The sequence below is a fragment of the Sciurus vulgaris genome (genome assembly GCF_902686455.1).
Source record: "Sciurus vulgaris genome assembly, chromosome: 3".
NCBI lineage: Eukaryota > Metazoa > Chordata > Mammalia > Rodentia > Sciuridae > Sciurus > Sciurus vulgaris.
In genome coordinates, this window is record NC_136463.1 from 127574636 (window position 1) to 127639156 (window position 64521).

General features: G+C 41.1%; 1 pseudogene across 1 annotated transcript; it reads right to left on the reverse strand.

Annotated features, from left to right (window-relative positions):
* Nucleotides 1-16143: 16143 nt before the first annotated feature.
* On the reverse strand, nt 16144-52803 carry LOC306658271 (large ribosomal subunit protein uL6-like; annotated as a pseudogene). The gene is made up of 4 exons (XR_013766613.1): nt 52630-52803; nt 52405-52519; nt 41452-41583; nt 16144-16737 (listed from the first exon to the last, which is right to left on the reverse strand). The product of XR_013766613.1 is annotated as a large ribosomal subunit protein uL6-like (transcript).
* Between the last annotated feature and the right edge of the window lie 11718 nt (nt 52804-64521).

A 64521-nucleotide genomic window follows, 5' to 3' on the forward strand; every position in this document is an offset into this window, starting at 1 on the left:
TATCAAGGTTGATTTTTGGAGGTGGCTGATTGAAAATATCAATCTTACTGGTAGAGTTTCTAAAATGTGTATCAACATTTATAAGGGTATCTAAGACATCAGGCTCTTTAAACATAATGCTATTTCAATTAGTTAACCTCCTCAACTTCATCATCGCCATCTTAAACATCATCTTCATCATCTACAGCAGGAGCAGCAGTCTCCACTGGGTTCCCAACACTAGCTTAGCAACCACATAGAGGAATCTACCTTGATGATGGGGCTTGGAATTTTTGCAAAGTAGAACACAAAACTACGTAATTTCTGGTAGTAGACACGGTAGGATTCCTGAAGACCAGAGGATTAAATGTTTTGTTTTTACATTGGCAAAGGGGAAGCACTTCCAGATATTAGAAAAGGCTATGCTTCTACTCTCGAATGAAGTTCTACTTGTTAACCTTGAAATTGGAGGCCTCTTTCTGCAAAGTTCCCAGATGAGACGTTATTTCCAGCACTTCCTCTTACCTCAGAACTTCTTGGTTTATTTTCTCATGGAACATACTCAGTTGTAGGCTGGATCTTTTCTGACTACAATTCTACCATCAGTCTTCATCCAGAAATGGCAGATTCACAGCAGACAGATCCAAGCTAGTCCCACCCCACCCCACCTCTCTCTGATGCTTATTGAAATAGCTTTTGCTTCTACCAAAAAAAAAAAAAAAAAAAAGCCAAAATTTTGTGGTTCCTAAATCTAGTAACAGTATTTTTTAAATGTGAAAGAAAACAAATTTAAAGTGACTTCTTTTTAATTACTGAAAAAAATGGTAACAGAAAATAAAAAAATTTTAAAAACCCCAAGTGATGTTTCCTTTTCAAATGTTACTTTTATTTTTTTGAAATGTATTAGTCACCCAAAGCCTGGATTAAAAATATCTTAGCATAATCTTAGATATGGAAATGTTTACTCCAAACATCTTGCTTCTATTATTATTATTTCTTAAATTCCAACACTTTTAAATTGTAGACAACTGAGTATTCCAAATCAAAGTACCATTCCTTTCACTGTTTACCCTTCAATCTGTTGTCTCCAGAACACAACCTGTTCCTTTTTGTTGAACCAGTTTCATTAATTCAGTTTGAACCTGATCTCAGGAAGTAAGCCAGGCTTCCTAAATTTATCTTGTGCTTGCTAGCAATTGGGATTTGTCTCTGATAGAGGCTACAGAGGGCTCAGAATATTAATTTAAGTTCTTCAATTAAAAATGTAACAAGCCCAGCGTGGTGATGTAAGCCTGTAATCTCAGCAGCTGGGGAGGCTGAGGCAGGAAGATCCCGAGTTCAAAGCCAGCCTCGGCATTGGCAATTTAGCAAGACCCTAACAACTCAGCAAAAACCTGTCTCTAAATTTTAAAAAATATTTAAAAAGAGCTCAGTGGTTAAGCACCCTTGTGTTCAATCACTGGTACTCCTCCTTGCCCCCAAATAAGTAATAAAAAACCTTGGGTTTTGAGCATAAGAGACTACAGCATTTCCATAACAATAGGCTCTATTTTTACTGAGTGTACCATGGTAAAGTTAATCCTGAAAATAAAGTTGTTAGGGTTTTTTTGTTTTTGTTTTTTTATCTTGATACATGAACTAGAGATACATGCTTCTAGCATGTTCCCCAGCCTACTTAAAACAACAGATCCTCGCCGCACGCTGCAGTGCCAAGACTAACGGCTGTCAGATAGTAAAGACCTTCGCCAGATGTTGAAGCCAGAGGCGTCCAACAACACTGATCATTACAACCTTCAATCACCCCATTTAGAATTTACAACAAACTGAGCAGAAAGCCATTATTCCACCTTCAGTATAAAGTTTTCCTCAGGCTGCAAGCGGAGTTCAGCAACGGACGGATGCACCATCTGCTCCGGGTTCACAGGACTCTTCCGTGGTCCTTCCACCAATAGAAACGAGTCCCAGATAAAATCCAAAAATACAGGGGTGTCATTTGTTATCATTTGGGGAATGTGAAAATCCCTAAGAGCTTCTGATAACACCTAGAAAAAGGACTCACACTGTAATTAAATGAAATAATAACAAATCATAATAAAAGGCATAAAATGAGCAAACATTATGAATTAATCATACTTAGACAATTACAACCCATATGGCTTGTTAAGCTCAATCTGCTACCTGTAGTGACATTGACTGCATACTGTATAGCCAATGCTACAGTTTTTTCTCCCCCAGGATATAATTACTTAATTTTGTGAATGGGAAAATGAGATATAAAAGGCAATGTGTTCAGGATTTGGCATCCACTTAAGTGTCCCATATTGGATCAAAGGTGCACCTGCCACTCACAGCTCAGAAGACTTCTGGGTCCCTTCCTTGGAGACAGCAGTGCCTTCAGAAACAAATGTTCTTGTTCTCTTCCCACTCTCACTCTGTCCTCCCCACCTTCAGTGTCAGTGTGGCAGGAGTTGGGAGAGCAGTCTTCTGTGCACCTTAACCAGTGATGGGAGAAGTTATTTCTCCTATCTGATATGACACCACAGTCAAATGACAACACCAATTCACTGGAGAAAGAAAGCTTTACAGTTTATTTCTTAAAATCAGCGGTGTGGCTTAGAGGACACAGTGACTTTCCCACTGGTGAGGTCTCTACTGCTCTTGAGCAAATTCTGTAATTTACCTGAAACATCCACAAAATGGGAATAACAGCAATATCTACCTGTGCAGAACTGTTGAAGGAATCAAATAAAACCCACTGTGTGAAGGGCCTAGCAATGCTAGCCAGTGCTCACAAAATGCCTGCTGAACTCCCTTTCTGTAAACCTCCATTGGTAGTTTAACTGTCCAAGAGAAATTTTTAAAAACAAACAAACAAACAATCAAAAACAAAAAGCAAGAAACAACTATGGAGTTGCTGAGAATGCTCTTAACTTGGAAGGACACGGCTCACTGACCCAGCTGGATCTTCCCAAGCAGCCTTACAAACCAGCCACAGGGGCAACTGCAGGTGATTGCCTGCAAGGAGAGTCCGCTCTCTACCTTTGAAGTCACTCACACCTGTCCACCCCCCACCCCCGGGCAGTCACCTCTGGCATCTGTGCACACCTCTGGGTGAGAGATCTGCCATCAGATTGAAAGAGGTGGAACGAACCATGAGCATCTTTGACTCCAAAGGCATCAGACTCCAAGAATAAGCCTAAGTAGGCAGTGTTCACCCCAACCCAGCAAAAGAGCCCGTGAGGCCTGTTATACCATTTATCCTTTTCTATTTAGGTACTTTGAGTTATTCTATGATATTTCTGACAGAAAATTCCTGGGTTAGCTCTTTGGGCCACCTTCCCTAACAGCAACTATATTGTGTTCTGATTAGTCGTTCACACCTGTCTGGGAGCCCACAGACTTCCTTAGTTAAACCAAACCCAAACTCTGTGCAGACTGTGGTGGAGGGGGGCTCTCTCTTGGAAGGGGGCCAGAGCCTGTAGCTCCTTCCTGAGTCCTGAGGTTCAACAGCTCCTGTGAGAGCTTGCCCGGGTATTGTTTTACCTTAGCTCACCCTTTCAAGAATTCTCCAGGGTACAGCTGAGACAACTTAAATGAAAACATTTCAACAGAATTTTAAAACCTTGGGAGAACAAAAAGGGAAAGAAACAATTTGACACCTCAAAACCCAGGTTTGAATCTTAGTATTTGTATACCTTGAGCAGGGCCTAAACCCTCCAATTCTCATTTTGTGACAATTAAATGAAAAATAAATACATGTAAAATGCTTACCATAAAACTTGGCAGCTTGGTAATACCTTTAAAAATATTTCCTTTACTTTTAATGTTTTGTTTGTTTATTTTCTGTCTTATATGACGTAACTTATTTGTCTTATTCATCCTGATCCAAGTTGCCATCATGTCTTACCTTGACTTATTAAATGGCTCTTTCTTTTTATTCTTTATCCATCGCTGTGCTCGACAACACAGCCATCATGACTGCATTTGTTTCCCTTTGCTGCTGTAATAAATTATCACCATATTTATGGCTTAAAACAAGAAAATTTGTTGCCCCACAGTTCCAGAGACTGTGTACTGCAAAGTGGCTCCTGCTGGTCTAAAATTGAGGTGTTCACAGGGCTGTGTTCCTCCTGGAGGCTAAAGGAAAGCCCATTCCATTGCCTTTCCCACTCTTAGCTCATGCCCCCTTCCTCCATCAAAGCAATATTGACTGAGCTTTCTCACACTGCCACATATCTGGTCTCCCTCACCTGCCTCCTCTTCCACTTATTAGGACCCATGTGATCACCTTGGTGCCATCCAGATAATCCAAGGTAATCTCCCCATCTCAGGGTCAGAAGATTAGCAACCTTAATCCCATCTGCCACCTTAACTCCCTTCTGCCATGTAAGACAACACATGAACAGGATTTGGGGACTAGGACATGGACATCTCCACCCAGAATGCAAGCCACATCCTCACTGTGGCCCACCAGGCCACCTGCTCCTCCCATGTCCCCTGACCTGCTCCCCACTGCTGTCTCCCTCCCTGTCTGCTCCAGCCACACCGGCTTCTTGCTCTTCTCAGATTCACTCAACACAGCAGGCGAGCAGCCACCTGAGGAATTTTGCACTGGAAAAAGCACATCACCAATAAGAGGGGCTCCAAAGGGCGAATGAGCATATGAAAATGTGCTGAACTTCATTAGGCCATGGAGAAATGCCTTCATGGAGACCACAGGGCAATACAAGATGGCTAAGACGAGAAAGTAACTACCAAGTATTGGCAAGGATGTGGAGCCCTGAGAGCCCTGGCACACTGCTCATGGGAGTTAGCTTCCTACAACTACCTGGAAAATTGCTCAGCAGCATTTAATGTGTGCGTATCCTAAGACCCAGGAACATCACACTACATTTTCATTGTTTCTTAATCTTCATTTCTTCTCTCTGCTCTGCTCAGCTCTCCTCAGGTCAGAGACCTGTTTGCAAAGTTTCATGTCCATGTCTGACTCACCACTGTTCCCAAGGTCCACTCATAAGCCCCTTCTGCCAGATGCCACCACCGGCACTCACAACCCCTCTGTCATCAGTGAGACCCTGCAGGTTCCCAGGCAGCAAGCTAGCACCACATTCTTTGAAATTTTCAAGGCACTGAAGTCCCTCCTTGTTACTCTCCCCTTTGTGCAATACCTTGTCATCTGGCCCTCAAAAGTAAGCTATTCCTGTGATATCTGCCTGTGGCCTCCATCCTTTAAGCTTCAGGCATGACTTAGTCTCTGTGCCACCTTCCCAGTCCCTTCTCTCCTGGCCTTACTTCACACAGCCAAACCCCTGGTAACGTTAGGTAACAGCTAAGCATGTCTACATTGTTGATTAATCATCAGCGCGACCCTGAGATTGGTACTACTATTATCTCTATTTGGCAAATGAAGAAACTAAGGCATGGAAAGATTTAAAGGAGATTGTTCTGCGGCTAAGCAGGCAGGAAATGCCAGAGTCCGAATGTAAGCTCAACTCAGGTTTGAGTACATTGGTGGCTGGGCAGCCCATCCCCTCCAATCAGTAACAATACTGGAAGAAGAAGAAAAGGAAGAAGAGAAAGAGAAGGAGGAAAAGAAGAGGAGGAGGTGGAGGAGGAGAGAAGGAAGAGGAAGAGGAGAAGACAACCTCCTGCTAAGTACTAGGTTCTGTTCTAAGCACTTCACAGCTAATGTCTTATTTGGATCCCACAGTAACTAAGAACTGCTAACAATCTTCTCTATAGGGGCAAAGAATCTGATGTAGGGGAAAGCGAGGTATTGCCCAAGGTCACCTAGTTCTTAAGAGGTAAAGTCAGACTGCAAACTGGCACTTGACTCCAGAGCCCGGAATCATCACCTCTGTGTCATGAGGCCTCTGCCTCTGGAGGACCCTAGCAGTGGTCGAGTGCCCAGGGAGGTGATGGCAGAGCACCAGGAATGCCTGAAGATGGCTGATTCCCACTGGTGGCTGCAGCTTAGGCTCCAGTGGGAAATTCTGCTATGCCAGGACACATTCTCTACTAAAACAACAAACTATTTTCTCTGTGTTGCCATGGAAATCACAGCCTTTGTGTGCTCTTAAAAGTCTCTAAGGTCAAAAGGATGTCTTTCTTGTCTGCCTTTTCAAAAGTTAAGAATGAATACCATATCTGAAAGTATAGTGCAACTATCAAATTTGCAAAAAGTGAGAAAGAGGACACGACTTGCCTCCTTGTTGGCATCGCTCCTTGATTCTACAGAACATAACTCTTGCCATGCCTGCTCCAGGGGCTAGAGATATCTTTCCAGACTGAACATGTGTGCCTTATTTCCAATTCCTGAGAAGGAGAGAGATTTGCATCCCTATGTTCGGGGAAAAGCTACAACCTGCTTTTCCCTGAGTTTCTGAGAAGATGATATGAGAGGCACAGAACAGCCCTTGCAAGTAGACATGTTTGCAGTTTGCTACAATGCCACTGATAAGATACAGAGTTTTAAAATAAATTTGATAAAAGGTAGGGACAAGAGGTCACACCTGTCACCTGCTAAGGAAGGCAATTGTCAACAAAGTACATGGAGACAGATAAACTTCCTGGCAAACATCCTGGAACTCACAAGGTCCTTTGCCAACAGACAATTTCCCATGAAATCTCAATTCTTGGAATCACTGACAATGTCAAATCACTTCTATGTGGTAAAACACAGCAAGAGCATTTACAAGAGGAAGTGCCAAACTCTTGCCAGTAGAAGTATATGTAACTAGACAAGACTGTTCTGTTATGTAACATTGACGTTACAGTTAAGGGCTGAAGAAGTTGGCTCTCTCAAAATGAGTCAATCATCTGAAATAGTGGAAGTCACGTGGTCCATCATTTAAAGAATACTTTACTGTTCCCGAATGTACACCTGCCATCCCAGCGGCTCAGGAGGCTGAGGCAGGAGGATCACAAGTTCAAAGCCAGCCACAGCAACTTAGTGAGCCCTGCAACTTAGTGAGACCCTATCTCTAAATAAAAAATTAAAAGGGCTGGGTATTAGGTCCAAGGCTTAGTATCTTGCAGCCATTTTAAATTCTTACCATAAGTTGCTTTCCCCTTTCTAGAGGGGAACTTACAGAGAAAAAAAGAGTTAAAATGTAACCTCCCCTTCCCACCTCTCATTAACCACCCCACGGGAATATCCCCTTATTTGTCCTCTCAGCCCATCCTAAGTTCTTACGCCAGCAGCTCATACAAGCTCAAGCGACCTTATGCAAGCTATCCAAATTGCCCCATAAAATACCCCAAAGCTAAGTTTGTCCTGCCTCTCTCGCTTTTCCGAGGGATGGCCTTTGTCAGACTCTGGCAAATTAAACTTTCTACGTGTGGATCTCCTCACCTGGTTTCCGCATTGCTGATCCGCAATGCCTTTACCTTTCACTGGGCACGTAGCTCAGTGGTTAAGCACCCCTGGATTCCATCCCCAATACCCACCCCAAAAAATTCTTTACGTTGTGAGCCACTGAACCCCAAAAGAGTTTCCAGGGAATCTTCATTTTCATCTCACCTCTCTACCTTAACTGGTATATCTCCTCTTTAGATATGGGTTTTGAGTATACCTGTGAAAAACATAAATTCAAATTTTTTAAAATTTTTTAAAAATTGTATGATTGAAAAATGGACAGGAAACATTTTAAACAATTATGAGCTTAAAGATAAAGGAATGGAATTTTACCTTGAAAGCTTTTCATAACATGAGAAAATCAATTGACAAAAGATTTACATTCAGAATATATAAAGAGCTTTAAAAAATTAAACCCCCCAATAAATAAGTAACCTAATAAATAAATGGGAAAATAGGCCAAACGGACACTTCTTGAAAGAAGTACAAATGACAATAATTATAGGAAAAATATTCAACATCTTTGGCCCTTAGAGAAATGCAAGTTAAAACTACATCGAGATTCCATCTCACCCCAGTTAGAATGACAAACATCCAAATTCAAATAGCAATAAATTCTGGTGACGATGCAGAGGGAAAAGGAACTCTCCCACACAGGTGAATGTAAATTAGTACTGTCACTGTGGAAATCAACATGGACATTCCTCCAAAAAAATCTAAAAATAGAACTACTGTATGATCCAGTTATTCCAGTCCTGGACATATACTCAAAGGAATTAAGTGGGTATCCTATAGAGATCGCTGGATACTCATGTTTATCGCAGCACAATTCACGAGAACCAAGTTACAGAAAGAGCTGAGGTGCTTGGCAACAGAGCAAAAGATAGAGAAGTTGTAGTATAAATACACAAAGAGGTATTATCTGTTATAAAAAGAAGAAAATCAAATGTCATTTGCAGGAAAATTGATAAGAGTAGAAAGCATCAAGTTAAGTGAAATAAGCCAGGCTCCAAAAGACAAATACTGTGTATTTTCCCTCATATGGAATCTGGGAGTCGGTGGGAGAGGGTGGGGGATGACATGAAAGCAGAAGAAAGACTATTAGAGAAGAGGAAGGGGATCAGCAGAGGAGGGAATCGGGGAGAGAAAGGAAGGTAATGGGGGGGTGGAAATGATCAAAATATGCTAAATAAACACATGAATATACCACAGTAAAACCCATTCTTCTATATCATTATTATATACTAATAAAAAACTTCACAAAATTTTGGGGTGATTCTACACAGACACCTCCACATGACCTACCTATTTTCACATTCATAGACTTCCTGAGAAGTCCACTGCCGACACAAAGATTGGGGACCTGAGACTGAGGATTCTGATGTTCTTTTAATGGTAACTTAGGTACTATTGTTTGAGCGGTTTTAATGGCCACTGCTTAAAACTAATGAACTATTACTCTAAAAACTTCTAATTAAAGGGAAGACTTAAGTCTTTGTCCTGCTTTTATTATACGAATTCTATTTTGGAGTAATCAAATAGTACCAGCTGATAAGAAAAAATTTTTGTGTAGAATTCCAGCTAACGTATAGTAAAAGAAATGCAGAACTACAAAAACATCATTAGTAATAACTGATCAAGGCAGCAAGCATCAATGGATGCTAAAAGTGAAAAAACAGTGAAGAACCAGGTGCTTTCAGCAGAGTTCTGAGCCCTAAGAGGAGAAGCGCAGCATCGTGATGGAAGGTCCGGCTGTCACCAGCTGAGCCCATGGACTAACCTTGGCATCACTAAACCTGGATAACCCCAGTATTTTTTGCCTCCTGATGTGATACAATATGAAGTCCAAAATATTGAGCCCAGATATAGTGAAGCCTCGATTTAAAGACACTTAAAAGACACACAACCAAAGGCAACACAGGGGCCTTTTTGGAATTCCACTCTGATCAAAATAACTGAAACAACTGGGAGGACAATTGGGAAAAGTTGAATGTCGACAGGTGTCAACCCATACTAAAGAACGACTGTAGGGTGCCATCAAGGCATTGGGTTATGTAAGAAAATGTCTTACTGGCATAGGGGTGCATACTGAATTATTTGAGGGTGAAGTCACAATGTTTGGATTTTTTCTGATTTTTTTTTTTTTTTTTTTGGTCCCAGGGATTGAACTCAGGGGCATTCAAACACTGACCCACATCCCCAACCCTATTTTGTATTTTATTGAGAAACAGGGTCTCACTGAGTTGCTTAGCACCTCGCTTTTGCTGAGGCTGGCTTTGAACTCATGATCCTCCTGCCTCAGCCTCCCGAGCTGCTGGGATTACAGGTGTGCGCCACCATGCCCAGCATAATGTGTGGGATTCATTTTAAAAATTTTCAGCAAAAAAAAAATCAAATATGGCAAAATATGAAAAACTGTCATGTGATGAATATATGAAGATTCATCATTTATTCACTCTCCTTGGATACATGTTTGAACTTTTTTATAACAAAAAGTTTGAGAAATTGGACTAAATTCCATTTTATTTGTTTATTTACTTTTGTACTGGGGAATGAACTCAGGGTGCTCTATCGCTGAGCTGCATCCCCAGTCATTTTTCTATTTTTTATTTTGAGACAGGGTCTCACGAAATTGCTGAGGCTGACCTTGAACTTGCGGTCCTCCTGCCTTAGCCTCCTGAGTAGCTGGGACTACAGGCGTGCCCAGTGCATCCGGCCCACTTTTGTTTTTTGAGGTTGAAGGAATAAGTAATACAAGAGTAAAACCTTTAAAATAAAATGGGAAAGCTAAGTCTTAGACGCAATTTTACTATTGACCCTGAAATACCACTTTCAAAGATCTTTTCTGCCTTTAAAGTTTGTTAATGATATGAACACTACTAAAATGAAGTCATAAAATTTATAGATATTCCAGAAATATGTATTTTTTTGTCTCAGAGTTTTCATAAAGAATAATTGTCCTCTCTAGTTGACCAGTTGATCATCGGTAAAATGATAAATGCACACTTACTGGGCCATTAGAAAAATCTAAAATTATATTCAATTCCCAACCAAAAATGAGCTTTAAGGTTCTCTGAAAGTTTAATGCTTCCACATATCAGAGATTAAGAGTTATAGATATGCCCACTGTAGCTTTCAATGCTCTAGTTCTATCTAAAATTTTTAAACTAGAGATAAGGAAATGTGTCTGTTAGTTAATTGGTTAAATTTTTTTGTTTTTGAAAAGGTATGTGTGGAAGAAGCCTCAAAAACGTTATTTCATGAAATATATGTCCACAGTTCACAAAGACAATAACTTCGATTTCATCACATGCACAAGCATTACTTATGTATTCCAAGCTAAATCTAACTGGGATAGGTCCTTACAGAGAAATCCCTGGACCTTGGGAGGATTGAGCTTAGTGCTGGTCTTCGTGTTAAAAGAAAGGAACAAGCAAAATCCTCACACGCAGGAACCAGACCCACTGATACACTAACAACGTGGCTGAGAATTACCCACCTGTGCCTTAGTTTACCTCTGAAATAAATAGATAGATAGATAGATAGATAGATAGATAGATAGATAGATAGATAGATAGATATCTACCCTGAAATATAATCCAGAAATACAGCAAGAAGTCAGGGACGTTAGATCATGTCCTTTGTACTATTGGGAAGAGTTCTCTATATAATTGAAAAGAAAAATAGGCTGCAAAATCAATATGTGGCATTAGTTATTCCACAAAGTATCTTTTAAATCAATCCATGCAGTCTGTAGTACCTAGTAAAATAAATATAATTAGCCTACTTTGCTACAGACCTGTCACTGTGGCTATTGAACCTGGCTGTACAGATTCATCACCTTCACAAGAAAGTAATCAGGTACCAGAAGCAGAGCAGAGCATTGTGATCATCTGGAAAGATTTAATTTGGGGCTGTCAATGGGGGAAAACACTTAAAACTTGAAAATTTCTATTTGATCATGATTTCTGTAGCACAAGTCATGTAGACCCACTCAGACAAACCAAGGCCCAGTGATAGGAGTTAGGGGAGAGGGGGCAGTTATCATAAGAAACAAGCTAGATAAAAACCCAGGGCAGAAAATGGAGCCAGCTGCACATCAGAGCAAGACCAAGACTCTAAAGCTGTCCAGAACCAAAGTAGCCCCTTCCTTCCAGAATGGGAATTTCTGGGGACATGAATTGAATTATATGTGTCCCCCACATCTCAACATTGCCTGCAGAATAAGCACTCAAGTCACTGTTGGATAAGTAATTTGGGTTCTCTCCTCCCCTTGCCACTGCCCCTCTCTCCCTCCCTCTCTCTCTCTCTCTTTTCTCTCTTTCAGACTAGATGACCTCTGTCCCTGACTCTCTCTCCCCTGCTTTCTGAATTCACTCTTTCTCCTTCTATGGCCTTTCAATATTTCTATACACACAGAGCCAAAATGGCCACCACCACGGTTTCTGAATTTACATCTTTAATTAGATTGCAGAAATCAAGTAGCTCTCTCAGGACCAATTCCAAATTTCCAAGGAAAAAATATCTGAGTGATTTGGTTTAGGCCAGGAGTCCATCGCTGATCCAGCTGACTTTCAGGGAAATGGCCAAGGTCAACATGATACAAACATATCTGTGGGTCCGTCCTATTGGGTCAGTGAAGGCAATGCTTAGAAAAAGAGGTCCTGGCTTAGAGGTCTCCCAGGTGGCATTTGCCATAATTGGTTTCACTCCTATCCAGACAGTCCAAGATGAAATATTCCAAATTGGATATTAACGATCAATAGATGATGAGCCTTATGGAGGTAGTTCTACAACAACAATAGAACTGTGCTGGAGCCATTACCAGGTCCCCCCCACACACCTCCGCATGGCTCACTTCCACTTGTGCGGTCAGGAGACGGGGACTTGAGCTGATCATTTCATTGCTGTGACTCCAGGGCCTGGAAGAGTGCTTGGCATGGAGTAAATGATTGATAGGTGTTTGTTCAATGAACGTTGGATAATATGACGATCAGGTGTAACATTAACTTCCCACCCTGTGTTCTCTCTCTCTCTCTCTCTCTCTCTCTCTCTCTCGCTCTCGCTCTCGCTCTCTCATGCACACACCTACCTCATTGACAGCCACGGCCACCCTTCCCTTTGATCTCAGAGGAAGAGTTGATCCTGTACTTATCCAAGGCCAATCCATCACCTGTCTTTTTAACCCCACTCCCTCCTTCCCTTGACCTTGGGTGTTTTTTATCCTCTGGTATCTTTGGTGTTCTTGTTCCTGTTTCTCTTCCAGGCCCCTCTCTGGATTTACGGCCTTCAGCCTATAAAACACACTTTCCTCTCTCCCACTCAAGGTCCACCCTGGATTGGGACACTCCCCTGGCCATTCATTCTCAGACTCACCTCATTTCACTGTACCATTTACAAGCTTCTGCACTGCTTAACTGGACATAGATTAATTTTGTAGTTTAAAAAAATCCCCCATATGTGTACACACAAAAGTATTTTCCACATGAACCTGCTCAGCAAGAAGTCTCATGTGCCCCACCTGGCCAGCTCAGCAGTCCCGTGGACCCTGTGTACATTTAGAGCTGTATTTGACACAATGCAAATCATTAGCATGCGTGTCTACTTTCCCTCAAACTGTCATCTCTTAGTAAGCTGGGACCGTGGCCTTTAGAATCTTCGATTTTCTAGATCCTAGCAGTGTCTGCTGGTAGTAGACTGCGGCTCAGAGTTTATTGAATCAGTCTCAATAATAGCACTCGAGGTACTTTATGTTATCAGCCTATCTTGGTGCTACATTGAATAGGAAAATAGAAAACAGCACGACCAAGCAAGTAACTCAGTAAACAAATTGTTTTAGTGAGTAACTCCATGTGTGGGCCTTCTAATTTATAAAATAATTGATTAGTCGCTTATTTCTGCAGGGAATTTGCTGATACTGATTACAGCTGCCATTTGTAAGGCAGTTACAGCAAGCAAAAGCATCATCAAGGTCTTTCCCAATGGTCTCTCAATGTGGCCTCTACATGGAGTCGGATGAACTCTGAAATTCTGATCGCCTCCAGAACAGAGTTTGCCACAAGGCCATCCTCCTTCCCTAGAAGATCATCTTTTGAAGAGAGGTTTCTGACTTGAATCATTTCTCTTTTATCTCCTTCATTCCTCTGAGTTGTTCAGAAGAGCGTCCCTGTGTGACAGTGTTAACTGCCCTCCACAGGAAGCGCCTCCACAAAGGAACCGAGGAATTCATCCACACGACGCCATGGTCCCTGTAGACATTTTCTATTCAGGGATGTGGAATGAAGCAGAGGGAGAATGAGCAAAATGCCTGCTGACAGCCAGGGTTCATAATAGTGATATAGAATTCTCCCCCAAAATGAAAACAACACAGAATTTTGATGATTTTTTTTTTTTTTTTTTTTTACATCAAAGCTATTCTGTGACTTAAAGGAAACCAAAGTATTTCTTGGAAGAGGTCTATAAGTCTGCCCCTGGAGCAAGCTGGGGTGCAGCAGATCCTACTGCATATATTTTTAAAGCTCCAACAGGAATAAAGAAAAACAGGTAGAATCCCAATTCCTTCCTGGCCAATATGTATATTTAGGGAAGGAATAGTATGAAGTTTTATGTTCCCTTGGAAATCTGAGAATAACTGCTTCCAGTGGACGCCATGTCCTATGAGTTGGGGAGAAAGAATGGAAATGGTATTATTTGGAGAAGGTTCAAACCAATGAAATATTTGCATTTCTATCTGGGCACAGTGGCAACATGCCAGTAATTCCAGTGACTCCAGAAGCTAACACAGGAGAACCACAAGTTCAAAGCCAGCTTCAGCAACCTACCAAGGTCCTACTCAGTGATATCCTGTCTCCAAATAAAAAATAAAAACAGCTGGGATGTGGCTCAGTGGTTCAGCACACATAGGTTCAATTCCCAGTAACGAAAAAGAAAAATTTGCTTTCCTAATGACTCTTGACCTCGGGAGGGTCTGAGTAATATTGGGATTGTCCTTTCTTGTCCATCACACACAACCCTTCATCCATTTATTATCTGTTTAGACTGGTATGCCAGCTTCTTCCAAAGAACTTACAATAGCTTTGTACAATTGGAATCCATTTTTCTCTTCTAATCAATATGAGACTCTATAACTTCCTTACCTCATAGAAGATGCACAGACTTGGGCTTTAGAGGGGAGCCAGCTGAATTGGCAAAGGCCCATCCTTTCACTGTGTGCATGTACAACAGTCATTTGCATTTTTCTAATTTTGGATTCCTGCTTCAATAGGCACATAGGACATTCTTGAGGGTATCTTGGCAACCCACACCCATATTCATGCGTGAAGGTGCCTACTGCCAGGTTGACTGATCCACTCGTCTAAATAACACATGTCAGGTGACCATGGGATTTGCTGATTGTGTTCAATTCTGTGCAACTATGCAGGACTTTTCGACATCTCAAGTTACATGAAGCATATGTTGGAATAAATCGACTGACTTCTGCTGCTAGGTTTTGGCTCTGCTTCCAGAGAGCTTCTGAGTGGGAAAATGGAATATGTCACTCACTACGCAAGATCCTTTTCTCTCAGCTGGACTTGAAGTAGAGAAAACAAGGAAGTTGAACTTGACCTGCCCTCTGTGGTCTGGCATGCTGGAATCCGAAAGGGAAAGGAAGCAAAGGGGAAAGAGTCACACTAATAAATTCTCCATGAGATTGGAACATGATTTTAACTCTGGCCACAAAAGTAGTCTCCCACATGTACTTTGTTACCTTAAATTCCTCTGCTAAGGAAGAAAGTGGCTTTTACAAAAGAAGTCCAAACTTAAAATGCAAATGTCTATGGGTTGGTCCCAGTGGTCTGTCTCTTGAAGAATGAGTCAGACAGCATCCTGGGCTCCTGCTACCACAGATTTATGCATCCAGTAATTTACATATGGACTGAAGGGTTAGCAGGAGTTCAGCAAATACAGAAACTCTCATGGCCCTGCAGAAAGCACCAAATTCTTGAGACTGGGGCACCTACCCAACAAACTTCTCTTATTCACACTGACCACCTTGCATGGCATAACTTGAAAGACTATTTTGCTCAAAGGCACTCCCCACATAGGAGAGGGAGGGAGATACCTAGCATCCTGAAACAGAGCTGCTGTCCTCACTCTGCTGAGGACAGGGATAAACAAAAGGAGGGGACAGAGGACCCTGTTGTACCCAAAACAATTGGGATAACATTTGTAAGTCTCTGCATTTTCCTTGGTTTTTCAACTATAGGCTCAACCATATCCAATCTGTAAGCTAATCCTGACCAAAAAGGAAGTCACTCTCCAAAATTCAGAGATGCTTTGCCTCTGACCTAAAGCCTACTACACGCCTGGCTTCCAGCCACGGCTGTCTCTCTCCAGCCCTTCCTCGATGTTCCCTGCACCTCTCCCGGGAACGCTGTCAGGATCCTCACTGACCCTGAGGCAGACTTGTTAAATGTTATTACTCTTGTATATTTAATTATTTATTAACCTAGTTGGTCCTCTCCTTGCCCCACCCCCTACTCCATCAAACTGTGACCTATTGGTGCCAAGAACATTGTCTTTTCATTTTTAAACCCTAGCACTCAATCAAGTCCCTGGCATACAAAGATCCTCAAGAATAAATTAATGGCTGGAAAGGTGAAAAATGACACAAGCATATCTAATATAACTATCTTCCCGAGTCTCACTAAAATCACAACAAAGAGGTTTTTTTTTTTCAATAGAGATCTTTTATTGCATCGCTGAAATATCAAATTGACTCTCCAGGACTGTGTTTCTGTGGCTGGGTAACTCTTAGATCTTAGTCATCAGCCTTTTTCAGAAACATAAATACCATCCAAGAATTTTCTGATATCCTTGTTTTTCGCTGTTGTGGCTTGCTGAATTAAAGCAGCTGAATTTGAAACAAGTTCAATATCATTTCCTTCAAGGATTAATTCGTCTTTCTGAGCTTGAGACACTTAGCAAGGAACGCCTGTCCTCATCCAAACCCTGAGGATATATTTTTCACCCTAGAAATTTCAGATTTCAACAAGAGACCCATCCTCCTGAATAACAAGTGAGCGCTCACAGACCTCATCTTGTAACGGAAGCCCAGGGTGACACCCTTGATCATGTTCTGTATGTGACTACAGATGGCGCGAACAGTGACCAGTTCCTTTCTACTTCCCCAGTCTTTGTCAACTCCTCGCCTCTTCTTTTCCTTTCCAAGGAGGCTGAGTAATACATTGATATGATTGAAATCTCTCCGGAGGCTTCCCCTTGGGCCCTTCACAATAACTCTGAGTCCCTTCAGAGTAATGTTGACCTTTTCTGGTACATCAACAGTCTCATTGCTGAGAATGGTCTTCATTCTCACAGTAGATGCGGCAAAGAGCGGGATTTTTCTTTAAAACGTAAATCTACAAAGATAGGGAAAATAAGGAGGAGACAACAAAAGCAACATTTCAAGGGCTGGAAAACAGTTAGAAAAGTGGTATGTGATGTGGCAAATGGGAAAACTGACTCTAAGTCAATACTGATGAAATCCAGGAACTAATCTGATCTACACAGTAGAATATTCACAAGACTCTCGACCAACAGCATGGGATACCCTGGAGCGGGGATGGTGGGGCTGGATTGGTGAGGAGCTGCTAGAGGAGCATTATACCCTCATGTCCCTTCTTTTCTACAGACCAATGGGCAAGCAGTCCTGCCATCTCTGGAGGGATAGTCTACGAAGTCTCTAGACTTGGAAACTCCAGGCCCAATGAAGGGTGTGTGCATCAGATGGGAATGGCGACTGCAGACACCTCAGCATGCTGCCCCCCTCAGTTTCTAGGCTGCTGGCGCTCAGGTAGGTGTACACTCTCTGCAGCAAGAGGAAAGAATCTTCTATGAGAATCTGACAGGCAAGATAAAGTCCTCCGAAGAAAGGTTATGTGGTGTTGGTGCAGGAATCCCGATGCTCAGTCCCAGTTCTGGCCACAGCACCTTCGCACACCAGTCCGCAGAGCTGCCTATGTCCAGGGAAGTTTCCACATCGTCTCAAGTTGTATTATCGTTGTCTAATTTGCATAGATTTTAGACCTATCACCAGAAGTACAGTGGGATCAGGGCACATGCACACCAGTTATTTCTAGACCAACACAGTATAACCTCCAACCTTTTGTAGCTTGATGACACTCCCAGTGTGGGCACACACACTGTCCCTTCGTGAACGTGTCCCCAGTGCAGGGGTCCATGCTATCTCTCCATTCTCCTTAACCCTGGAAAGCTGAAACTGACTAGAAACCTGACCTCACCTGGATGAGACCCTTCATACCACACCCAGGCAGTGACAGCTTAGGTAGCTGCTGGGAAAACAGAACATAAGTTTCTGTGACTAATGAGCCATCACAGACACCACCAAGAGGTTAAGGTATGTGTGGTATTGTAGTATATGGTAGAGAAGGTCTGGGATAGATGGATTAGTAATTCCATACTAGATGATGTTTTCAAAAAGCGATCTCCGGTTGATTTCCACATTATTGTATAGAGTCAATGGAACACATAAAGAGGACTCCAAAATTCAATCAAAGCCCCCCCCCCAAAATAACCCCACATGAAAGTTCTCAATTGATAAGCCCTTCCCAGTCAAGTAATTCTACAGTTGCATTTTCTAAATTATGTACTAAGACACTCTGAGGTACCACAATGCTGTGAGATACTTTGAATTTTTAAGGGAAACAGCAATTTCTATTGGTTACCATTCAAACTCTTACTATTTAGTTCTTTGAATCTAAAAACCAGAAATATTAGGCATGTCTTTGGGTTTAGAAGTGCCATGAAAAAATGACTGAGACTCTAGGGGAGTCATAAATAAAAAAGTTTGGGAACCCCTTGCCCTAATGTGGAGTTGCCAGTTGATGTACCCATCCCCCCCGGCAGGGTATCAATCAGGCTTTCCATCCTATCTTAACTATAAGTACATTACTGAGCATATCCGACATAGGAGGAAAGTATCTAATGTGAAATACAGAGATAAGAAAACAAAACCCACGCACAAAAGGGAAAACGAAAAAAAGTATCAGGAAAAAATGGGCTCTTCAGGGGAAGAACGCTTCAGGAAATGAAGCAAAGAAGAAAGAAAAGGGCGTAGGGAAAAGGCAGAGGAAGAAAACGTGATCCTTACATATACCCACATATACCTACACACATGTGTATAAACGCACATGTATATTATTCAGTCATAAAAAAGAAATGTGCTTTACCAATCAATGTTTTAGAAAATGCCTGTAGATGGCAGATGCTCAACAGTTATTTGCCAAATCTGAACTGTTACCTTTGCTTAAAAGAGTGACTTAAAAGTATCTACTGACTTGCCAATACAGCCATTTGGTTTTTTATTCAAATTTAATTCATATTCTCTTCACAAGTGAAACAAGTTAAGTTAGGAAGTGCTTGGAAATAACTTTGTTATTAAGATGAGTTCTAGCCAGGCGCAGTGGGGCAGACTTGCGATCCCAGCTACACCTGAAACTGAAGCAAGAGGATTACAGTTTAAGTCCAGCCTAGGGAGTTTAGCAAGGCTCTGTCTCAAAATGAAAAAATAAAACGGCCTGGGGATATAGTTCAGTGGCAGAGCAATATCTGGTTCAATCACCAGCATCACGAGAAAAAAAAACACTTCTAAAGATCACAGAATGGTCCTCTTTCCCTTCTCTATCTAAGCAAAGGAGCCCTTTGCTAATGTCACTGACACACATCCAGTCCCACTCATTCAAAGTGTAGATAATCCCTGAAGGCTGCAAAATCCTAACCAATTGATATTTTATCAATTCCTGATACTCGAGCTAACTCTACTGGGCTTTATAGATATTTAACTAAAACTCATGTTCTACCAATTTCTGGGATGCTCATGAAAGTATTGGAAATGATCTTTTTACACTGTCTGATGGGCTCCTGTTTATCCACCAAAAAAAAAAAAACAAAAACCTGGTTCTCTCCCTGGAGGAATTCCTGAGGCATGTGTGCACATCCCAATGCAATTTGGGTTTTGGATCTTATTTAAGCCTCAGTACAGTCCCACAGGTTAAAAAGCAGCAGCAACAAGCAAATACAGCAACTCATGACTGTATGAACATAAATGATAGTATTCTTCAAATCAAAGAAGCCTCCTTCATGTCAAACTACTATCATTATTTTATTTTAAAATTTCATTTTTGTAGATTAAACACTGTGTCTATCAGGCAATTATGGGTACATTTTTGTGTTCTAAGAAAACAAAAACAAAAAAACTAATGTCTTTAAGAGGGTCATTTTGCTCTTTAGTTTTTTCACAGAATTGGACTCAATCATGGCAATTAGTGTAACGGAAATGTTTACAGCAATCTCTGATGGCAGTTCCACTAATGTAATGATTTAGCTCAAGCCCAGTAAAACATGAACATGTATCATTAGGATGAATCAGAATCAAAAGCAAAGCAACTTTTTGCTTACAGTAATTCAACATACATCATCTCATCAGCAATGCCAACTATAAAATTAAGGATATACAATTAGTCAATCAGACGGTTCCTGAATTAATTAATTAAGCAAGGAAAATTAGCAAGCAAGGACAGGACTACATCCAACAACATACTTCCCCTCTTAGAGCAATTCTTTTCATTAATTTTGATCTAGTTATCCAACAAATCACTGAGTCTTCCCAGGATGGGATCAGTGATCAGGACACCTTGCAGATCAGCCACCGCTTTGATATACCATAAACTCACAGTACTTGGCTTTGTTTCTGTCTCTAAGAATTATTTGCTTTTCTGATTGCCTGGAGAAGCTCCATCTCGAAAAATCCTCAAGGATTCATGAAAGAGCTGCCAATGATGCTAAGAAACAGCATTAAACACACGCTCCATGAGGAGGAGGAAGAAGAAATTTAGTGAACTTCAGGCTTAGCTGTCCAGACACCTAAATAGATTATTTGCAGACAGATCAAATTGATAACATAGATTTAATCTGGAAATAGAGAAAGACAGTTTATAGTGATAAAAGTAATACATAATAATGTATCTAAGAACAAAGTTTCAAAACATGCAAAGCAAAAGCAAAGAACTAAAAGGCAAGTGTACAATTCTTTTTTTTTTTTTTTTTTTTTTCTGGTTCTTTTTAGTTATCCATGACAATAGAATTTATTTTGACATAATTATAAAGTATGGAATATAATCTTGTTCTAATTCAGATCCTACCTAGTACTTCCCCTTCCCCTCCCCTTCCTCCCACCCTCTGTTACCCTCCCTCTATTCTACTGATCTTTATGCTATTTACTTATTTTTTTTTAATTAGTGTCTTATGGATGTACATGGTAGTGAGAATCACTATGGTATATTCATATATGTACATAGGAATGTTATGTCAGATTCATTCCACTATCTTTTCCTATCCCATCCCTCTTTCTTTTCCTCCATTCCCCTTTGTCTACTCCACTGATCTTTCTTCTATTCTTTTTGTTGTTGTCGTTGATGAACCTTTATTTTATTTGCTTGTGTGCAGTACTGAGAATCGAACCCAGTGCCTCACACATGCTAGACAAGTGCTCTACCACTGAACCACAACCCCAACCCTATTCTTTTTTTTATGCCCCCCACCAGCAACAACAACCTTATTTTGAATTAGCTTCTGCACATCAGAGAAAATGTTTGACCTTTGGCTTTTGGGGACTGGCTAATGTTACTTTGCACGATAGACTTCATATCAGTCCATTTACTAGTAAATGCTATCATTTCATTCTTCTTTAAGGTTGAGTAATAGTCCACTGCGTATATATACCACATTGTCTTCGTTCATTCGTCTATTGAAGGGCACTTAGATGGTTCCACAGCTTAACTCTGAATTGAGCTACCATAAACACTGACGTGTCTGCGTCACCATGGTATGCTGATTTTAAATCCTTTGGATATATACTGAGGAGTGGGGTAGTTGAGCCATATGGTGGTTCCATTCCTAGTATTTTGAGGAACTCCATACCACTTTCCAGAGTGGCTGCAACTATCTGCAGTCCCACCAACAATGTATAAGTGTGTAAGTGTATCTTTTTCCCACATCCTCCATCCAACATTTATTGTTACTTGTATTCCTGATAATTGCCATTCTGACAAGAGTGAGGTGAAATCTCAGTGTGCTTTTAATTTGCCTTTCTCTAATTGCTAGAGATCTTGAACATTTTTTCATATATTTGTTGACCGTTCATATTTCTTCTTTTGAGAAGTGTCTGTTCAGTTCCTTTGTCCAATTCTACAACCAAAGTAGGAGCATTTAACTGTTCCTGGCCTTAGTGACACCAGAAATTTTGATACTATGTTGTTAAAAACTAATTCTAAAACTATATCCTTATCAAAGTATGATCATTGATGTGTGACCCTAACTTTTAAAAATATATTTCTGTTATGTTATATATGTGCAAATGATAAAGGATAAGCACCAAATTGTTCATAGTGGTTATCTCTGCATGACAGATGTGGGCAATTTTTATTTTCTTCTTTATATTTTTCCACATTTCCAATTTTCCTTGCACTGATATGTATTATTTTTATAATCACTCAAAATAATATTTAATCCTCCTTTTTTTAAGTAGCAATTTTACTGACCTAAAAGTATACATCATTGGTCTAACAAAGAGAGAAAGAGAGAGAGAGAGAGAGATAAGGACTTACTGTTAAATGAACACAGGACTTAGTCAAAACAAACAGCTTGATTTTCAGACTTGGAAACTGGTATATCCAAGATGATTTTCAGTTCTTTAATCAGCAAGAATCCTTTAATTAGTACCCTTTCCAAAGGGGAAATACATTCATCTGCACTTCGTCATCCAGGGGCATGTGACATGGTGGGGAGCGTAAGGACAGGTGAGTTTTCCTGGAGCAGCTACATGCTGCAGTAAAGAGGTATTAGCAGTGAATCAGGGGACCTGGCACTCTTCCAGCACTTGGCCCCAGAGCAAGGCGACAGTGCTTTCTGCCAGAATTGACAGAAGAGAGAGGAGCAGAATTTTAGGACTGAGTGCACAGAGTGTCTTTGGAGTGGTCCAGGTAAAGGGGGATGAAGGAAATGCCCTCTCAGCCGAACTGAATGACAAGGGAGAGTAAAGAACATTGGGGCTGCCAGGAAATGAACCAATCCCCCTTCCTCAAAGGGAATTTTGGGAGGCTTTTTAAATGCAGAGCCACTGACTGTCAAGAGCCAATTTGGAGAAGCAAGGGAATTTTCCTGAAGTCACACTGTTGGAAAGAGTTGAGCTGAGATCTGAACTCCAGCCTGGTGACTGTGTTCTCCCACTGCACAAATGCCTCCCAGGAAAGGGAGATGTTGGGTCAGATGTCCTTCACTCTTCCTGCTCCAGTTTGCCAGGACACCATACAGAATACTGAAGGCTGGAGATAATAACCACAGCAGTATGCTCCCAGCACACAGCATGACTGAACAATGTCCCAACCAAGGGCTTAAAAAGAAAAAGAAAGAACAGAAAGGAGGAGGAAGAAACCAAGGCAGAGTTAGGCTGTGTAATTGAAGAACGCAGAGTCATGGTTTAAGACTGTTGTCAAGAAGCAGAGGGGTTTCCAATGTGCAGAACATCAGGGACAAGGCTCATTGTGTGCCTCTGTCCCCTGGCGTTATGCAAGGTGGCAGGCAGCCCTAAGATGGACTAATAAGCTGAAGTAACGTAGGAGTACATCATGGAACATTACTCAAATATTTGCTTATTCTAAAAGTGTGTAACATAGAGATAAGAGAAATAGAGAAGAATGAAGGGATGATGTAATTAATTTGTCAGGGTGCCGGCTGGAAGCAGGTATTCTGCATTTGCTGCCAAAGGAAAGACACTATGTATAAAGTCATTGCTGGCCATTTTCCTGGAAGCATCAAAGGATGTCCAGAGCTAACAAAAGCTCTTCACATTGAGGACAAAGGGCCAGGACATTCACTCTCAGGTGCTCTGCACAGATGCTCCTCACAGGAGGACTGTGGAATGGGAGAACCATAGGACACCTATCTTGTCTGAGTCTAAGAAATCTGCCTTCCCCTGCATGGCACAGCTGGCTCTTGGGTCTCATTTGCAGTCTGGCTTTCAACGCTTTTTTAAACCTACCTTTCATTTTATTCCTCAGTCCCATAGCTTTGTGAATTAGTCAACTGACAATCATATCATCATTTTAGCTAATATTTTGTCCTTGATTTTTAAAATAAATTATTTTTTCATATTTTTTGGGATATAATTGAAAAATAGAAACTGCACAAATTTAAGATGTACAACTGGATGTTTTGAAAAATATTCATCGTAAAATGATTACCACAATCAAATCAAACTGGTTAACATCTCTGTCACTTCACAGTTACCTCTGTGTGCCAATGCGTGTGTGCGTATATGCATGTGTGTAGTGAGAACATTGAGATCTGCCCCCTTCGCAAATTCCAAGCAGGCAACATGATTTTGCAGTCTATAGTCCAAACCTCCTCATCTTGCATTACTGAGACTTCACACTCCACCCAACATCTCCCTACTCCAGCTCCTCTCAACCCCAGGCTGTCTTCATTCTTCTCTGTGTTTCTGAGTTCAACCATCTTCAATGCCACAGGATACCAAAAACTCAGTCCTTGTCCCCAATGCTGATCCAATAATGAGGACAAGGTTTTCAGACAAAGGGAAAAAAAAATTACTTTGCTAGCAAAGGAGAATACACAGTGGACTACTGTCCCAGAGGCTGTGATTTTAACTTCTGGGAACCGTGGGCTTTTGAAGAGGGGATACAAAGGCTACATCCCAGCTGTGCCCTGTCGGGAGCCGTAATTCACCTGTAGCCTTGAGAGATAGCTGTTCCTTAGATCTGCAGGTGCCAACTCTGAAGTCGACTCCATTCCTGGGTCTGTGAGCTGAAGGATAGATACTTCAGCCTAGGATAGGAAGAAGGTTAATCTTGCTTCCCCCATGATTAGTGAGGGGGAGAAGGGCGAAGAAGAAGGGGAAAAATTATGTCAGTTTTAAAATAAGCCTCACTGACAGAGCAGCAAGGTTTATATTCAAAGCATGAAATGGACCCCTGTTACACACACAAGTGAGATCAGGCAGTACTTGCCTTTCTGTGTCTGACTTGTTTCCTCTAGGTTCATCTATATTGTCACAAACAGCAGGATTTCCTTCTTTTTTAAGGCCAAATAATATTCCATTGGGCACACAGATCACGTTTTCCATTCTTCTGTTGATGGACATTTAGGTTGTTTCTACATCTAAGCTATTGTGAATAACAGTGCAAAGGACGCAGGGGAGCAGACATCTCTTGGAGATACTAATTTCATCTGCTTTGGATATATTCCCAGAAGTAGGATTGCTAAATCATGCTATAATTGTATGGTTAATGTTTTGAGGAAACTTCATATGGTTTTCCCCAGGGGCTGTACAGGTTTATTCCTACCAGCAACATACCAGAGGTCCCTTTTCTCCACCTCCTTGCCAGCATTTGCTATCTTCTGTCTTTTTGATAACAGTCATTCTAATAGGTATATGAGGTAACATATCAGTAAGGCTTTGCTTTGCATTTCTCTAATGTTTCATAATGTCAAGCACTTTGTATTTATCTACTGATCATTTGTATGTTTTGTTTCTGTTTTTGTTTTGTTTTGTTTTGGGTAACAGGGGTTGAACCCTGAGGTGCTTAACCACTGAGTCACATCCCCAGCCTTTTTTATTTTTTATTTTGAGACAGGGTCTCACTAAGTTGCTTATGGTCTTGTTAAGTTGCTGAGGCTGCCTTTGAACTCCTGATCCTCCTGCCTCAGCCTCCAGAACCACTAGGATTACAGGTGTGTGCCACTGCACCTGCTGGGTTTTTTGGGTTTTTTTTGTTTTGTTTTGTTTTGTTTTGTTTTTTTGAGAGGTTTCTCTTCAGATCCTTTGATGTATGTGTGTGTGTGTGTGTGTGTGTGGTGCTGGGGATTGAACGTGCTAGGCAAGCACTCTACCACTGAGCTATACCTCCAGCCCATGACCATTTTTCATTGAGTTACTGGGGGGTTTTGTTTTGCTTCTTTCCTATCAAGTTGTTTCAGTTATTTATATATTTTGGATATTAATCCCTTATCAGACATGGTTTACAAATATTCTTTCCAGTTCAGTAGATTACCTTTTCACTCTTTTAAAACTATTTGTTATTATTAATGGACTATTTATTTATTTTTTATTCATATGTGATACTGAGGATCAAACCCAGGGCCTCACCCGTGCTAGGCAAGCACTCTACCACTGAGCCACAACCCCAGTCCCACCCTGATTGTTTTCTTTGCTGTGCAGAAGCTTTTAGTTTGATACTTTTCTATTCTGACATTTGTCTATTTTTGCTCTTGTTGCAAATTATGTTGAATTATTATGCCAAATAATACATGGTATCAAAAATGCAGTGTCCTCCGTGACTATCAGTCCCTTCCCACACTCTCCATCACCACTGCCTTAATTTCATTTCCCTCCCTGAAAGTAAACCCTATAAGCATCTGGTATGTGCTTTAATATACACTTAAAAGATATTCATGTACCCATAAATACATAAATATATTTACACAAATGGTGTCATGTCATACACTTTGGTCTTCAATATGCTTTTTTCATTTAAAAAGTCAATCTTGGAAGTCTTTCAATGGCAGTATATACAGATCTATTTCTCTTTTTCTGGTGCTGGGGATTAAACCCAGGGCCTTGCGCATGCTAAGCACGCTCTACCACTGAGCTGCACCCCCGGCTACTTCATTACTTCTAACTGCTGCATAATTAAAACTGCTGCATAGCCTGTGGTATCATTGTTTAATCACTCCCCTACTGCTTCCAATTTTTGTTCTATCACGGTAATAGTACTGCAGTAACGAACATTCTTTTATGTAAAACTTTGGCAAGTGTCCAAGTCTTTCTTTGGGACAAATGACTGTAAGTGGAACTGCTATAAATTATAACAGCTTCAGCAAAATTATCATTCCCCCAGGGCTCTGCCAATTCACACCTTCACCAATCATAAATGAGAGTGCGATTTCCTCAGCCTTCACCACCACTGGATATAATTGGTTTTCCAATAAATTCAGTGGGCAATAATAGTATTTCATTGTTTAAACTTTCATTTCTCTGCATACTAGTGAGATTGAACAATAATTTTAAGTGTACATTTCCTTTGTAATCTCCTATATTTTATTCTACTATTTTGATAGCTTTGTTTTTTCCATCATGATTTTAACTTCCATCTAAAATCTGTATTAAATCTCCATTTATCTTCAATTGTAGAATTCCCTATTCTTTTCCACTGGTCTATTACTATGCCAGAAATTATTTTAACTACAAAAGCCTAAATGTGTGTTCAAGATCTAATAGCTGTTTGGTACATTTTCTTTTGCAGATGAATTTCAGAATCAGGTTGATAAATTTGTCAAGAAAATTCCATTAGGATTTATTTACATTTCCTTTTCTGTCATTTAACAAAGTTTTATAGTTTGCTTCATATAAATTTACATAGTTCTTATTGGGTTTCTTTCTACGATTTGTTTGTCTTTTGGTTTTAGTTCTGAGCTGAGTTAATATATTTAACTTGTATCTGATATGACCTCACTGCACTGCTATTTAATTACTGCCTTCGACCACAATACAAATAACAACATGATTTCAGATATTCTCCAAAATTCACTCAATCGCCATTAAAATCATTATAAGTCATCCTGCTTCTTGTCTTTACGTTTTGCAATTAATGTGCCCTACAAGCAGAAAGTGGAATGACCTATGAGAACACGATGGTTTCTCCACCAGGGTAGATAACTGGTGGACTACTGCAGGAAATCTTCAGTCACAGACCTCTTCTGTACTGGGCTCTCCATGTTGTTTCAACCAAAGCAGCAACGTTTTTGGCTATTTCATATACAAGCATTCTACGTGCAATTTCATTTGAAAGCCAACTCTCTAATGAAAAAATAGATGGTTTTGAAAATCCCTTGGGTTGTGATAGGAAACTCTGAAGACAACAAGCATTTGTTCAAGGATGGGACAAATTCAAGGCTGTTCACTCGAGAAACTGATGTGGGCCTTACCTTTAGAGATGTGTGGCCTACCATGTCTCCTTGGCCTGCCAAACTGGGCTTTATCCACCACTGCCTGTTCTCTTTTTTGCCAAAGTATAAAGATCCATCTTCACTGAGTAATATAGAGCTTTGCATTCAGAATCCATCAGAGTCCACTTCTCTCTCCAGAGCCTGTCAAAAGTTTGGTACAGCTAATGATACTTAGAGAAGACCATGTAAGGACTGTACAGTCTATAACCACATTTTCGCGAAAGACTCTCAAGAACTACCCTTGCGTAGGACTAGACAGCCAGAGGATAAATGTTTGGCCTCGTTGTTTCAGATCTGAGAGAAATTATTTTCCTTAATTAACTAATATGTGCTTGTTTTGGTGGCAGGACTTTTCAAGAAAGATTCATGAATCAATAAAGCAAAGAATGAGCAAATTTAAAGAAAGTCAACTTTCAAAGCAAGAAACTATATTTCTGTCACTGTAGACAATTTTTATTTAAAAGTCAGTTAGAAAAATAACACATAATATTAGCTTCTCCTCAATTCAGATAAATACTGCATAGTCAAAATGAAGTAAAATTGCAAGAAACATCTCAGCATTGGCTAGAAAGTTTAAGTCAAGTATTGTAAAATATTGTATAAAACATAGAGGTCACTCTCAAATTAAGCATTATTTATATCTTTCACAGTCCAGGATGCTAAAACCTTAAAATGAATTTTTACTACCAAGGGCCTGTTTTGTGCCTAAAAGATTGATTTAGGCACTTTCATAATTAAAAACACAGGATTTTGTAACAGCAGACATAATAAAAATGTCAGAATAGATTTACTTTAAAACTTAGACCTTTACATTGAATGATTGTATTTTTAACAAAGTGACATATAGGCTACCTCACTGTCCATTTCTCTTACCATAGAAATGAGCCAGAAACAGAAGGAGAAAGAAAGAAGCCAGTCTCTTCAACAATTTAAACATTATCTTCTGGAATATCTATATACGACATGTTTAAATGGGACTTCTTTTTTTATTATTATTTGTTCTAATTAGTTATATATAACCGTAGAATGCATTTTGACATGTCATACATAAATGAAGTATAACTTCTCATTCGTCTGGTTGTACATGAAGTAGAATCACACTGGTCAAGTAATCATATATGTACATAGGTTAATAATGTTGAAATCATTCTACTATTCTTTCTACTCCCCCTACCCCCTCCCCTCCCTTCACTTCCCTCTGCCTCATGCAAAGTACCTCTATTCTTCCCTAGCCGCACCCTGTCCCTTATTGTGAATTAGCATCTGCATATCAGAGAAAACATTCAGCCTTTGGTTTTGGGGAATTGGCTTATTTCACTTAGCATGATATTCTCCAGCTTCATCCATTAACCTGCAAACACCATAATTTCATTCTTCTTTAAGGTTGAGTAATATTCCATTGTTTATATATACCACAGTCTCTTTATCCATTCATCTGTTGAAGGGCACCTAGGTGGGTTCCATAGTTTATTGTGAATTGAGCTGCTATAAACATTGATGTGGCTGCACCACTGTAGTATGCTGATTTTAAGTCCTTTGGGTGTAAACCTAGGAGTGAGATAGTTGGATCAAATGGTGGTTCCATTCCAAGTTTTCTGAAGAATCTCCATACCGCTTTCCAGAGAGCTTGTACCAATTTGCAGTCCCACCAGCAACGTATGAATGTAACTTTTTCACTATATCCAAGCCAACACATTACTGCTTGTATTCTTGATATTTTGCCATTCTGACTAGAGTGAGTTGAAATCTTAGTTTTGATTTGCATTTCTCTAATTGCTGGAGATGTTGAACATTTAAATGGGATTTCTATTTAAATATTTTAATATTGTAGATCTAGTAAAGCTATTGGTTGGAAGGTGTATTGCCCAGGACCTACTGTGGGTGAGAGGTTGCGCTCTCCACACCCCCCACCCCAGATGGATGTACTGACTCTCTTAAGGCAGACCAGCTGGGGGTGAGGGGAGGGGCAAGCATTGATCTCCCAGGAAGATCAAGACCAGCTGGTTGGTTTTTCTTTTTTCTGGTTTGTTATTATGCATAGTCTTCCAGATTACTTTCTAAGAATAATGTATAGGTTTTTATTTTAGCATTAACTTTTACCAGGTTAAGAAAGACTTTTTCTCTCTATTATTTATGTGTGTGTGTGTGTGTGTGTGTGTGTGTGCGCGCGCGCGCGCGCGCACGCACATAGTGCTGGGAATTGAACCCAGGGCTTGTGCATGCGAGACAAGCACTCTACCAACTGGGCTATATCCCCAGCCAATATTTATGTTTTATATGAGCCATTTTGTACTTTTCACTCGTCTGCAGAACTAACACTTAGCCACTTCTGATATATATTTGGTCCCAACATCTTTAGGCAGGCACAGCACCCATGAGAGGAAGCTGGAAGTCCTTGGTCTCTGGTCTCTCCTGTGCCTGAAGTGCATGTGAATAAACCCCCTCCTCGTGGTTAGATGAAGACACTGCATGGGGACACATCCACTCCTGGACTTAGGTGTGTTAAGGTATTTGGCCTTGGGCTGGGGTGGTAGCTCAGTGGCAGAGTGCTTGCCTAAGACAGGTGAGGCACTAGGGTCAATTCTTGCACCACATAAAAAACAAATAAATAAAAAAATAAAGGTTAAATTCTTTTAAAAAGAAAAAAAGATATTTGCCATTAAAAAATAGATCAGTGACTCCACTTTCTTTTAATTTTTGCTTCAATATCTGTCAAAGGATTTCTGGAACATGCTAAAAGCAAAACCCCTCTTAGCATGTGACTGAGGAAATGGACATTCATCTAATCATGAATCCCTGGCTCTGAAGGATGACAGAAACATGCTCAGTTCCCTGTCCCACTGGTTTCTCTGTTTAGATTTATTAAAAATGGCAGAGAAGTTTCCAGTAGAAGAAGTTGCAGATATTCACTAGAGCCCTGAGAGAAGCCTCACCCCAGCTTCTCTGCTACCAGAACATCACTGACAAGGCCCAGCAGGTGGGTGAGGGCTGTGAAAGACAAATTTAGCCAAGTGTGGCATAAGACGCTTGGTTTCAGATTTCACTGAAACTGGAAATTAGCTCAGCTCTGAGACAGCGACAGTGAAGTCAAGCGTGGTAGGATCTGTTTTCAAGATCTAATGATCAATCAGTAACAAAGTCCATGGCTTGACTTGTGTCATGGAAAGCCCCTGAGTCCAATTCAGTTCAACAACACAGTCCGTTCAGCTCCTCTCAGTAGGGTTTCATTCACCCCCTCACTTGCAGGTTAGGGAACTGAGACTCAGAGTGGCCCAACAAACCCAGTACTTAGAGTACAGAGTCTCCCAGTACTTAGGAGTTGGTTGAGACAAGAATGTGTGTTTTCCTTAACACGTGCGAAACACTCTCTGTACTCCAGGTAGAGTTCACGCTGCCTCGCTCTATGCCCCCAACTTCCTGCACAAATGCCAGTTCATCATGCTGAACCTACACCCGGTCAAGACCACACACCGGGCTTTAGCCGCCTTTTGATTTGGGACTTAACACAACACCTACCACACGCTACAACACAAAGTAACACTACTAATGACAACAGCTATTATGGAATCTTTAGTTCATGCCAAGCCCCATGATAACTCCCAAACACATTACCTCTTTTGGTCCCTACTAGATTTTTTGAGGTAAGTACTACTGTTGATCCCTCTTAAAATTAAAAATTGACAGTCAGAGGGGCAGCATGTCTGGGAACTGGCAGAGCCCAGACTTCCCAGGTCTGTCTGACCACTCCCTCAGCCTTGGTTCAGTGAGGGAATAAATGAACGAGCCCCATGTTGCACCATGGCCTGACATCCACTCAGCTTTGCCATTTCATAAGCACCAAGGCCGTGGAAACAAAGGCATGGTAAGACCCTGTCTCACAGTAAAAAATACAAAGGGCCGTGAATGTGGCTCCGTGGTTCCCTTTGTTGCCACAGCTTAAAGTGGAAGGTTAGGCTTGTGGACAGAGTGCGGCTGAGAAGGCCTGTGGGGGCCTCCAAGCAGGGTGAGACATCTGGAGCGCTTCCATGTTTTGAGGTTCTTAATACATTAAAACGCAAATACATACCAAAATGGTGTTACAAAAACAACAGAATATTTTAAATGTTCAGTCTTGGCAATGTAGCCCTGTGACCCCAGGTAGCCTCATTTGAGAATAATGTCAAAATGTAAATTTCAAGACACTTCATAACTGTGAGTCAGGGACCAAAAGGTCTTCTGGACCCACCCTGTGATAAGCCCCCATTAATCCTAAATCCACTAACCCTGATTTATTTGTGAAGTTGTTGCTGAAACTGTTTGTCATTGTTCCAGCAGCGCATTTACTGTACAGGGTACTCTATAATCACTAATTATGCTAAATGGTTATTTCAGCCACTGAATGCCATTGAGGTAAAAAAAGAAAATACCTTTCTATCATGTAAAGTTACCCCGTACCCCATCCCCATTTGCAACTGGAGATTGCAACTAGAGGTGGTTGTCATAGCAGAAGCAACAAGGATGTAATGACTATGCCCAACTTCCTTCTCCCCACTTCCAGAGGATGGTACAGGTGATCATTCCTGGAAAACAGCAGTGCCACAGCCACACACAATACATCATCCTGAGTTTCCAGGACATGTCATTAAGTCAGTATGACGCAGAAGGGAATTTAAGTACCTACAACTCTATGGGGAAAACTCTTTAAGAAGCAATTGCTACATTGTCTCTGGAATGTCCCCCAAAGGCCCATGTGATGAAGCCTTGGTCCCTGGCTTAGCACTATTGAGAGGTGGTGAAACTCTAGCAGTGGGAACTTGTGGGGGTCTTTGGGTTATTGGGGCATGTCTTCGAAGGGGACTGTGGCTCTTCCTCTTCCTCTCTCCTTTTGCTCCCAGGCCAGGAGGTGGGCTGTTTTGTTCCACCACACGCTCCTGACCATATACACTGCCTCATCCAGAAGCAAAAGGGCCAACTGATCACAGAATGAAACTTCTAAGACTGTAAGCCAAAATAAACCTTTTCTCTTTATAAGCTGATTGTCTCAGGAGTTGGTTACAGTAATGGAAAGCTGACTAAAACAGACTTCTAGGTGATCTAAGAATTCGTCAGCAATTATTAGGGCTTACTCTGAATTATTCAGTAAAGAATGTTGAATTATCTTTTTATAAACTATTATTTGAAACAATTACTATCTGTCCACATTTTACTTCAAGTCTCAACAGTACTGAAGTAAGAGCTAAAAATTCTGTCTGGTGGCAATTAGAACTAAATTGAACTTATATGTCTTTCACGATATTTTTTGTCTATAATTCTTCAGAAGTATAACATTTTAAAAAATATTTGTAAAGCTGGACGTAAAGCTCTTGTAATCCCAGAGGCTCGGGAAGCTGAGGCAGAAAGATTGCAAGTTTAAAGTTAGCCTCAGCAACTTAGTGAGACCTGCCTGAAAATATAAAAATAATAAGGGCAGGGCTGGGGCTGTAGCTCAGTAGCAGAATGCTTGCCTAGCACATGTGAGGCACTGAGCTGAATCCTTAGCACTGCATAAAAAAATTAAACAAATGAAATAAAGGCATGCTGTGAAAACATGGTTGAAAATAATAATAACAATAAGAGCAGGCGTGTGGCTCAGCGGTTAAGCACCCCTAGGTTCAATCCTGGTATCCCAAGAAGAAGGGAAAAAATCTTTGTGATTTTTCAACCTTTGATTCATATCTACCAAAGAGCTAAAAGACACTACATCCAAGTCGAATGTTCCCAACTCTAACTTATTGACTCTAAAGAAACTTCGCATCCTAGAGCAGGATTGCTAAGTAGTGACCCTGACAGAGTGCCTTTTCTTACACAGCAATGGCTCAGCCTACCCTTTTACCAGAAGAAGCACGCCACTCTCAAACCATTCATCTACCCCTTCAGCGACTATAATGACCCCCTACAAAGTGCCAGTCACATCAGAAATGTGTCATCAGTGCCCTGAATCAAACTGATAATGCACTTTCCCAGGGAAATACTGTCATTGACATTATCATTCTTAGACTCAGAAAAGCAGGGGCCCTGCCCAGAGCCCAGGACTCAAGGTTTCTTCTGGTCCCTGCCATGGCCAAACTGGCAGTGACAACTGGGGTGTCAACCTGAGCCTGGACCAGGAGCTGTGTAGACTCCAGTCCCCATTTCTAAACTTCTGGGAACTCTCCAGATCTCTACTGCTTCCCACACTGGGGTGTTGATACCCCAGGAGCTTCGACACTCACCCCAGTCGGGTCAGCCCCAGGTGCTACAGTCAGGCTCTGGTTCTAAGGGTGACCTGGAAATGCAGAGTCCCATCAGCCAATGTGGCTTTTATTTATTTATTTTTTTTAAGTGATTGGATCAGACTAGGCAATAGAATGCTACCAGCACATTTATTTGGGGTGACTCATATTGCTTATATAAATAGGTACCCATGACGAGGATTGAACGGGGGTTTCCTCATGCCTGGGGCAGCTTGGCCATTGACTCAGTCGCAAGACATGCAGGCAGGTTAGGTGCATATTTTTTAGTATAGGGAAATACTTTCTGATTTTCTAAGAATGACTTTCAGATAATTTTTTAGAACCCAACCCATCTTAAATCAGAGACTATCTGTATCGCTTTATCTATGTACAGGCTACAGAACGCCCTTATAAAGACAGTCAATTTTTCCATGCAATTATCACTACAAATCCTTTGGGGAAACCATACAAAGGAAAGCCTTGTGGGTGTGTCTCTGTTTTATTCAAACCCCACACCTAACTCAATGCATCACCCACAGTAGACCTTCAAGAAATATTTGCCCATCACCACTTTAAAGTAGAAAACCTTCAGTGTTTTTCTTCAAATAACAAATACTTAGAGGAGCTGCATAATTTAGTTGAGCTCTTTTATTAAGAAAACAGGGACTAAGGGCTAGAGATGTAGCTCAGTGGCAGAACACCTGCCTGCCAAGCACAAGGCCCTGGGTTTAATCTTCAGCACTGAAAGAAAAGGAAGCACTTGAGTAATGCGAGAATATTATCCTCTAGAAATTCCCTCTGGCTTCATAATCTCATCAGAACTGCCAGTGTTTTCCTCGCAGCTCAACAACAGCAACAACAACAAAAATTATTAAAAAGAAGTAAGTAAATAAAAGCAAACAATGAGAAAAATCTTCTGAAAACAAAAACAATTCAAAAACTCTTTACTCTTTCCAGTGGTGCACACCTGTAGCAGCAGCTCAGGAGGCTGAGGCAGGAGGATGGAGAGTTCAAAGCCAGCCTCAGCAACTTAGTGAGTCCCTAAGCAACTCAGCGAGACCCTGTCTCTAAATAAAACATAAAAAGATAAAATGGACTGGGGATGTGGCTCAGTGTAAGTGCCCCTGGGTTCAATTCCCAGTGCCGGAATTAAAAAAAAAAAAAAAAAAAAAATCTCTCACTCAGTGAGAGATTCTTTCCATCTCAGTCTCTCTCCCTTCTGACCTTCTCTCACACTCACAACGCACACACAAACACACACACACCACTCCGATCTCTCATCTGACTGCAAACAACATAGCGAAGAGGGTATGGCTTAGGCCAGTGTGAGTTCAATGAAAATAGTCAGCTACTTCCCAAATAGCATGTGGTAATTTGAAAGGCAGGAGCCACGTCCTGAGCAAACAGAAATTGAATTACTGGTTCAGTTAGTTGGCTATTTCAGTCATAAACTTAACAAGTGAAAAATTTTCATACTCAATATAAAAACCAACATTTAGGGCTGGGAAGATAGCTCAGTTGGTAGAGTGCTTGCCTTGCAAGCATAAGGCCCTGGGTTCAATCCCCAGCACCACAAAGAAAAAAAAAAAAAAAAAAAAAAAAACCCAACATTCAAAGAAGGCTGCATGCACATATTTGCCATCTATGCAAATCTGCTAAGACTGTCGTGCAAATTTGCTGTATCTCCTATGTGTTGTGTCAACTATCATAAACATCATTAGTCAACAGCATTAAACAGCCCCAGGAACTCTACTCTTCTTGACATTCTATGCCGTCATTTAAACAGACTCTTCCAAATCCAAATACTTATGATCTACTTTTTGGAATATGTTACACAGCCATAACAAAGCAAAAACTCTAAGAAATCATTAGAATGCACCACACAGATTGAAACCCCTCCTTTGGGCCTTCTGCAGGTCAGGGTTGTCACAGTTGAACTAAAAAAACACATATTAGCTCTTTCCCATGTCAGCCTACGGACAGGCTGCCATTGTCTGGCATCCAAAGTCCACCTTTCTGATCACAGAGATGTGGCCCAAAAGATTGTGTGCTAATTTAATCTTTATTAAGTCAATTCTGTTTAGACACAACACAAGAACTTGGTACTATATTTAAACATATCCTCCACTGAATACTCATGGATTGTTTAATATATCTGTTTACATAAATATAGACTTCAGATATCAAATTATCTTCAAGCAAAAAAAATAAAGAACAAAACTTGAATTCGAATCCAAAGCATCTGATCTGAGAATGCACCCACTCTGAATCCTGTCTACATCTTAATTTGTTTATGAAAGTTTGGTCAAGATATTTGACACAGGAGCTAAAGAAATAGCTCATGTCGGAGAGTGCTCGCCTAGCATGCGCAAGGACCTCAGTTCGAATTCCCAGCCTCTCAGAGGGGAGGAAAAAAAAAGAAAAGAAAAGAAAATATTTGACACAAACTGTGGGTCAAATATCCCAGTTTCGTAGCTTCCATAATCACCTAGAGTGGCCTGTGTCGCCAGTTTTGGTCTCTTTCCTGGTATTGACAGTATGAGTACTCTCCTGATAGAGACAACAGCCACTGAGATGCCACTCTTGATTAGGAATAATTTCCAAAAGACAGAACTAATTGGCAGCCTGTGGTGGCAGGGGACACCCACATGGAGGACCCCACCTTTCACCCAAGGTGAAAAGGAAACAATATGAGAGAGAATGAGGAGGCTCACACCCTGGAGTTCACAACCCACAGCAAGAGGGTCCTCTGAGGAAAGTCACCTGCGGACATGGAAGACCTAGCCCGCACTTGGTGGTATTTGGAGAAGGGGCTTCAGGGAGAAAATCGGATTGAGATGAAGTCATGAGAACTTTTATAAAAAGTCACCAGAGCACACTATTGTGCTTGATGTACTTTCTCCCCTCTCCTCCCTTCCCTCTCTCTCTTCTTTTTTCCATCATAATTTTTTTCTCTCTCTCTGGATCCTGAGCTAACACAAGTAGCTTTGATGAAATTGTCCCTGAAATCCTTTTCAGGTCTAAATTCTTCAACCCTATGTGCCATTTATAAAACTCTGCTTATGTTTCTGTGGACAGCAGGTGGGTAGAAGGTGCTAAGGATTGGGAGGAGGGGTCAGATAATCAGAAAATAACAAAATAATGATAAACTATCAAAATTCTCAAAAGATAGTACTATCCTGAGGAGTATCAGATGCAAATCCTATCTTGACTTCTTCAAATATCACTGATAGCTTTTGTGTGTGTGTGTGTGTGTGTGTGTGTGTGTGTGTGTGTGTGTGTGTGGTACTGGGGATTGAACCCAGTAGACAGGTTATCAAGCTGTTAAGATTGACAGAGTTAGTGATGGATAGTGTGTCAGGTTGGGATGATCAAATCGGAAGCAGATCACTTTGACTTCAAGAGATGATCACTGAGCTCAAGAATTTATGTGCTAGGATTGCTTTCTCAGATGCTCAGGAAGCTTTCCTTTCCTCTCCTCTTGACCCCCATCCTCTATGAAGATTCACACACATACACATCATGTCCCCAAACTATTCCCACAGAAAGCATCTGGGTCCAGAGAGAGGAAAATGTATTAGTAGTTACTTAGAGCTGAGGAAGAGGGATGAGGGAATTAGGGACAATATCGTAAGAGTAAAGAAATACCCTGTAATTAAAAAACTAGAGCTATTTCTGTTTTTTTGTTTTGGGTTTTGTTTTTTGGGTTGTTATTGGGCGGGTATTGCTTGTTTTGTATTTTTCTTCATTTTATTTTTGTTTGTTTTGAGGTGATAAAATTGTTCTAAAATTGACTGCAGTGCCGGGTGCAGTGGGGCACACCTGTAATCCCAGAGGCTTGGGAGACTGAGGCAGGAGGATCGTGAGTTCAAAGCCAGCCTCAGCAATCCACTGAGGCTCTCAGAAACCCAGCAAGAGCCTGTCTCTAAATAAAATATTTTTAAAAAGGGCCGGGGATGTGGCTCAGTGATTAAGTCACTGGTTCAATCCCTAGCACAAATAAATAAATAAATAAATAAACAAATAAATTTGACTGTGTTAATGACTATACAGATCCTGACTAAACCAAAACCCACTGAATTATAGACATTAAATTCATAAGTTGCATGAGATGTAAATTATATATTAATAGAATTGTTTTTCAAAAGATGTATCTGGGTTAAGCCTGAATGTCCACTTTTGAGGACAGCAGGCAGAAGCAAGGAAGGGGTGCTATGGAAGAAGTAACAGAGCTGCAGCCGAGCTTTGTGGCCTAGACTTGACAATAGGAAAATGCAGATTCCATAGCTGCCGCACCCCTGTGCTGGCTTCCCCATTGAGCTCTCTCTCCTTGGAGGGCCAAGTCACAGCCTCCAGAATCAGGAAATGTTCTTCCACTTCATGCAGAGTGCGCCCCTCCCCAGGCAACTGAGTGCCTTAGCAAAGCCTCATCAGAATGGATTTGATTAGCACAAAGGATCCACACAGGTGAAGGTGGAGGAGTGAATCAGGTCTTAGAAGCTGGGCTGATGCAGGCTGCAGAGCCCGGCTTGCCTCTCCCGTCAGGAATACATTAACATGCAGATCTGGCAGAGCTGTTTCCCTTAGTCCTTGCAACACACCTCCTGCCTGATTCCTATCCAAAATTCTAATTAATAGCAATCCATATTTTCACACAGCTCTGGCAGTTTGAATATGCAAGTGCCTATTCAATGCTCTGGAGACCCCAAGCACCCTTTCAGAGCACATGGCTCTATACAAGGGCTCCCGTGTCTGAAATGCAGACGGCGCCTCGCTGTCACCATCCTAACAGCGTGGCAGCTGTGCTCCCCAAAGCCGACAAAGTGGGTCCTGTGCGCAGAAGACATGCCTCAGCTACCAGCCACCATCTGCCTGGTTGGTGGGTGCACAGCCTCAGCGCAGAGACAGCTGCCCCTGACAATGGCGAAAACAGCAGCACTTCCTCAGCGCCTTTGGAAACAAGAAAAAAATAATGTCTGCAGAAAGAATATGTAAAATTGCTGCAAATTTCAGATGCAACTGCTATTATGCCTTCTCACAGTAAATGATCACACTCAGAAGGATGAGTTCTGTTTAGCAACTGTAACAATTAGGCACATTTATAAAGAATAAGACACTAACAAGGCTAAAAGAGTATTGTCCTGGACAAAGAGTCTCTCTCACAGACTCTACCATAATAAATGATACCTTAAAAAAAATAATAAAAAATAAATCTCTTCCAAAATGGCTATCACTAATTACTTTGTCGTGAGCACAAATAAAAATATTCTAACTCTAAATAAATTACTCTAGTCAAAAAGACATACTCAATTAATTCTTTATTAAGAGTGTTGTAAAATCTAAGTGATTGTTCTTGGGAAGTTAGGGGGTGCCAGGAAAACATTTATCACTTAGCTTAGTAATGACAGTATTTACTTAGAGAGTTCTAAAAGTTAAGGGGAAAAAAAAAAAAAAAAAGAGCCAAATTCAAGAATTATTTATACAAGCCAACTGTCAGAAGACAAGGAGAAAACATACAGAAGGATAATTATGAGGAACATCTCATGACTAGAAACCACAGTTTCACCTAAGGACTAGTTAGAGCAGAATCTCAGGCCACCTCCCCAGGACTACCCATTCAGAATGTGTAATTCCGTCAGACCCCCTGAGGAGCACCAGGGCACTCAACAGTCCTGGGCCTCTGGTCCCCAGTGGGTGGAACGCTAAACATCCACTGGAGGTGTGGGATGAAAAGATATGTGTCTATTATTAAGATAATTATTATTAACCCTATTCTTTCAAGTCTATTTTTGTACATCCTATCAGTACAATAGAACCTGTATATAATTTATAAATAAATACATAAATTGGGGTTACATGCTCAAAATGGTTTGGAGACCCCTACTCTGGAAGGCACCGATGGGTCTTAGGCTAGGAAGGTCATCATCAAATTTACAGTTTAATAGTCAGCCCTGGCAAGGATGTGGCCAGGAGATAGGGAGACCTGTTGGGTTTTTACAGTGACTGGATGAAAACATGTCTAATTAGTCAGTTTTTGTCACAGTGACCAAAATATCTGACATAAACAACTTCAAGGAGGAAATATTTAGTTCAGTTCATGGTTCATGATTTCAACGGCCTCAATCCATGGTCAACTGGCCCCATTGCTTTTTGGACTTGAGATAAGGCAGAATATCATGGTAGAAGGAAGCTGCTGAGCTCATGGCAGCTGGGAAGCAGAGAGAGAATGGGGATAAGATACACCAACTAGGCCCCACCCTACACTTTCCACCACATCCCAATAATGCCATCAAATTATGAATCCATCCATTAATAAGGTCAGAGCTCTCAGGATCCAATTTCTTCCAAAGAGCCCCCTCTGAACATGGCTGCTTTAATGAAGTGTTCAACACATGAACCTCTGGGGACGTTCCAGATCCAAACTATAACAGTGTTTCAGCCAGGGAAAGAAGGCCTGAGCTTCTGACTGTTCCTGAGAAGAGGCGCCCCTCAGCAAGGCCACGGTGCTTGGTATCTGAACTATGAGACATCTTTCAAGTGTGATGGACTAGAGCATGGTTCCAGATTTTCCTGGGAAATCTGCCTCAAAGCTTCAGTTTTCCTGTTGCAGAATCAATGACCAAGCACGGACTCCCTGCCTCAGCCACTCATGGTTGGGAGGCTTTGTATCTTATCATCCCCTTCCTTCCCCAGGAGGTCATTCCCGATCCGAAAGGGCTCTTTGGTCCAATAGCAGAACAGACTGACAGCTGCAGTGGGCAAATGATCCCAGAACCTCCTTGAGGAGTCATTTTAGGGCACAAATCTGTCCCCAGATCTTCCCCAGTTGGAGATCCACCCTCTTGGGAAAAACTCAGCAAAATCAAGAAGCTGGTTGTGCTTTTGTCACTTAGTCAGGGGACCAGGGAACTGCCCCATCACACACATCAGCTTCCCAATGCTGCTTCTGAATATTTCAAGTGTTCCTAGGCCAAATCTTAAAAAAACAGTCCAAACAGGGGTGAACACCAGCGTGACCCAGACACTCAACCATTGAAATGGAAGCTAGTTGGCTGGGACAGGTGGCAGCCCCTATTAATGCAGGCATGCAACCTTTGGCCGGTAGATTGTGAAGCCACTTGGAGGGTCTTAGGGAGGGATCGGATGAGCTGAGGTATCAGGGGAGCATTTTACTAACAGGTAAGCAAATACTTCAGTATTGCAACAACCAGTGCCGCTCGCTGTGCAGGTGTATATAGATCAGTCATATTTTCACTGTTCTGTTAAAGTTTTCCCCCAATTTCTCTACATTGTTAGTATGAGATTGCGGATACCAGGGGCCACAGACTACTGGGAGCTTTGTGCACTAGAGAGATCACTAGAGAAACTAAATAAATATGTACATGACCATAGAACCTTTTTCAGAGGTGTTATCTGAGCAAAAATAGGACTATCTTAAAAATCATAATGCACTCTACAGATTCTCGACTCTCCAGCTAGCACTGAATAAATGTACATTTTTTCCTCCTAATTGTTTTCAGACCACTGACTAAAATTACAGCATGAAAAGGCCGCTGTCATGTTCAGTATACATTTTTAATAGACATCTTTAAACATTTAGACAAAATATTATTTTTAAATGGCAATTCTTTAACTAGTAAATGTAATTATCTAACTTTAAAGGAAGAAAAAAAAAAACCTGACAATCAAAATATTCTGTCACTGCTTTACCGAAGCACCTAAAATATCTTTTCAGCAAATGAAATTATTCTTTATTTTATGCTTTTAAAAATGCATTAGGGTAATTGCTCTGCAACAAATCACCTTCTCTGCTCAGAGCTCAGCTGCCACGTCCCTCAGATGTCCATCAATTGTGCACATTGTCATGATATCCTGATGATCACCAGGGGTGAGTCCCCCTAACAGCATGTTTATAAGAGTATTCAGTTGAGCAATCTGCAAAATAATTATATTTCAATGGAGATATTATACTGTGAAAAAAATCTATTATATGTCAAGTGCTAAATGAAGCAGTTATAGAACCAAGACACACTTATTGGTGCTTTTAATCAAAGCAAATAACTTTTGTGAGTTGATCATTCCATTGTTTCCTTGCAATTTTAATTTGCTTCTTTAATAACAAAAACATACTTTTCAGCTAGCAGCCGTCACTTACTTCTGGATGAACAAAAACCAGATTTTTTTTTTTTTTTTTTTCACATTCTTGGTTTACTGTCTCCATATGGTTGGAATCTGTCTTCCCAAAGTCCTAAGGCCAAAAAAGGTACAGAAGCTAGTTTCCTTATAGAGGTTGTCCGGAAGTCCACTTTCCTTAAGTCCAAAGAGAGACTAAGAGACCCTTAACCCCATCTGTTGGTGGCAGAAGAACCGAGGAACTTTTGCTCCCATGTATTTTATTTGTTCCTCTGTAAAGTTTAAAGTTCAAGCGAAGGAGGTCCTTTGTGGGCTGTGCATTAAACGCAAACGTGCTTTCTTTCAACAGGCCAGACATCACCACCGCTGCAGCAGGAGATCTAAGCTGCCCCTCAGGACTAAATTTCAAAAGGTACATTTGTATTTCCAGAAAATTTTGAGTCTATAAAGAAATCACTCTTTTCAACCTCAAAACATAATATAAAGCCATGGACTTTTCACAGCGAATTTCCCCCTATCTTGGCAACCCGAACACCAACACTTTGACCTTGGGTATTGATGGATTCCTCATGAGAATACTAGCTCACACTTCCTGAAGGCTTACGATGTGCCAGGTCCTGGTTTCAGTGCTGTACCAGCATTCACTCCCATAATACTCACAACAGTCCTATGAAACAGTCCTATGATCATCCCAATTTACACACGAGGAAACAAAAATTAGAGAGAGTTAGGAACTTGCCCAGTCACCTAGTTAATTTCCCTAGCTGTCCCCTGAAGATGCTGAGGAGATGTTTACAGACAGTAATGAACCTGCTTAAAAGTCTTCTTCCATGCTGAACCCTTTTAAATCCTCATCCGCAACTCAGCAGCCCACCAACCCCAGTGCTGGTCAGAGTCACTTGGACAGCAAAGTCCAATTGATAACAAGGTTGCAGGGAGTCAGAGCTCCCAGGGTCCCCTGGCATCCTTTCCTCTAAGGCTCAATAAATCCTACGCTACAGGGACATTTTGGATCACTTGTCTTCCCCCTTTCTGCTTTTAATCTTATTTGCAGAAAAGATCCATTTGAAATCCCACCCAAACCTGGGTAGGACTTCCCTTTCTCAAATCTGCCTGTTTTCCAAGCAGGAAGTGAGACTAATCACAATATTGTGATTGGAAGAGCCCGTCGAGGGCTCTGATTATGCTCCACTGCTGCGTGCTCCAGCTAGCAGGGCCTGCCACCAGGAGGGTGCTCTGTCTCCACTTCACCTGCCAGCCCAGCACCACAGGCCACAGAGAGTTTATGTGTGCACATAAGAGGGAGAGTGAGAGTGTGTGTGTGTGTGTGTGTGTGTGTGTGTGTGTGTGTGTGTGTGCGCGCGCACGCATGTGTGCATATTTGAGCGTGTACTGATGTTAAGTCTGGGGAGGAGAGGGTCCAGAAAATGTAACAGGGCTATGGTCTCACCATTCTAAGGAAGAATGAGGGCAGTGAATAGAGAACACTGTATGGAACTGAAGATACCATCTTTGGTTGGAGAAAATCCTGAAGTTTAGATCAAGAATTTTCCTCTTGGGATCACAAGAGCTGGGTCTCTTTAAAACTCTACCATGCGCTGATGATGCGCTAGACTATGCAAGCATGTTACATGAATCCCAACACACCCCCTATGCAACATATACTATTATTTCCATTTTACAGACAAGGAAAATGGGACTCAGAGAGGTTGGGTCATTTCCTAAATGTTGCACAGCTAATAAATGATAAAGCTAAGAGTTAAATTGGGCTGTCTGATGAGAGAGTTGGTCTAAACTCAGTGCTAATACTTCATTTTATTCCTAGTATTAAAGACATTGTATACCCTAATCACCACCACTTTCACCCCTGGATCCAAACCTCACACACATTTTCAGTGCAGACAACACCTAGGCCAGAAGTGTTGGTGAGCAAAATATCACTTGGGCAGCTTGCTAAAATACAGTCATGCAGTAGAATGAATTGGATATAACTTTTCTATGTTCATATATGAATATGTGACCAATGTAACTCCATGGTCTTGTACAACCACAAGAATGGGAAGTTATATTCCATGTATGTATAATGTCAAAATACATTCTACTGCCATGTATAACTAAAAAGAACACATAATTTTTTTAAAAAAAGTCACTAGGAAAATTTTTTTTAAAATACAGAGTCATGTTGGGTTGGGGGTATAGCATAGCAGTAAAGTGAGTATTCAACATGGGTGAGTATTCAACACCGGTCCTGGATTCAATCCCCAGGACACACACACACACAAATACAATCTTTGCAGCATCCTACTGATTCTGCTCCCACTTGTCTGCACTTAGACTTAGGAACTCCTTCCTTCCTCCCTCCCTCCCTCCTTCCCTCCCTCCCTCCCTCCCTCCCTCCCTTCCTTCCTTCCTCCTTCCTTCCTTCCTTCCTTCCTTCCTTCCTTCCTTCCGCAGTGCTGGAAATCAAACCAGGGCCTCACACATGCTGAGTAAGTGTTGTACCACTAAACTACATGCCCAGCCCCTAAGAATTTGCATTTTCAACTGGCATTCCAGCTGATTCTGGAGCAGGGATGCAGAGACACTGGTCTTCCACAGGGCTCAGAATCCCCTGGGAAGGTAGCTCAGATGGTTTCCATGCTTATTAAATACAGGCATTGTCCTGCCTCACCAGTACCGACACTCTCACTAAGCTAGGGATGTCCAAGTGCAAGACTGAAATATAATGAAACTTTGGGAAGCCTGTTTTTTTCCTTTAAGAAATTTGTTTTCGTAATCCTAAAATTCATGGGAAAACTATTTATTTTCTAGAATCTCTACATATATCAAAAATTTTTTTAAAAGTCAATTTATTTCAAGAGTCAAAGTTCTGTGAGAACAGGCTTGGAACTTTGGCCTTACTAGACATACAACTAAAAACGTGAGAAATGGATGAATGAATGCAGAATGAAGCCAATCTACTCATATTTTTTGGCATTTCTACCAATAAACTGGAAATCTTTAGAGTTTCTCAAGTGTGACACTGTTGACGTGTTGGGCTGATCATTTTTTGACACTGATCATTTTTTGTTATGGGGGCCTCCTTGCATTGTAGGATTTTTAGCAGTAGTCTTGGTGTCTTCCCACCAGATACTAGAAGAATCCCTCCCTGCCCAGTCACAACAACCAAGATACCTCCAGATGTGGCCAAATGATCCCTGGACGGCAAAATCACCCTGAGTGAGAACTACTGCTTTTTAAAGGAAGCAAAATAAAATTTTTAAAAGTCTTAAATATTTTAATTGCTTTCAAATTTTTCTGATTCCTTTAAAATCTTTATCTCTACTAGCATCCTATCCTTCCCCCAAAGAATTTTTTGTTTTGTTTGTTTTTTTAAATTAATGGCCTCAGAACTTTTGGAAAAGTTGCCTCTCTTTTTGGGACCCTTTCCAGCATGTTTTTTTAGGTTTTTTTTTTTTTTTTGGTTTTTTTGGTTTTTTTTTTGCAGCGCTGGGGATTGAACCCAGAGCCTTGTGCTTGCAAGGCAAGCACTCTACCAACTGAGCTATATCCCCAGCCCTCTAACATGTTTTTGAAAACAGACTCAAAGAAACAACAATCCCAAATTTCAGAACACCAGGAATAAAACAAATATCATAAGAGATTTTTCGAGAAGAAAAAAATGAAATATAAAAAGAGAAGTCAGAATGATATAGGACTTCTTCTAGATGCTAAAACACATGAACAAATACAGTTGAAATTCTCAGGGAGTGTTATTTCCCATTTAGAATTATAAACTCAGCCAGTATTCAAACACATATGAGGGTTGAATACATTTAAGTCATACAAGTAATCAAAAAACTCTGCCTCCCATATGCCCTTTCTTTTTTCTTTCTTTTTATGTATCCCCCCTGCCAAAAAAACCCAGGGATACTTAACCACTGAACCACATCCCCAGCCCTTTTTTATATTTTATTTAGAGACAGGGTCTTGCTAAGTTGCATAGGGTCTCACTAAGTTGCTAAAGCTGGCTTTGAACTCGTGATCCTCCTGCCTCAGCCTCCCAAGTTACTGGGATTACAGGTGTGGGCCACCATGCCCAGCCCATATGTCCTTTCTTAGGAAGCTCCTGGAAGATATCCTTCAACAACCAATAGAATCTATCAAGACAGAAGCGAGAGATACAGCAAAGAGGATGTCTAACATGGGAAAGAGGATGAGTGAGGTCCCCCACACCCAAGAGCACCCAGTTCAAATTTGAGGAAGGATGAAGGACTGGATGACAGCACTCTGTAGGAGGAAGAACAGAAATGATTGAGTGTTTGGAACTGGACACATTATTAATAGACATTGGCTGACAAATTTGTTAGCAATTTGAAGAAATAGTAATGACATGTACTTAGAACTGAGCAAGTAAAAAACAAGAGCAATTATTTACTTTAGAAAAAAAAGATTGAGGAAAAATAATTATATTACATAATCACATATTCTTGACTGAGCAGTGAACAATATTTACACAGTAAATATTGTACACACTGATTATTAATTGAACTAAAATCATGATATATACTATGGTTTGGATGCATCTCCTCTAAAATCCATGTTAAAACTTAATTCCCATTGTGGTGGTATTAAGAGGTATATTAATCATTTTTGGAAAGTGATTGAGCATGAGGCAGAGCCCTTATGGTGGATTATTAATGCATTTATAAAAGGACTAAAGAAAACTGGGATCGGCTTGTGGCTCTTCTGCCCCTCAACCATGTGAGGACCCCTAGACAGCACCATCTATGAGGACAAGGCCTTCACAGGACACCAAACACATCAGCACCTTGATCTTACACTTCCCAGCCTCCAGAACAGCAAAGAATAAATTTATGAGTCTAACCCACTTGTCACAGCTGCCTGGAAAGTCTAGGACAGTCTAAGGGATGTGGGTGACAGAGGAGGAAGGTGGGTCAGAGAGCTAAATTGTTTCCTAACACACACAAAATTCAATAACCCAGGTCTAAAACATGAGGTAACAGAATGAACACATTATTTGGAAATAAAGGATACATATCAGAAGGAACAGTTAAGAAAGAGTAGAAAGTGGTTGACTTTAGGGGGAAAAAAAAAAAATGACCAAAGATAGGGAGGAAGGCAGGTAACTGCTACTATTTTTTAGAAGCCTTTTCTCCCTGATTGTTTTTAATCATGTGCATGCATGTATTGCCTTAACAAAAATTATTGTAGAAATCTAATAAAATGAGCTGCTATATATACAGGGTTCTGGCACCTGGAACCCAGTGAGTATGCTAACACTGGTAGGTAGAACAACCGTTATTACTGATGCCACAAGTGCTCTTGCAATGTGCTCCCACCACTGCTCCCAGCAAGTGGGGGGGCTCCCCTTTCTCCTAATCCACAGGCAGAATCAAGTGTTCATATTATGTGCAACCACAGTGCATTTTACAGGTTTTCCCCAGTCTGTCTCTCCACTTCTACTTCCATCACACGCTAGCCCTCTTGCTGCTACTTGCTTGGGGGCATCCTGTTTCCTCTGCCTGGAATGCTTGCCTCCAGGAAGTTGCTTCCCAGATGTTCTCGTCTCTTAACCCTTCAGTCCCTCCCAGAGGCCTGCCTTTGTCATCTAACCCTTGATCTTGAATTTCCCAGCCTCCAAAACTAACTAATAAGAAAGAAATTTTTATTTTGCACACTTGGACATCTTTATCAACTCTGGACATCAGGTTTCTGAGAGCAGAGGACACGCGGACAGTTCCTGGAGTGACACAATAAAGAATGCAAATGCACTTGACAGAAAGTCCCCCAGGAAACCACACGGTCATCTGTCTCATTTGTAACTGCAGGATTTTAATTTATGGAGGTGACTGAGTGACAACACAGACAGGCAATGCCCTTAGAAGAACTCATCTCTTACACTTTCCAAGAGGAGGGGGCTTGCCACACTGTGCAGGGCCATGCAGGGAAGTGCCAGTTTTCAGTCAGGAAGTAGGAGGGAGTGAAAGGAAAGCTGAAGTCAGAACTTTTAATGTGCTTTCTGCAGGTCACACAGCTTACAGTTGTCCAGTTTGAATACTATCACAGGTTGGGGCTCTAATTGTTGGGTACCTGGCTCTGGGTGATTTAGGGCAGGGGAAATACCAGTCAGTGTATTCACAGATAGAAGAGGAGGTGGTTCAGAGCATAGGCTCTGGATAGCTGGTAAATAGAAGCCACTCCAGCCTAGTTTAGTCCTGTAACTTGTGGATGCCAAGGAGACAAACACAGAATCTTAGAAAGCACAGTTAGAACATCACTGCCCATAATACTGGCAGTCCTTAGCTGAAACGAGATGTGGCCAGCTAAGAAAGAGAAAGCAACTAACCCACTTAAGACTTATTCATCTTCTGGGTGTATCTTTTAAAATTGTGCTTTGTGCAGTCTACGAATTTCTGCCAGTACCAAAAACTTTCAAAAATATTAATCGGAAAGATGAATATTGAATGAGTTTACTTCTATGGGATAGAAACGTTCTACCAGAGTATGGTCGTGATGACTGTACAATGATCTGAATGTACTCAATGCCACCAACCTGCGACTTTGCAGAATGGACATGTTATGTGTAGCATACCACAGTAAGAACGATAAAATTTTAAGATGCTGTTTAAAAACAAAAAAAATTATTCAGTGGCATTAATAAACCAAAAGCTTTTATAACTCATATTTTTAAATTCCTTTAACAAAAACTGAACTACTGCTGTAACTCATAAGATTTAAAAACTATATTATAGAACAGTGCAAGTAAATTAAAAAAAAAAAAACTCCAAAATAAGATGCTGTTTAGAAATTGGTAGAATTCTATTTCACTAGGAGTTCTTACAATCAGGACAGATAATTTTCTCAAATTAATAACAATCCCAAATCATAAATAGGCAATTAACTCTTGCTATAATTCACATATCTCATATCAATATATTAGGAAATAGAAAAATATAATAATAAAATAGGTTTAACATGATGCAGTATAAAACTGAGTGTGAATCTCATTTCCTGATGATGTTAAAACACTTTCAGGAAAGCATAATATCTTCGAGATTGAGTATCTCTGCTCTTGGTAGCACCAACCATGCCCAGAGACTTCCACTGAGTCTCACTTCTATCCCAATGTTACTTCCCATTTTTGAAAAGTGATGTGAAACAAACCAACAAGCACTTATTGGACTCAACTGACACTATGCTGGGACTGTCTTGAAGCTTATTCCTCTCCTTTGGCCCTTTGGATTCTAGGAAACACAAGGGAACCACAAGATCATAAGGTCTGGACCACAAAAATGTATGAAGTGATGAGGGAAAATTAAGAATTGAACTGGGCCAGATGCAGTGGTGCACGCCTGTAATCCCAGCAGCTAGGGAAGCTGAGGCAGGAGGATCGTGAGTTCAAAGCCAGCCTCAGCAATTCAGCGAGGCCCTAAGCAATTCAACCAGACCCTGTCTCTAAATAAAATACAAAAACAACTGAGGATGTAGCTCAGTGGTTAAGCACCCTCAGGTTCAATTCCCGGGAAGAAGAAGGAGGGGGGGGGGGAGGGGGAAGGGGAGGGGGAGGGGAAGAATTAAATTAGGGATCAGGTGGGCTACAATCCCAGGATGCACAGAAAAATGAGTCTCAGGGTAGGACTCAGTGGCTGATGAGGCCTTAGGAAATGGAAGACCAAGTCTGTCATTTTCCTAGGTGAGAAAAGGGATTCCTGAATGGAGGACAGGCGTGAACTGACCACTTGGGTCAGTTCAGAATACAGTGACTCAGAGGAAACCTTTGAACTTAATATGGTAAGTAATAGGGAGCTACAGAGGGATCTAAGAGTGGGAATGGTCTACAGAAAGCAGTTTGGGGTAGATCCTGGTGGGATATGTGCCGTTTGCCCAGGAGGCTCTTTTTTTTTTTTTTGTACCAGGAATTGAACCCAGGGGTGCTTAGTCACTGAACCACATCCCAGTTCTTTTTTATTTTTTATTTAGAGACAGGGTCTTGCTGAGTTGCTTAGGGCCTTGCTAAGTTGCTGAGACTGGCTTTGAACTCAAGATCCTCCTGCCCCAGCCTCCCAAGCCTCTGAGATTACAGGTGTGGGCCACCATGCCTGTCCCTCAGAGACATTTTAAAGAGAGTGATAATGGAGTGTTTTAAGGCAGAGAAAAAGTACCCTAGAGGGCACCTGAGAAATGGAACAGTGACACTTGCCTCATGTGGGTGGGGGGTTTAAAAGCATGGACATGTGTTAGCACAGGGCCGGGCCGAATGCAGTGTAAGAGTTCAACAAATACAGAATAAGATTTTTAATTTCTTAAATTTTTAAAATTAGCATTAAGAGAGAAGCCTCACTGGTAATCTCCACATTTCTGATTGGGGAGACTGGGGTCCCCCAGACAGACCTGGGAGTGGAAAGGTTCCTCGGGAAGGCAGCAGTGATTCCACTGAGCTGACTCGGGCAAGGGGTCTGATGCATTGCAACACATTCGGGCAATTAAGACATCGAGGTTTAGCTGCGCATGGTGGCACACACCTGTAATCCCAGCAAGTTGGGAGGCTGAAGCAGGAGGATCATGAGTTCAAAGCCCGCCTCAGCAACTTAGCAAGGCCCTAAGCAACTCAGCAAGACCCTATCTCTAAATAAAATATAAAAAAGGCCTGGGGATGTGGCTCAGTGATTAAGCACCCCTGGGTTCAATCCCTAGTACCAAAAAAAAAAAAAAAAAAATCATCATTTAGGCCTAAACACAGAGTTCAGAAATGAAATTTACTCTTTAGGACAAATGTCTAAGTATTACTTCTAACCTATTTCTCTCAAGCCACTGCTAAAAAGGATTATGTGAAAAGCTTATGTTTTTCTCAGTGATAGAATTTTTAATTGTTTTTAATTTAAAGAATCCTCTAGTTAAAAAAAAAAAAAACAGGAAAAGTTTCTGGAATTTGCTCATTCAGCCCCCAAACTGACTATAGTTAGAAGAGAGAATTGAATAATTTGTTTTTGTTTTTTTTTTTTCGGAAGGGGTTTTCTATCTCTGGCCTTCTCTAATGAAAGTTTGTAACAGTCAATTCTCAATTAGCTTTGGTCATGGAGAGGAGCAGTGACGCAGATAAAAACAAACTACAGATAACACGAAAATGATTTACTGTCGCTCACAGATTCCCCTTGGCCCCACACACCCCTTCCTTCCCGAGCCCTCCAGTCAGCATCTGCAGACCCCTGGCTCGTGGTGTCAGAATGGGACAATGGGTCACACAGGTAATCTACTCAAGGGTAATGGATTTGACTACAATTTAGCATTGATTAATTATAGTGTCCAATTTTAATTCAGTGCTATTCACTAACTAATTAGATAAGGTTTTTCCATGTTCTATTTTTGGCACAGAAAATTCTAAGCATAGGTACTTTAAAATTAGTACTGTGTTGAAAATTAATAATCATTTATCCTCAACCTCATGAGTGCCATATGAGGGTCAGGAGCCCTAGGTTCTTCCCAGTCCTGTCTATGGCAGGGACTGTGGCACCATGTAATCAGCTCAACCTCTCTGCGTAGGTTCCATGTTGATCCCGTGGTCCAAGTTTGCTTCCAGGGCTACTATTCTAGTCTAGGTCATAGGTATGATGTGGCTTGGCCCTTAGACCTGTACCTATAAATGTGTGGCAATGGGTCTCGGTCAGGATCAAATTTGTGCCATTCCTTACCACCCCCCACTTCCACTCCCTGGCAGAGGCATTAGCAACATCTGGAGATATTTTTATTGTCATGCCTCAGGTGAATGAGTAGGAGCGATGTGTGATATTGGCACCTAGTGGTAGAGGCCAGGGATACTGCTAAATACCCTATAATGACCAGGACAATCTTCCACAGCAAAAAATTATCTGGTACAAAACGTCCATTGTGCTGAGACTGAGAAACCCTAATATATAGAAAGGTATTTTGACATAGGTCAATGGTCCAGGAATTGACCTAATTTGGAAGAGAAATCAAAATTTAAGTCACAGGATAATAAAACATTAAATTGAACTTACAAGTGAAGCACCAAAGATTCTATAAGTATGAAATCTCCAAAGTGAGGGAGGGACCAAACCACCACCTAGAAATGTCAGAGAGTTATAAAACTGGGTACCCCTAAAACCTGTAAGGATATTGAAGGGCTGAAATCATGAGTACTGGAAAAGAACTTGTAGAAGGTACTCTTTTGCAGAGACCTGCTGTCCTGTGTGATTCCTAATAGCACCCCACCCCATGAGGGGAAGGGTTGGCTGAAACCATTTTGAACTGTGAGTCCTCTCCAAATATATGACATAAACACAAAACCATTTTTCCATCTGTCATGACAGTTCTACCAATTTCAAACCTCTCTTCTATACCTTTGATGATGCTCAGGAAAAATTACTTTGGACCCATGTAAATAAGAAAAAAAATGAGAATTCCATTTTGAATGATCAGAAGATTGAGAATCTTCTGGGAGCAGTAGAACTCCAAAGTCCTTGTGGAATGAAAACAAGTTATGAAGAGAGCACAGAATCTAGGGAATGATCTGCTCAATCTACCTCCCAGGTCTGACAGGAGGGCCCTGCCTGCAGGGAAACTCTGAGGAGCCCCCAACACCATCAGAAGAGAAAGATTCACCTGTAAGCATCTGCCAGACCCAGAGTACAAAACCATCTCACAGTCACATCATTCAAGTAAGCATTTCAGTTAGGCTTAGACTTCCTGCCTTCCAGAGTTCTACTCCCAGAGGAACCTGAAAGAAAGTGGAGAATGGAGAAAGGAAAAGTCACCATATTTCCTTCTCAATGGCAGGTGGCCTTTGATGAACAGGCTACGACTGGAGCCAGAAGGGAGAAATCTTACTTTTAAACATATGTTGAAACACTGAGCTGGGTGTGATGGTGCACACCTGTAATACCAGGAGGCTGAGGCAGGAAGAGCACAAGGTCAAGGCCATTGTGGGCAATTTAAGAGACCCTGTTTCAAACTAAAAAGGACTGGGGAGGTAGCTCAGCAATGGAGTACTTTTTTAGTGTGTGCTAGGTCCCAGGTTCAACCTCACTCCTGCAAAAAAGAAAAAAAAAAGAAAGAAACATTGGTTATACATTAGATTGGAATTCTATTTCTAAACCAAGAGTATATGTTTTGGCTTAAATTGTTGGTAGGATTTCTACTCCTTAAGGGACTAGAACACTCCTGACATCTGTCACAGCTTTTACCCCACAAAAACACCCCCTCAAAAGAGATGTAGAAGTCAGAAGTAAGTTTCGTACCAATCACATCTTTCTCATCACACCTGTTCAACAGATCAGTTATATCCACAAATTTACATTTTCATTCTTTTTTTTTTTTTTTTTTTTTTTTTTTTTTAAATATACTTTTTTTTTTTTTTTTTTTTTTTCTTGTGGTGCTGGGGATTGAACCCAGGGCCTTATGCTTGCAAGGCAAGCACTTTACCCACTGTGCTATATCCCCAGCTTACATTTTCATTCTTTCAGGAATGTAATCGAGATTCCATGTGACCTCACTGCCTAAGGGTGGGGGGTAGAGGTGCTAGATATTCTCTGTTTCGATGAGATACTAAAAATATCAAACTTTCTGAGTGAACAAAATATAATTTTTCATTTTCTATAATTTTTCTTTTTTTCTTTTTCTTTTTTTGAACCAGGGATTGAACCCAGAGTCACATCCCCAGTCCTTTTTGTTTTTTATTTTGAGACAGGGTCTCACTAAGTTGCTTAGGGCCTCACTAAGTTGCTGAGGCTGGCTTTGAACTTGCAATCTTCCTGCCTAAGCCTCCCCAGCTAAGATTACATACGTGTGCCACGGTGCCCGGCTGCCTATGAATTTTTCGTTATCTTTATTGAACTTTATTCTTTGAGCAGGGGGAAAAAATCTCACCCAACAACAAAAAAAAAAAAGCTCTCCAAAATTGTGTGTGCAGCTGTGAGTACTCCTGGCACTTGTGGGCCTGACTTTCATGATCTCAGATTCTCAAAACTTGAGTTAAAAACATCATCATAAACTGGGTGTAATTCCAACTAGAGGCTGGAGGATTGTGAGTTTGAGGCTAGCCTGGGCAATTTAGAGAGACTATCTCTCAAAATCATCATCATCTATTTTGAGAGGATGCTTATTCAGCTATTGACAGACAGTAGCATTTCAACTTCACATTTTTAAAATTGAAACATCCTGATCCATTTACAAATAATAGAACCCAAAATCTCATCTTATACTTACATGGGCCTGAAGTAATCTCTCCTCGGTGTCATCGAAGGTGCAAAAGAGAGATTTGAAATTGGTAGAAGTGTCATACACATGGTATTGGCATTAAAATAGACATGAAAAACAATGAAACAGAGTAGAAGACACAGAGACAAACCCACATGCTTACAGCCATCTGACACTTGACCTGAGAGCTCATTAGAAATGCAGGATCTCAGGCTTCATACCAGACCTAGGATCCCAATCTGCATTTTAACAAGATTCCAGGTCACTCTCAAAGAGTACCAATTTGAAAAGTACTGGTGTAAGCTAGCATTGAAAAGGCCTACAGTGATACTGGATAACAATCTCAGAAATAAGTGGAAATAATCCAGTTAAGATGAATTTATTTAAAGTCAATCAGCAAATAAATTTTCCAGGGTAGAAAAATGTAAGTCTTTGGCAATAAACATCACTTCTAATCCAAAGGGAGTGACAAAGATTTTTTTTTTTCAAAAAATGCCATTCATAAGAAATTTATTCAGAGGAAATACAGCTGTACCCAACACCTAACTCCTGAACTGTACCAACTACCATGCAGAACTCACAATTGTTCTAAGAATCCCAAAGGACTAATTATTGTGAATACTTTTTTGTTTTCTTGTGTTGTGTTGGTTTGCCGGGCTATGAGCTCCTAAGCCCACGGTTAAGGGCAGCGTAGGAAAAGATTGCCTCAATGAGTATTTTTCTTTTATGTCTTCGGGATAACACCTACAGCAGTGATTTTCAATCTCTGCTACACATTTTTCAAACCAGCTGGTGGACTTTGAAAAATCTCCAACCCATGCTGTCCTCCACACCAAATTAATTCAGAATCTCTGGGATTGGAACCCGGACATTGGTAGTTTTTAAGTCTCCAAGTGATTATAATGTGCAGCCCAGTTTGTTTACCAAAGACCTATACAAGTCAAAGGAAGGAGTCATTTGATGATTACATGGTACATTTGTCAAAAGAAATAACTAATATCCATAACTTATGCCCCCAACCAGGTTTGGTGAAGGTGGAGTAGTGGTCATGTAGACTGACAAAGTCCACACTCAGCCCACCACCAGCCTCACCCAGACCACAGCAGCAGAGGCTCCCTTGCTCCTGCCTCTAGCCTGATCACTCATGCTCTACTTTGCTTCTTTCTCCCCTAAATCCTGGAAACAAAGGACAATAAAAAACAATAACAATAAAACTATCCAAATAGATTTAAAATGGTTCCTGGGGTACATGGACTCTTTCCGGTGCTACTTCTTTTGCCTTTGGTCACAATATTTGTTTAGTCCCTCTTCCAGTGAGCTCAGTTGAAGAAAATAACATTTATCATGGCATATTTATACGCCAAGCACTGTGGTTGAAGTATTCTGTATAAATTTTCTTGTGCGATATTTGTAGCAACTATATGAAATGAGCATTATTATCTACTTGCAAATGAGGAAACTGAAACTCAAAGTTTAAGTTGTTCAAGATCTCAGTAAGAAAACTAATAAATTCTACAAAGTTATATCTTTTATTGATAATAATAGAAGAAAAGGAGAAAAGGCAGGATACAATGAAACTCCTCCAAAGCTTATGCCAAGTTTGAAGCAAACAGAAATGTGTACACCAGGAGCTAACAGGGTCAGCTGCTCTCCAAGGCATGCTGGAGTTGACGCACAGCTTTTAAAGATCCCAGTAGGTCTCTGACTGCATTCTATACTAGCCAACGGTCTCATGTTTGTATTTCCTTATCAGAGAATGCAATTTCTGACTTAAAGCAGAGTCTGGAAGAAATAAATTACAAAGCCAAAGATATTCTAAGAAAAGCTAGGCACAGTGGTACACATCTGTAATCCCAGAGACTCAGGAAGCTGAGGCACGACGATCACAAGTTTGAGGCCAGCCTCAGCAACTAAACAAGACCCTGTCTCAAAATAAAAAAAATAAAAAGGGTTGGGGAGTTGGGAACATAACTTGGTAGTGTGCCCCTGGTTTAATCCCCAGTACCAAAGGGAAAAAAAAAAGAATATTCTAAGAAAATGCCAAAACGTAACATTTTAAGTGTCAAATAAATACATAGATAGGTATTCATAGATCAGACTTTCTTTCTCAACTAAAACCCTGTCATTATGAGAGTTCTTTCCTAGAAGACACCATTTACTTAGAAAATGTGCACTTACAAATCAGCTTCAGAAGCTTAGGATTTAGACCACAGTATTTCAATAAAATCACTCCTTCAGGACCCAAGAACAGGGTCTTTCAAAGGTAGAGATTTTTCAAAAGTGGTTCTTACCACTTAGATACATTTTGAGAAACAGAGGAAAATCACACTTGGATCCAGTTTTAAAACACGGAATCATAAGCGTGGGGCTGGGGTGGGGAGTAGCTCAGTGGAAGAGGACTTGCCTAGCATGCATGAAGCCCTGGGTTTGATCCCAAGCACTGCAAAATTAAAAAATGAATAAATAAAATGTATATTTCAACATTTAGCTCCAATGCAGGCGCAGGATGGCATTTCTTTGTTGACTCATTTGTGACAGTGACAAACTATTGTGTGCATGGACCCACTAGTGACCTCTAAATAGAATATTGTGTCCCATTCAACACATCAAGAACTCAGCAGCTGAAAACTCCAGATTCTCTGAGGTCATCTGACTAAAGAACACTGCTCTCACAGGATTAAAATAAAAATCACACTCCAGAGCCAACCAAAAGTAAACTCGTTTAAGGAAATAACCTCTCAACATCATGCCCAAGGTTTAAGAGAAGATAATGAAGGAGCCATTAGCCTCTAATCTGTGGTCCACGCTTGTTCACTAACATTCATGGTGAATTGCTTGCAGCCTGGCTTTAAGGAATAAAAACTAATATAAAATAAAATAAAATGTTCCTGAATAGCCCATGATACCCCTGGAGTCCATGACACTTCCATGCTGCATTAAAGACGGTTTTTCCAAGGTCAATGTGAGCTTTGCTATATAGATTGTGTTTATATATAAGATACAAGCACTTTTTAAACTGTCTGAAAATACTGGTAATCTGAAAACTATGACTTGCTTAAAATCATATACTCTGTGATGTCTTTTCAATAGTCCCTGTGATCTTCTAATATGGGGAAGTGGTTTTTACCAAGCTAACCACCAGCCTTGAAATACCTAATGATGCCCTGAGACTGGAGAGAATCATTCCAAATTGCTCTAAATTGAACTTCCCATGGTAAGAACAAAGGGGGACACTTAACTCAAGGCCAGCAGCCATGGACCTTGGGGGGTCCAATTTTCCACTCAGGATTCCAGTCTTGGGAACTTCAGGATTTTAAAATACAGTATCTCAATCTGGCATGCAGAGTGAACTTGCCCGTTTTCCTAGAGAAAGAGCCTGTGTGGTGGTTTTGTGATTTCTCTGAAATTTCCCTTCTTTGCTACAGGCTGGAGACTTCCAGCCTAGAGATGGAGTGAACTAGGGAAATGATCAAGTTACTATCCTCGGTCATCATTTACCCACACTCACCCTAGATTTCAAAGGGTTCTCCTTGAAAATATAAGCCACCTCATTCTCAAAATGTATGTCAACATTCTTTACCAGACCTTCTACAGCAGATCATGAATGATAGAGCACATCAACTCCCCTCTGGGAAGAATCACAATTTACTAGAATATTTTTTGGTTGCAAGAAATAGAACTCCATTTGTGCTAGCTTAAAAGCAAACAGTTGGCACTGCATATAAATTAAAAAAAATAAAAATAAAGGTCCATTGACAACTAAAAAATTAATAAATAAATATAAAAAAAGCAAAGAGCTGGGTCTGATGGCACACAGCTATAAACCCAGTGACACAAGAGGCCAAAGCAGGAGGATCACAAGTTCAAGGCCAGCCTCAGCAATTTAGCAAGGCCCTAAGTAACTCTGAGAGAACCTGTCTCAAAACAAAAATAAAAAGGGCTAGGGATATATCTCAGTGGTAAAGTGCCCCTGAGTTCAATCCCTGGTGAGGAAAGAAGGAAGGAAGGAAGGGAGGGAGGGAGAGAGGGAGGGAGGGAGAAGGAAGGAATGAGAGAGAAAAAAAAGAAAAAAAAAACAGATATACTGCAAGAATTCTGGGTTATTTTTAAGAATTCAAGTAGTTAAATAGATATGCGTCAGAATAGACAAGAAGCTAACGTCAGAACATTATAGAGAACCCTGAACATCTTTCCACCTTGGCATTTGCTTCATTCTTCTGCTCCCAGCCTTCCTGGTGGAAAATCGCCATCATCCCACTTCCCTCATTGACTTGCTCTCCATTTCAGACATTTCCATTTCTACTGACCTGAGCAACTACTTCCTAATTCCACTTTCCCAAAGAAGGATCTGATTGGTTTAGCTTGGATGAGGTGCCCACCACTCAACCAATCCTGGCTAGAGGGTGGGGTCATCACTCAGGTGACTGATCACTGCAAGAATGGGATGAAGAAAGATGAAGAAGGAATAGGGTGGACTCGTTTCACAGATAAAAACAAGAATTTTACATAAGCGACTTTTTTTTTTTTTTTTTTTAGTATTATGATATCCTATGCAGAACACTGGTGTGCCACAAGATATTAATAGTTATTCCATAGGAAAAAAAGTCTGCATCATTAAAAAATAAAAAAACAGTTTGGAAAGCATGGGGGTGAGGGGACACCTATCCATTCATTGAACTTTAGAATTAGTGCCTTCTGTAAGCCATACATAAATGTTTATTTAGCAGGTGACTTCTCAGAACTTTTAATACCAATATATACTGTTGACTCTTCAAGAGGGAACGTGGAGTAGATGCCATTTCCCAAACTTATCTGACCATGGAAAAATCACCAAATGCTCAGTGTTGCTCAGAACCCAGGCTGGGGAATACTGGCCTAAGGCAAAAAAAATAAATAAATAAATAAACAACACAACAAAAGGGGGGAATGTGGGGAAGGAAATGAATTATTCCAATTAGCAAACAGCTCTGAGCAATTCTGGGGGTAGCCCAATGCCCAATGGAAATGCATGTTCTGGAGTTTTTAGTATGGGCAAATAAACCACCTCCAGCACGCATTCCCTTTGCATATGGACTATTATGCAACAGACTTAAAAGTGACCCCAAACTTGACAGAAGTTTATTTTCTTGACTTTGATTATTTCATTGGGGCCATTTTCAGCTTCTCATTATCAGCATATATACATTTCTTCCCAGTGTCTATTCTATTTACATATTGCACTATGACACAGAAAGGAACATGTGGCCAATGACCCTACTGATGAGAAGTGGCAAAAAGGACTGGGGCTCAGTGGCAGAGCATTTGTCTAGCAGAAGGAGATCCTGTATTTGATCATCAACAATGAAAAAGAGATAAAGTGTCAACAAATTATCCCAGCAACACAAATAACCAAAGGCTGTTTCGTAATCTAAACTTTGAAACTGCTTTCTCTTTGGTACCTTTTGACCTTACCCTGAGTGCCTCCCCTGTTGCCTGTTTTTCTGGGTCTTAACTTACCCTTCCATGAGAGTTCCTTTAGGGAACTCTAACATGCTTCCAAAGACATAGAGTTAAATAAAGCCCCGTTTGAAACCGCTCTACCATGTCTACCCTCTGGAACCAGTCTCAAACGTACGTATCATGAAGCAAGTATGAAAAGGATCAAAACTTAAACTTCGTCTCACGAGGATTAGATATCAGTGATTTAAATGCAGTTAGGTGGAAATCTAAACACTGATAGTCAATACTATTTTTTTAATGGTTAATTTTTTTAGAGTGTTAAAACTGAGCACGCTAGTGTCCACTTGTAATCCCAGTGACTCTAGAGGTTGAGACAGGAGGATCACAAGTTTGAGGCCAGCCTCGGCAACTCAGCAAGCCCCTGTCTCAAGATAAAAAAAATGAAGAGGACGGTAGGACTGGGGATGTGGCTCGGCAATAGAGCACCCCTGGATTTAATGCCTCGGACTACAAGAAAATAAAAGGAGTGCTAAGTGTGCCATTCTCATTCTCATTTGAGCTCTCTGGGTTATTGTCCCCTTTGCTGCAATCTTCCTTCTCTCATACTGAGGTGACAGGAGTTGTTAAGACCCTTTCAGCAGGAGGGTGCCTTTCTGAGAAGAGCACAAACTCAAGCTGAGCCATCCATCAGAATAGGACCAGTGACAGTGCCTGTAGGACTGTTTCACACGTCCTGCAGCAGCAGCAACGGAACAGTGCCAGGATCCAGCATCACAGGCTCTACCAAAACCAAGTGTCCAGGGCAATTCTGGCTCATTAGGTGCGGTTCATTACCTGCTTACAGGGTAGGTGTCTGGGAAAGATAGAAACATTTTCATAGCAAGAGAATGCTTCCTGAATCAGCCCAGGTCCTGGGTTTCAAACAGCAGGCACAAAATCTGGCTGATTTAATTGAGAACTGATTTACTGAAAGGATGCTGTTTTCATAAGCTTTTTCGCTGCTGTGACTAAAAGAACCCAACCAGAACAACTATAAAGGGGGAGAAGTTTATTTGGGGACTCACTGTCTCAATCCATAGACAGCAGTCTCCATTCCTCAGGGCTTGAGGTGAGACAGAACATCATGGTAGAAGAGTGTGGTGGAGGGAAACAGCTCACATGATGATCAGGAAACAGAGAGAGGTCTCCACTTGCCAGATACAAATATATACCCCAAAGCAACACTCCAATTCCCACCTCTTCCAGCCATACCACTTCAGTGACCACTCAATTAATCCTGATCAGGGGATTAATTCACTGATTGAGTTAATACTCTCACAACCCAATCATTTCTCCTCTGAACTTCCTTGCACTGTCTCACACATGAACTTTTGGGGGACACCTCACATCTAAACCATAACAGATATATTGCTAGCTCATGGCTTCTCCAAGAAAACTGGAGAACCAAGACCAAAAAACAGGCAGGAACAGAGAAGTGAAATGTTCTGGGACACAAGTAAAATCCACTGTCCCTGCCCCTAAACACTAACACCTCCACTGTCACAGACCCTGACCTAGATGCTGTCGGGGAGTTGCTCCTAATTTAAGTCCAAGGCAGAAGTATCTGTCTTTCCCACTTTGGGAAGAGGATTCCTGCCACAGGCTTCTCCCAGTGTGGTGTCCTTGCTGCCATCCTGCAGATGCCACACTCACGCAGCCTGAACATGGTCAGCATGATGAGCTGGTCTTGTCAAGAGTTAAAGGTGATGCACACCTATAATCAGTGGCTCAGGAGGCTGAGGCAGGAGGATCATGAGTTCAAAGCCAGCCTGAGCAACTCAGCAAGGCCCAAAGCAATTTATCAAGACCCTGTCCCCTGTCTCTAAGTAGAAATACAAAAAAAAAAAAAAAAAATGGCTGGGAATGTTGCTCAGGTGATTTAGTGCCCCTGAGTTTAATCCCTGGTTTAAAAAAAAAAAAAGTTAAACCAAGTCTGAACTCTTCATTTGCAATATTGTTAGGTTCACAGATGGACTAATCCATGATTGCATCTTGGACTGTTTCAAAATTAAATCCATATATTTGGAATACTGAGGCAAACCTGAACTGTCTGCTTCCAGATCCTTCTTCATTCACATAATGACCAAGGCCTTGTGGTTGCATTTATAACCCTGCTTGACTCCCTGCCAGATGCATGTGATTCGCCATCAGTCTATGGCCTTGTGCAGCTCAGGGCTGTGAAGGGGTAATCTCACTTCCCGTAATTGAGGGCACTTGTTTTCCCTCTACCCATGAGGACAGCGATTGGGAATCCCGCTGAACCCACAGTTCCTCTTACAACCTGAGCTGGGAGTTATAGCCATTTATTCTTTCAACCTCTGCTTTCCAGGGAGAAGTCAGGACTTAATCATATAAAGTGAAACAAAACCTCTGATCATATCTGAAAACCAGGAACCTATCGAAGACTAGCAGGATCTTGTCAAAAAGGATTCAGGAGCTAACTTGAATAGGCTCTCGCTGATCAAAGTTGACACACAATTTGAGTACGAGAAAGGATAATAACAGCAAGACACAGAAATTATTTAAATCCATGAGCTATAATGATAGTTTTTAAAAATCTCAATAACTTACTGATCACAACTGGAGGCTGCTAGGAAACCAACTTTGAACACAGATTTAAAAATAAAGAATTGAATATTTCTGCCTCTTCCCATACAAACTATATCATTAATCAAACAGTACATGAAGGAAATGTTCTCTTTATGATAGTATTTTTGCTTTAAAAAAACAAAGGATAAATGACAATAAGAAAATCACTTTATAATGTCAACTAGGTGAATGAATGAAGGCGATGATCTTCACATCACAGAACAGTCACACACCAGGAGCCCACGATGCAGAAACCTACCAATTCCTGTGAAATACTCTTCCCAAGAAAATTAAACATGAATTGGATTGGGTTTGTCCCGATTTCCAGTTTATAGGAAATAAGCAGTTCAGAGAAATAGGTTACATGACACCTTAAAGGTATAATTAGTAAAATCCAGACTTTGGGAAAACTTAGAGGATAAACACCTATTTTTCTTCAACAATAACAACAATTAAAAAGTCGCAGGAAAAAAGAAGAAATGGAGGGGCGCCCGTGGTTCAAACTCACACTTGTCCTTTCACCATCAAAATTAGAAAAGGAAGCCCAGGTGCAGTGATGCACATCTGTAATTCCAGCGGTTCCAGAGGCTGAGATAGGAGGATCATGAGCTCAAAGCCAGCCTCAGCCACTTAGTGAGGCCTAAGCAATTCAGTGAGACCCTGTCTCAAAATAAAAAGGGCTGGGGATGTGGCTCAGTGGTTAAGTGCCTCTGGTTCAATCCCCAGTACCAAAAAAAGAAAGAAAGAAAGAAAAGATAAGGAGTACTGAGAGCCAGCTGTGGACCACCTGGAAGCCTGAGTCACCCACCTCCATCACCCCGGATAACAGTCTGTAAACCTCTCCTGATGATCAGAGCCAATGGTCCCGGTCAGGAAAACAAGCCCACTTCTTGTCTGCTGATTCCTTACCACCAGGAGCTAAAAATGCTCAGACAGCCGTTGTGGTTTATAATTCAATGCAACTCTTCCAATGTTGCCTTGAAGAAGCGTTTCCCATTTGGGATCTTGGAATTCCAAACCAGCAGAGCCCAGAGTTCCAAGTACAGGAAGCACAAATTCCACAAACTACTGGGAGTGGCAACAGGGAGACCACGCCTGTTTCCTCCCCTTGGTTTCCAAATCAATGTTTTCCTGCTGTTGGGACAAAGCATCATATAAATGAACATCCTCAAGGACAGTACCCTATTCTCACAAAGTATCACCTCTGAACTGGCACTTCAGCTGTGCTTTTTAAAAGCCATTCTGATGCTCTATCAGGCCAGCAGCTTCTGGGAGCCCAGTACATGATACAACCAGTAGATGTCCATTGGGTGCATTCCCATACCCACTTTTATTTAGAGTAAGACCCTGACACTATAAGCTGTCAGATGAAGCTGCTGATTGAGACCCTACAGGCAGGAAAAACAAACCCAGTGCTATACTTTGTTTCTTAAATATCCCCCAAAGACCCATGTGTAGGCTTGCTTTCTACCTTGGCACTATTGGGAAGAGATGGGTTTTTGTGTGTGTGGTGTTGAGAATTGACCCGCAACTTCATACATGCTAGGCAAGTGTTGTTCCACTAAGCTATACTCCTAGCCCCAGGAGGTAGAAACTTAGAGAGATGGGACCTAGTGGAATAACTCGGATCATTGCAGATGTGGCCAATCCCAAAGGGGATTGTAGGATCCAGATCTCTCCCTCTACTTTGCTTCCCTGCCATAAGGGGAGCAGCTTTTACTCTACCAGGTGCTCCCCCACCATGACTTGCTGCCTCACCACTGGCCTAAAAGCAATGGGACCAAGACCTTCAAAACTGTAGGTCAAAACAAACATTTTCCCTTTATAAATTGATTATCTCGACTTACACTGTATTCACATACAGTAACCAGCACACTTGGGCCTGGATTATGTATATGTTCCCATCAGAATGAATCCATGGCTTGTCCAGGTTCTATGTAATTGATTTGCCACTAAGTATCTGGCTAGACTTCTTGGGAGATGATGCCATATCAGGGACTCATCAGTATCCTCAGTTGCTGACAGGTTGGACATTCACAATGGCAGTAGCTAGGTCAGCCTTGGTAAGTGGGAGTCCATGTTGCTAGCCTAGGGCTAGCATCCATCTAGATTCCATCTCTGCCATCAGAGTTACTGCTCTCATGTGTCCATCATGGCCAAGCACTGGTGTGGCTGATGACAGATGCTGGCTAACATCAATGGGACGAATCATTTTGCCTTCTTGGTTGTTTAGTGACACTTCTGTGAGATGATTTCTGGTGAATTTAAACTTATGATTATACTCCTGTTTTGACTATTCCTACAAACTGCACATACATCTATACCAGTCCTCTGTCTGATCTTCCATCTTCCTCCTTCTGGTCTCTAACCAACCATCCACACCTTTCACCACTGCTCAGTGATACATATTCCAAACTTGAATTACTTCTCTTTCCAAACAGCAGTTAACTAGGATCA